Source organism: Peromyscus eremicus, chromosome 20, assembly GCF_949786415.1.
Source record: "Peromyscus eremicus chromosome 20, PerEre_H2_v1, whole genome shotgun sequence".
Taxonomy (NCBI): Eukaryota; Metazoa; Chordata; class Mammalia; order Rodentia; family Cricetidae; genus Peromyscus; species Peromyscus eremicus.
In genome coordinates this window covers 58,149,923-58,222,011 of record NC_081436.1, presented here as the reverse complement: position 1 = coordinate 58,222,011, position 72,089 = coordinate 58,149,923, and positions in this window count along the sequence as shown.

Below are 72,089 nucleotides of genomic sequence, written 5' to 3'. Positions count from 1 at the left end.
AGACAGTAAACTTCCACATTGTTATTAATTGTTAAATCAGTTGCATACTAAGTGAGACAGTTGTGTAGCTTGATCAATTTAAGGGTCCCCCAGACAGTAGGATCAGGATCCATCACTAGAGCATGAGCTGGCTTCTTAGAACCCACTTACCTGTGGTGGGACACCTCGCACAGCCTTGAGGCAGGGGGAGGGGCTTGGACCTGCCTCTGCTGAATGTACCAGGCTCTGCTGACTCCCCATGGGAGGCCTTACTATCACATAGGAGAGAATGGGGGGTGGGTTGGAAGGGGGAGGCTGGAGAGGCAGAAAGAGGGAAGATGGAGATTGTGATTGGTATGTAAAATGAATAAAAATATCTTAATTTAAAAAGTTAACAATAGGTAATTTGAGGCTTTTATAAGATATATATAAGACTTCAATAAGAAGCAAAAATATAAAATCAGTAAACATTTATGGACAAAAAATTCATTGCATACTTTTAATCAAATTTCTTAAATAAAATGAAAAGCTAATTTATATTCTTAGTTTCCCAGAGCTTCTAATATGGATGGATGTCCAATTTTGTTGAATAAATTTTCTGCATCCATTGAGATGATCTAACCACTTTTCTTCTTTATTCTCTTCATAACTATGTTAACTTTCTATTACCATAAAAAGCATCTGAGATAATTTATAAAGAAAAATTATCTGATTTTGGGAAAGTTTCAGAGATTTCAATCTTTGTTTGTCCAGCTCCATTGTTTTAGGACCCAAGTTTCTACAGACCAGTGTGGCAGGGACGGCAGGGGGAAGAAAACTGCTCTGCTTTTGGTAGCTGAGAAAAAAGAAAGAGCTGGGGACAAAGTACCCTTCAAGGGCTCATCCCTTTTTTCCTGACTTCTTAACTTACCTAACTTCCTTCCACTAGGCCCTACTTTGTGAAGCTTTTAGCATCTCCTGATAGTACCTAGAGCCCTATAAAAAGCTCTACTATCCACTCATACACCCAGAACCCTGTAAAAGGCTCCACCATCCACTTATAGCACCTAGAAACCTGGGAAGTTCCTACCATCCACGTATACATCATAGACCGGAAACTAAGCCTATACCCTTTGAGAAAATTTAAGTTCCAAACTATGACAACGTTACTTAATCCTTACCACCCTCCACCATTAAAGTAACAAACATGATGATGATCTCCATCTTATAAAGGAGAAAAATAAGGCCACCTCTTCTCTCATGCATCATCCTTTTTGAAGAGTTCTTGATAGTAAGATAGTAATGTAGAAATACTGAATTTCTTTTCAAACGTATTAGGATCCTGCTATCCAAACCTTTTTATTTCCTTTATATACCTAGTCAATTCGAAATAAAATTTGGACGAGTTCTTTGAAGTGTGGGATTCAAGAAGAATCTTATGTTAATCAATTTGTGAACACCATGGTATTGAATTTTGCAAGAAGACCCAGAAACCAGCACAGTTCTCCCAAAGCAGCAAACACTCATGTGGAGTTTCAGAAACATTCCATCACGGGATTGCTCGACTTTGCTGCACATCAGAAGCATTTAGGTCAACAGTGCCCACTTCCTTTCATGACTCATAAGGGGATTATATCAATTGCTGGCTATGGTGAACGACTGATGTTTTGCTTAAAGTGAAAATTGTTTCAGAAAATGGAATTGTTGCTTTTCCAACTTCATAATTTGAGTTTGGGTTGACACATAAGAGAGGAAAAGGAGCCTTTAAGATAATTTCATTATCGTTTACTGTCAAAGCATATTTTTCCTGATTGTCTAGATTTACTTGTTAAAACATCACCTGTGATACAGTGTGTATCTTTTCCTCTAAAATACTGAAACACTATGTGTCAATGATGTCAGCTTCTCATTGATTTTCAATTGGTATCCAATCATTATTCATTGTTTTCTGTTGTATTTGAAGGGTTGTCACAGTCAACATTCACTACTAGCCAATTACTCAGACTCTTAGAACCATGTTTCAATGTGAAAATGCAGCATGGCTGACAATTAAAACACAATTTTAGCAGCTTAAGTTCAATAAGATAAATAAAATCGGATGTTTCCCATGACTGAATTTTGAGGAAATGGAGTTTTGCTGAATGATGAGTATGAATTATCTAACTTCATTCTTGATTATTCCCTGTTCCAGCTGTAGAGCCTCGCTGTGATTCCAGACTGATTTTTCAGTTCTATCTATATACATTTTCACAATACTTGGAGTAAAATTTCACCAGTCAGCCCTGGAGCCAAGACTCTGCCTTTGTAATGAGGATTCTAACAGCAGGAGCAGGTGCTGACCAGCAGCTCACCACAGGTTCCAATGTAGACAGTGGAGACCTTTGGAGTCTGGTCTGGTCTGATAGTATAGTTTGTTCTGATACTATTGCCTTAGGACTTTTCCTTCTTTGTTCCTTCCTTTGGGACTATACTGACCTATTCTGAATTCTACTTTCATGGTTATATTTCCATACCATATACAAAAATGTATCCTTTTCTCTTTCAGGTTTTGTGAGATTTTCTAATTCTTTACTTCTTTCTTATTTAGTAATATGATTGAAATGCTCAATTCACTAGCCCCATTCCTTGGGATGAGTCATCCAGGCAATTTGTCCTGTATTAATTTGGGCCTCATTCTATTAATAGTGGCTTGGCATCCATACTTCCTAACCCTCAAATATATACATTAGAAGCTAAGATCTGCATATAAGAGAGAACATGCAGTGTTTGTAACTCTGCACCTAGGTTACCTTACTTAATAAAATATTTTCCAGTTTCAAACAGTTCAATATAAAATATACTCTCTTTATGAACAATGGGTTTCTGAAGTAGAGTATTAATTTGCATCACACATGTCAATTATCTTAAGATCTCTGTCCAACAATAAACACTTACCCCAATGACAGATGTATAGTCAGATTGTGCCATTTCCCCTTAGAGAAACTATTTACTAGAAACATACAAATACTATTTAGCAGCGGGCAAGCACCTACTAATGCTAGGTATATCTACATATGCCAGCTCACTCACCCTACTCACCAACTCTGTTTGCCAAGCTCACCTTCAGTAAACATATGATCAAACTAGGGACTAAAAAGGACACACAACTTAGAATGATCCCTCAGCTAGCCAACAGTAGAGCTGGAATTTAAGCTTGGGGCTCCTAAATCTAAGTCCAGTGTTCATTTTTCCTGCCATCTTTTCCAGAGACTGTCAAGTACTCAGAACAGAAGGGCGATAAAGACGTTTGGTAGCTACCTGTCTCTGTCAAGGTTCTGATTTTAAACTGTCCTTAATTCCCCTATGCCTAAGCTTTTTCTATCCATAAATTATTTGCCATTTAATGGAACTGTTTTTTAAAATTTATGAAATTATGCTTAGGGACAAGCATGGACATAAACTACTGCACAATTGCTTTTAGCCTACAAAGAGTAGTACATCTAATGGGAAGGAAGCAATAAATCTTAGGAAGATTCTAATATCTGTTAGATTTATTTATTTATTTATTCATTCATTCATTCATTCATTTATTGCTGGAGGCCTGTGTGACACATTGCAAATGCATTTATTGGAGATAGGAAATTACATAAAGTCTCTAAAAGAAGATGACATGATTGGTAGGTGTATCTGATAGAGATGGGTCCATCTGAAATCAATCAAAAAAATGGCTCATTTATGATCTAATGACAGTTATCGATTATTACCAACAAAGTAGAGCTTTACGAAGAAAGCTATCTTTTTATTTGTACTAAATCATTTTAGTGGTGTGCACTTAATTAAACGAAATTGTTTTCTTATAAAATTGAACATACATCACATATTTTAATTATGTTCATCTTCACTAGATAAAGCCAAGAGGAAATGAAAGTGGTCCATCCTTTGGTAAGAATAGGACCACCTGGTGTGTGTGTGCGTGTGTGTGTGTGTGTGTGTGTGTGTGTGTGTGTGTGTGAACAGTCAATTGTAGCAATTCTAATTTGCCTGTACAAGCATATCATTTCACCCTCTCTCCTCAATCAATATGACTATTCTTTATCTTATGATATTCAAACAAAACATTTTATAGTTCATGTTTTTAATTTAATCGTAAGCAATAACAATGTTTATCTTACATTCTCTCCTTTACATTTTGGTACTTATTAAACTTTTTTCCTTGGTTTCTTTTCATGCAAAGTTGCAGATTTTCTTATGTCATTGCCATGCATACATGGTTAGGGTTGGCCCTCCCCCTGCCTTTCCTCTCCATCATCTCCCCGCCCCATCCCTGTTTAAACCCTTCCACTCCCAGTAGGTCCCCTTCCACATTTATATCACATGTGTTCAGTTACCCTTCCTTCCCATCCACTTTGAATCTCTCCTTCTCCCTTCTCATGGGCCTATCTTATAAATAGTTGCCTGGTATCTCTCTCATAGATAAGTATGTATATATATATGTAAATGTATATGTATATATATATAATGTGTATGTATGTATATATATATGTGTGTGTGTGTGAAGCTAAGATCTGAATATAAGAGAGAGCGTGGTATGTTTGCATTTCTGAGCCTGAATTACCTCACTTAATTCAATATTTTTCACTTGCACCCAACCTGTTGTACATTGCATAATTTAATTTTTCTTTATGGCTGAATGGCAGTCTATTTTTTTTGTATGTGCCATATTTTCACTACTTATTAACCTGTATATCTAAACTGATTCCATTTCTTTACTATGGTAAACAGAGCAGCAATAAATGTGTTGACCAGGTATCTCTGTGGTAAGATGTAGAGTTCTTTGGGTACGTGTCCAGGAGTGGTATCGCTGGGTATCTCTTTTTAGTTTGTCAGGAAGTCTGCACTGATGGTCATAGATTCTGCACCATTTTGCACCCCCACCAAGAGTGCAGAAGAATTCCTACTTCCTCACATCCTTCACAGCATTTGTTGTCATTTGCGATGACAGCCATTTTGACAGGGGTGAGATAGAATCTCAAAGTAGCTTTAATTTGCATTTCCCTGATAGCTAAGCATGTTTAACATTTTCTAAAACATCTCTTAGCTTTTTGTCTTTCTTCCTTTGAGAATGTGCTGTTTTTATAACAGTTGAGAACAGTCCAGACACACATTCAATGGGGATTCCAAAAACGATTGTGTCACATCTGACTTATTTATCATTGTATTTCCATAACTGAACACAAGCATGACATACGACATGAATAACATAATAATTGATGTCTAAAGAGATGAGTTTTTTCTTTTTAAACAAATACATGGTTATCATAATAAATTCTCCAGTTTTTCAAGCTCAGGTGGCATTCTTGTAGTTCCAAATAATTTCCTACACACATGACATGTTTCTTCCTTGCCATGGAGACAGAAGTGCATGGAGGTGGAAAACATAAAATGTAAAATCAATCCAGTAAAGCTGCAGTTACTGAGGAAGTGTGAGGTAGAAACTGCTGCTGCAGGGAAGAAAATGAAGATCATGTCCTAGCGGGGCTTCAAGTCAAAAGAGTCAACCAATGGTAAAAGAAAAAATCTAGAACAGAAAGTACAAAGTTCAGAATAATAGGAGCTGGGGAGGAAGTCTAAATGGTTCCTACTGGATTGGGGGGGGGGCTCTAATAAGTGTTTGCAAAGTTATATAAGGGTGCCACTTTGAGAAGAGAGTAAAGAAGAAAAACACTATGCTTTGTTTACCAGGGTGAAAGGATGGCACCACTACAGACCTGAAGATTTGCTCATGCTTTCAGGTTATCTACAGAGTGTTAAACAATCCAGTCTGTATGTAGGAGTGATATGTTGCAAAATTATTCAGCAGATTTCATAAGCAATGGAGATATGTAGTTTCTCTATTCTCATAAAGAATGCTCATTTTTCTTGCTGTAAGGGAAAGAAATGGAAAAAAATAACAAAAGGACAATGAGAAGAAGGAATTTAAAGTGATCAGAATCTAACAAAGTTTACTATGGATCCAACCGAAATGTGACGGTTACTCATGCAACTGGATGCCCTGCTCAGCTTTGTCTTAGATGAAGACTCAGTGTGTTCTGTGTACCCCTATATGCACCAAACACACATTTTCAGAGTAGAGAATACTTAAGTGTCACAGAGGGTGGCAGTGGAACATTTGGAGCTGACACTGTGAGAAGTGAATCAGCATCTTGGTTGTAAGACATTAACCATTGTTTACAACTCAGTAACTAATTTATTCTTTTCATCTCCAATGGGAATTAATCATCATGCAGAGTGCAGAGACTTTTGAAACAAATGAGCTGATTCCATCTAATCTTGTATATGGAACCAGATGTTAATTACTATCAAGTATAGTGACATAAAACTGTGATCCCCACATTCAGCACCCTAGAGGCTGAAGTACTGATACTCTGTCAGTAGTTCAGGACATATGACAGGAGGAGATGGTAAACGGAGGAGAATGGAAGAGAAAGGAGAGATCAAACTAAATAACTAACTAGATGTTTAAACCAGGCAAACAACATTAAATAGTTATCACATAGTAATTAAACACTGGTTCTATTCTGCCTGTTCTACTTGACCAAACCCTTCTTTATCATGAAGTTTGGTTGTTATTAATTACACCTAATATAATTCGTTAACTTCTTTTATACTATTTATTTTGTAGTACGTTATGTACTCTTCCTATGGAAAATCGATCTGTCAAGTATTCAGTAACAGTAGCTTGTCTGAGATACTTTTTACAAAAGTGCCTCCAGTGAGTTTTGGCATATAGCTGTCATGCTGATGTTGCAAATTCTATCTATAAATGGACCTTTCAGAGCCACCATTGCGTTCAGTGAATGCAGCAACCTTCTGTTTCAGGAAAGGAAAAGTCAAGGAAGGAATCAGGGCCAGATACCGGAGCAGGATGCTACAGGAATGCAAAGCGAACACTCTCCAGAAGGTTCTCTCTCTGCTTAGCTCATGAAATGTGTTTTACAAGGATTCCTTCTTCTTTATTGTTGTTGTTTTTTTTCAGTGACAAAAGAAGAATCAACTTAAAAATATTTTACAAAAGTCATATTTAAACTTTTCCTCCAAATGTAGTCAAACACAAACCATGCCATAGATCCTCTTTGGTGGATAAAGAGTGGAAGGTTCCGTGTTCAAAGAATAGCCAACATACCCTTTCTTCCTAGAGTGCTAAGCAATGTTTAATACATTAAAATTCTGAAAGATCCTATAGTAAAGAAAATTCTCCATCATCTCCCTTCCTAGAACTTCATGAATACGTTTGGCTGTAGAATGCTTGCACAGCTTAACTCTGAACCTATTTTATGGATCTTGATTACTGAAATGTCATACATGATGGCTGAAAAAAGAAAAAAAAAAGACCCCTCCCCAATGTAATCAAGCCAGAAATCTGTTGCACAGAATTTAGTAGGATAACAAGGATCAAAGAGACAAAAGTTTCAGGTGATATTCCGAATTCTGAATCATTCTAGGCAAAGTATCTCTTTATTTAAGAAAAAAATCAGAAACACACACCAATGTACCTGAGTAGATAAATAAGCTAGACCAGAAATTGCAGTGGGAGTGATCTCTCATCACTCTGCCCTGGGTTACAGTAAATGTTATGACAATTATCTGAGCACCCTTTTCAAAAGATGACATGGGACAGAAGAGATGGCTCAGCGGTTAAAAGCATGAACTGCTCTTGCCATAGCCCTGAGTCCAGCTCCCAGCACCCATGTTTGGTATCCCATAATTGTCTGTAGTTCCAGTTCCAGGAGATCTAACACCTCTGGTCTCTGTGGGCATCTACACCCACTTGCACATACCCACACATAGTCACACACACAGCTATAATGAAAATAAAATAAATATCTAGAAGGTTACATATCAATGGACTAGGAGAATAGCTCTGGGTGTAGGCATGGGAACCTAAGTTTGATGCCTTGTACCCATGTGAAAAAGCCAAGCACAGTAGCATACACTTCAAGTCCTGCCCTGGAAGGAGGTGATAGTAGAATCCCTGGAGCTCACTGGCTAGCTAGCTCAGCTACTCTGACAAGCTTAAAAAAATACAGTGGGACTGGATAGATGGCTCGGCAGTTAAGAGCACTAGCTGCTCTTCCAGAGGACGTAGGTTCAATTCCCAGAACCCATACGATGCCTCACAACTGTTGGATGTCCTCTTCTAGACTTCATGGGTACCAGACATTCACATGATGCACAGACATAGAGACACAGACAGGCAAAACACCTATATACACATTAATAAATTAAATAAATGAATAAGCAAAAATAAAGATGGATAGCCCCTTCTGAGGCAAAACACCTGAAGCTGTCCTTGGGCATCTTATACTATACACACATACACATTTCCACAAGCGTCGGCATACACACATGCACCCATAGGAACACACACACACACACACACACACACACACCATATGAGTTCACTTCAAATTTAATCATTGCTGATTTTTTATTAACTTATGGAGCCTAGTGTTAGAATAACAATATGTTTTCATTATTTTTTAAAAAAATCCTTTTCCAGCTCAAAAAGGAATTGAAAACACACGTTACTTTAAATAGACCAATGTGTGTTTAGCTGTCTATTAGCCGTTTTTTTCTGTCCTTTCCACTGAGCTAGCTTGATTGCTTCATACAGCTATAGTCCTCAGACAACAGGCTTTAAGAATGATCTTGGCCAATACTCCAGTATTCATCAGTGAGAAAGATAGGAAGGTAAGTCTGTTCAGACAGGCATCCCGCCCTCTCTATGAACTGGCTCGCCATCTTTCTCTTCAAGTCTCACGCCACACCCTGTATCTCAGTTAATGTTGTAACGTCTCTACTCTGTGCATCGATTCCAAACCTCTTTCAGGGAAGTCAGTAGACGTATGCCACCACCTCAAGAACTGAAGAGCAAGCCGAGGCTTCTTCACAAAAGCCATGCTGAGAACTTAGGGTTGCCCATGGGAGTAACGTAGAGCAGCACCAGCCGCAAGGCTGCTGTGATGCTTGTCCACGGAAACACCAAGTTAGATTCCTTAAATCATAACACACGGAGCAAGAGAGTCTTCAAAGTTAGATAGTTTAAGGTAAGGAGCAAATCTCCACTTTCAACTTCTTTCTAGATGCCAGCCTGAAAAAATTTGCCCTGGCTGTCCCACAGCTAAATGAGTAGATCGATCCAGGATATCGATTACTTAAATGACCAGCTCCAAACAGTCAGACAATGGTAAAGCAATGGCAACAAGTTTCCCTCTTAATTACCTTGAATTTCTGTTATAGTCCTCAGTATTTTCAGGTGCATCTGATCAGGACATTAACCACCTGCTGCAGCCGTCTCCTTCATCAATAATCAACATTTCTTAGTACCTCATTGTATCGGCTCTGCTTGAAGCCATTTCAAAGACAGAATGCCTGTCCAGAAGATTTACTACAGGGCCTACATTTCTAACAAAAATGAAATGGAAAAGCTGTTGGGCCATTCACTTGCTGCTCTCCAAGTGAGGCCTTGATTTATGTGCCCAAGCCTACTTCCATGTTAGGATTAGTAAAGATCTGTGCTCCAATTTCTATTGTTTTCCGACTTACACAATAATCCATTACAGTTTTAAATGCATTTTTTCTTTTTCTAAATCACTAAATTTTATAAGATGCCTATAAAAATTCCTCTCGAGCCATCTAATTCTGTCTTTTAAAAAAATTCCTGGTAAAATTCTAATTTTAAAACTGGTCTTGGAAATTTACACTCAGCAGAAATAAGAAAGTTTTGAATTTGGGGGTCTGAGTATGAACCTGGACTATAAATTGGGAGACTAAAAAGAGACTGGAGGCAGCGGTGCAGCCCATCAATCTGCCACACTTCTGTATTTGTTCCTACTTACCAACTCGTATATTATGCCGAGGGTAACACTTCAGCTTCTTCCTGTGAACATGTTCTGCTGAAAGTGCTACCAAAAAAGAATACTGTTCTAGAGGCACCCAAAGTTTATGCGGAAATTTAACCTACTTACAATTGTAGATGTTCACATGCAGTTTGTTGAAGAACAATTACCTCATTGTATTTTCAGTCGTTCAGTGCCTTTCGGTGACATACAATTCTTAGCTCTGATTTAGATAGCTGGAATTTCAATTTTCTTTTCTCTGTGACATTCACAGGGTCTTCCCTATTTGGGGTGTGATTATAGTTTCAATTCTGAAACTTAGACCAACATCCAGGCAAACAAATAATGATCTGGATCCTGTGTCCATGACCTCCCAGCATCAGTCTGCTTTGCAATGGTTGGCTACCATTTCCTAGATATTGCCAAGTAAAATGCTTTCTAACTATTTCAAAGGGCTCTTTCTTGTGGAATGGTTTCCTCCTTCTTTGGTAGACAGGTAATATTTTATCACTTCACGCAAACAATGTGACAGAATCAAATGGAGTCTGAGAAAAATTTGTCCTGGCCATGCGTCCTTTGGGCCACATTTTGTTAATATACAGCTGTGGTGGTTTGAAAGAAAATGACCCACACAGGGAGTGGCACTATTAGGAGGTATGACTTTGTTGTAGTAGGTGTAGTCTTGTTGGAGAAAGTGTGTCACTGCAGAGGCAGGCTTTGAGGTCTTTTAAGCTCAAGTCTGCCTACAGATCAAGATGTAGAACACTTATCTCCTTCTCCAGCACCATGTCTGCCTGCATGCCACCACGTCCGCCATGTCCTGCCATGATGATAAAGGACTAAACCTCTGAAACTGTAAGCCAGCCCCAATTAAATGTTTTCCTTTGTAAGAGTTGCCATGGTCATAGTGTCTTTTCACAGTAGAAACCCTAACTAAGACAACACCTTAATTATATTTAGAAATAAATAATCAAGACAAAGAACACATTTGAGATTGAAGGGATTTCTTAGACTTTTGCAATTTTGGAAAATACAAAAAAAGGATTAAAGCCATCTACTCTGTAGTATTTCATTCATACAATATACATTTCTTAAGTATCTCCCTGTGCTGGTCCACATGGCTGGTTAAAGATAGAGCAGTGAATATAGCAGGTATGTTTTGTTCCTTCCTGATGCCCAGTCTGGCCAAGATTGCCCATATGCCTTTCAATACATACATCAACATGGATAATTAAGTTGTTAAAATCTCATTTTCTCACTTTCTTTTTTATTAATATGGTAAAATAAAGTGGTTTAATTAGATGGTATCAAAGATTTCTGTAGCATCATGTTAAGAGGAAAATTAAATCTGTCACAGATGATTGATTTGATGGTGTCTTCCACACACATGTACCTTTCAATTCAACAAAAGCAGCCTTAGCTTTCATTTGACCATATCAGTAGCTCTTCACACATGAATATAGAAAATGGGGTTATTCAATTATAAGAAGTAAGTCATAACAAGTAGTGAACGTTCTTGGGAGCATAGGCAATTTTTTGTTCATTTAAATTTTTAATTAGCTCTTTGAGACTTTCTTACAACAGTGTTTAATTATTTTTACTCTCTCTCCCCTAACTCTTACCAGATCTCCTTCCCCTTTCTCTTCCTACTCAACTTTATGTCTTTTTGTTCTTGCCCCATCGAGGCCAGTTTCTGATGCCCAAATGCTCTTGGATGCGTAGTCTTCTACTAGGTTGAGGTCAATCTATCAGGGTTACATCTGTAGAGAAAATTGACCTCTATCACAGCAGCTAAAAATTGCCAATAGCTCCTCATCTAGGGGTGGAACATCATGTTCAACTTCCCTTTCCAGGCTGGAGTATAGTCTGTTTGGGTTGTTAGGTACTGTGCACGCTATCAAACCTGCAGTGAATTCTTAGGTATAGATACCCTGCTGTGTCCAGAAAACACTGTTTCCTTCTAGTCATCTACTACCTCTGGCTCTAACAACCTTTTTGTCACCTATTCCACAATGGTTTCTAAACTTTTGAAGGGGGCAGTAAGGTATATATGTTCCATTTAGGGCTGTATATTCTGCAGTCTCTTTTTCTCTACACCTTGACTAGTTATGGGTCCCTGTATTGATCATCATCTATAAAACTGCAAATAGAAGCTCCTCTAATGAAGGTTGAGAGTTGCTTTAATCTACAGGTATAAGGATATAAGCCATTATGAATTGGTTTTGTACTATGTTCATTTAGTAGAATAATAGTAACAGGCTCTTTCCTCAGGTCTACAATCTGTATTGATTCTTGGCACAATAATAGTGTTAGGCACAGGTGCCTTAAATCCATGCAGAAAGTGGTTGGTTGCTACCTCTACATTCACACCACTATTGCATTGATGGGTATGTCTTTCCAGGCTGGTCTCTGTAATAGCTCACCATGATCACAGCTCAGTGAGACTAATTATTGTTTTTCTTCTCCAGTACTGTACACAGTACCTTCTAGCACTATGAGAGCTACCCAGTAGAGATGAAGCTACTAGGTCATACTAACTTTATTTCTCCATGTTCTACAACTCAAGTTTATAATGGCATCAGCAGTAGAAACTTGCCATCAAGTTCTGGAGGGAAACCAAGAACATTGACAATAGATTGTAATGTTTGGGATTATTTGGGACCACACTCATCAATATTCCCAAAGGAATGAATGTTCTTTTCATTTCCTTTATAGGGGTATCCCTATGATTTCTCTCCCTAAATAAAAACTTTAAAGTATTGTCTAAGTCTGGGACACAATTCAAATTTATGTGTTATTTTTCCTATAACTTTTGTAGTTGAAACAGACACTGTGAAATGAAACCAATTTTCCAGTCATTTCTTTCATTTTATGTCAGCATTTTCATCTCTCTAGATAGGTTGTTATATTGAACACATTATACACACATTTTTAAAAACAATTTTCACACACGTGTGTGTGTGTGTGTGTGTGTGTGTGTGTGTGTGTGTATGGGAACTGGAAAACAGGCTTAAGGCATGCTAGGCAAAAACGGGCTACAAACTCAGCCAGATTTTCACAGACATTTTATGAATACCTATTGAGGAGGATATAATGCTACACGACACCAAATAGTGAATGTTTTTTGCATATTCTGCCCTGCATGGTCCTACTACTGAGCAACTATGGAGTGCTAAAAAAAAAAAAAGAAATAATATGGCAATAAGTATAGCTACTAATCTTACAAAATGTAATTTCTGGACTCTTAAGAAGACAAATTAAGGACAACTTCAAATACAATCTTTAGAAAAGATAAAGAGAGAAAATTGGAAAGATGACAAAGGTCAGGAGCCTCAAAGGATACAGATCCCCTGGGAAATCATCCATGTTCCTTCCCCCAGAAGAATGCGTATTAGCATTTCTATAACCTGTGGTAAACCAGGATCACCAGTGATGTTTACACCAGAAGGCAAATGAGAGACTCTGAGGAGGGTCAGTTATAATGTGGTCTGAGGAGAAGCCGGCATCCCCAGTGGCCACAGCAGACACTGGACACATAGCTGCGGCACCGCCACAAGTCTCAGGAGTAGACGCAACGGTGCTAGGGTGGTCCATGTAACCAGCAAAACGGTGAGCAGAGATGTGGAAAGTGAGCCTTTCAGTGGAAGTTCAGAGAACTGAGCCAGAGAGCACACGCAGGCTTCGTTAGCTCACAGAGCTGAGGGGACTCCTGGCACTCATCTCTTACTCACTGCACTAAAGGAGGAAATATTTGACCATAAGGTGAAGAGATGACTAAAAAGAAACAGACAATCCCTGTATGTTCTACAGGGTTTGAATGTGGTCATCGAGCTAGATAGCACTAAGGCCGCTCTTAAAGAACTGCAGGAAGGTGTGAACCCCCTCACAATGGAGAGGACAGGGAAAGGAGGCACAGGGTGCTAAAGGGTACACGAATAACAACCTGTAAAAAAAATTTCCTAGACATCCTGCAGAGAACATGATCTCCATACACGTAGAATCTCAAGACTTTAAAATGAAGCAGGATTTAAAAAGAAGAGGAAGAATGCCCTTAGAATGTAAATTATTCTTATTTGTATTATTATGAACGGTTTTCTTCTGCCAAGGCACATGTCACTATTATTTATTCTTGACATATAATGGGGCTGAGTACATGGTATATGCTCAAAAATTCTCGTTAAAGTGAGGGAGTGGACATCTTGTCTCTTTTACCACATTTGGAGACAAATGCGTAGGATAACTTTCTAAGCCATCCATCCTCTACAAGATTCCACAAAATCACAGACATATGGGGGTCTCGGGACTCTATTACAGGTCTGATTCTCTCTGTTTCTCTGTCTTTGTCTCTCTGCCACTGTCTCTCTGTCTTTCTGTCTCTGTCTCTGTCTCTGTCTCTCTCTGTCTCTGTCTCTCTCTCTCTCCCTCTCTCTCTCTCTCTCTCTCTCTGTCTCTCTCTCTCTCTCTTTCTCTCCTGTAGAAGATATTTTCCAATGAGTAATTAGACCTTTCCATTTGAAACAATCACATATCATCTGACTTCTGATCTTAGAAATAATTTTAATAATAAAACACAAAAGATAAAAGGTGTTGTAATTAGTGAATAATTATTTCTACTCCCACCTGGAACACTCTATTCATGATTTAGTTCATTTGAATGGGACTCTTTGCCTTTGCCATACCAATGCCATGCTTTGAGGCAGAAACTCCTGAACCACATTTTAAAAAGGTAAAATACAATAGGAATCACAGTAAATGTTCTTTCACTTCTCAACAAAAGTCATTTTGACAAATTCTAAATGACTCCAAGCTCTAGTGAATATAGTCAGTACATTACCTCTCCTGAGAACCTGTTCCAGGGATAGTCTCCATCTAGTGGTGGGGGAGGGAAGTGATTTTTTTTTCTCTTCCTAATGTCTTGCTTTTGATAGGATGCTTTCTTTGGGTGGTTCTTGCTTTCCTTTCTCAACCAAATTTGGTTTAGGCATCTCATACCTCAGCAGATTTCACATGCATTTCTTGATACTTTTGAGTACTCCTCATGCTCAGAAATGGCATGAACAGTAAAAAGTTCATGGCCTTCATTTCTCTACCCAAACTGCCTGATAGACTCACTTTTCCTTGCTGCTTCTTGCACCCAGAATTCATTTCTTCCCTCCTCTAGATGGATGGTGGTTGGCTGCACATGTCTTGGCATTCTTCATATTGAAAGTGGCCTTATATCCTTCTCTGTTTGAATTCACAATAGACTCTGATGTAAACAGCAGAGACAGCCCCAGCAAGGATTCTGAGTAGTTAAGAGGACAGAAGACTCTGACTCCTCCTATCTGATACAGTCAATTTTAAAATGTGCCGTCACACTATTCAGCTACGATATTATGAGAATTTCAAGGAACATGGGAAACTGTACGCAAGATTTACAGTTTAGGTGGGTTTTGTTTCTTTTGTTTTTCGAGACTGGATTTCATTATGTAACTCTGGCTGTCCTGGAACTTGCTCTGTAGACCAGCCTAGCCTAGAAGTCAGAGGTCTGCCTACCTCGGCCTCCAAAGTGAAGAGATTAAAGATGTGCACCACTATGCCCAGTGAAGACTTAAAGTTTGGAGCCACAGAAGAACACTCATCTAAGAGTCAGCATTGTATTCAAGCCACATGAGTAAGAGATGCAGGACACTGTGTTCCAACAGACTCACTTCCTCAGACTGCATCTTCAGCTGATTTCTTGTAGAAAACAGAAACGACTGTGTCAGTCAGCTTCCTGTTACTGTAACAAATTACCAGACAAAATGAACTTAAAATGAACAAAGGTTTTTATTTTGGATCAATGTTTTGTGTATATATATATTTCAGGCCACTGTCAATTGACTGTTGTTTTGGGGGAGTACACAGGGAAGCGAGCTGCTTGGATCATCCTGTCTGGAAGCAAGAAAAGAAGAGAGGGGGTGGGTTCCCAGTATCCACTCAAGGGCAAATGACCAGAAGACATCCTACATGCCCTTATTAACGCACCTATCAATAGCCCTGTGGAATACAGACCACATCTTTAACACAAGAGTTCTAGTGGCATACATGTAAAGGCCATAGCAAGCAATCGTCTGAGCCTAGCCAAGCCATGAAGTCATGAGGAATACTAAAATGATTGTTTCTTTAAGTCATTAAGTTTAGAGGCAGCTGCTACACACCAGTAGATAGCTAAGGCTCTATGTGCAGTGATGGACCTGGGTCTTTTCATCTTTCTTTCCAGGCTCCCAGCTCTAGCTTTGTGACTCTTTCCTCCGTAGTTTTTATATTTCTGTATAACTATGTTTGATTCCAACTAAACTAAGATCCACAGAGACAGATGCATCTTTACATTTGGACATTTTTATTAAAGAGCTCAAACTCTTTTGGGGGGAGGTGGGGGTGTGCACAAAGCACTTGGTTTCATTGTGACATTCTTGTATCTATATGTTGCTTTACACTGTTCTTATTCACGTCCATCATTGCTAAATTCTTTTTAAAATCATTGCTAAATTATTTAAGTAAATAGTTTTAGAAAAAAACCAAAAAAAAAAAATAAATTTAATAAATAGTCAAAATGTTTCTGTATTTTTAACAGTGCAAATAATCAGATTAATAAAATAATTACTCAAATTGTAATGGCTAGGGTCATAATGTGTTATCATGCTTAAATACATCCCCAGTTAGAAGAATCTCACTGTGAAATTCACTGTTTTCCTGTGGAGATTCTTCAGGTCATTTCCCAGGTTTCTATATTCGTTGGTCTCTCTGAAACACTTAGTAACTATTTTAGTAATTGAGTGATTATTTTTTTGTTTTGTTTTGTTTATGTTTTTCTCCTCCTCTTCCAAAGGAGTCTCCTAAGATCCTTGAATAGAATGGGGCTTATTGGCTGTCATTTCCACAATCTCAGTGATCCTGTCCAGATGTACCTAGGGAACAGGCTCAATCACAGTTGTTAGATATTTACCTCTGCTCCACTCCCTTGCAGACCTGCTTCATCACTCCTTTTCTGTGAAGACTCTCTTGTTGCTCCTATAAAGAATGATCTCTCCTATATTTTAATTCCCCTACCTCTGTTGTTGTATCTGTTAAAACATCAAAATTTACCTTCCTAGAAGGAGCCTGTGAAGCAATGCATTTAACCAATTAATTTCTAAGCTCCAAGGACAAATGGTGTGCCCTTGAGATCCTCCAGTGCTCATCATTTAGCCAATTTTATTTTTATTTACAAAATAATTACTATTAATCCATGCCCATGAAATCAGTTCCCAGAAATCACAAGCTAGACATCCTTGCTCAAAATATCTACACTGAGGACCTAAACTGCAGGAACGTTTTATACTCAGAAGTACTACAGTGCTGACCTTTACCTCTTATCATCAAAGATTTTTGTCAGATAAGAAACTAGACTGAGTCCCTTAGAGCCAATTACACAATCCTATTTTTCTTTCTGAATTTGTCTTTTGCCTGCTTGAATTCTCCTTGTGTTAAGACACTTTCTATTCCATACCGAGGAGCTTCTGGATCCTCTATCTTATGCTCCTACTTCACATCACATTAAAACCTTCATGAAAGTCTTCAAAGTCATCACCACTGGCTTATCATCTTGATAAAACAGAACTGCTTCTTCATGATATTTTTCCATTTAAATCAGTTAATTTATTTATTTGGTATGAAGCTGGTTCCTTAGTAAAGCCAACACTAGTGAAATGAAAACCATTTCTGTACCTACACCAACTATTACAAAAACTCTTAAATATGCAGCAAAAATGCAGCAATTTAGACAAAAAGGATTTATTCCTGTTTTCTCTGTCCTCTGTTCTCCCCACCCTCCTCCTTCTTCTCTTCTCCCTTCTTCTTCTAAAACACACACACACACACACACACACACACACACACACATACACACACACACACACACACACACACACACACACACACAAAATGAAACAAAAAAACAAAGTAAGACCTGAAGAACTATGGAATATGCATCATTTAGCCACTCAACAGAATATGTATCCTTTAGTCACCAAGTCTGATAAAATAAATAAGTCACTGTATTTTTGATATTCTAATAGTATGAGAAAGGTTGGGGAGAGGACAAGGATGGTATTTGTTCTGTAGATAGTGCATGTGAGAAGCCTATGTTATAGTCAGATGCATATGTTCATTAATCAGTAGGCTTAAGGTTTGAATACAAAAGAGAAATTTGACTGAATATATACGTACAAAACCCACCAAGGTGTAAATCATATCTAAATGACTGAGAGTGAGTGAAAATATGCAGGAAAACCTGAAGCATGAGGAAATAGAAAGTAGAGATAAGTGTCTGGGTATTTGAGCAAAGATGCAAAATAGAACTGGATCTTACTGCTTATGATCCTCCCAGGACCAGAGAGGTAAGGAATGCTACACAGAGTGAGTAATTAGGTGCATGAAATGTATTCATGACTAATACAGAAATAGTCCATGCTTTAGCTACTCAAAAAATAAATAAATAAAACTTGAGCATAGTATGGTGATATTTTTATTTGTGCTGAAATGTGATTTTATTTGTATGTTAATAAATAAAATTGCCTGGGGGTCAGAGCTAAGAACAAGGGATTTAGCAGAAGTCTGGCAGTGGTAGCACAAGCCCTTAATCCCAATCACCTGACAGGCAGAATCTGTGTGTTCAAGGACACAGTCAGCATGGAGACACAGGCCTTTAATCTCAATACCAACCATAGAGACCTGGAGGTATAGACAGGAAATGATGATGAGGTCATGTGGTTGGGTTTACAACCAATGAGAAGGCAGAACAGAAAGTCAATAAAAATACAGACACACAGGAAGTAGGTCTCTTTCTCAGGGGAAGGATGACAGCGACAGCAAAGGGTAAGAAGGTGGCGGTCTTAGCTCTTGGCTGCTGCTCCATCTCTGGGCTTTTAACTCTGCATTTGGCTATGTGTTTCTTATTTAATAACACTGTTCAGAATTACATCTACAGCATAGCTAGAGAAAAAGGAGTATGTTGTCAATTTAGAGTCATTTGCTGAAGCAATGAGAAAAAACAGTTTGTCTCTGGAATCCCACAGTGCCTGTTTGTCAACTTTCTTTCCTTGATCACTTCTCCTCTCAAGGCCTCTGGGCAACAAAGGTGGAAAATGAGTTCATCCTCTATCCATATGAGTTTTCTAAACTTTCCAGCTGCTAGCCACAATGTCAAGACTCAAAGAAATGCAAAACAGTACATACTGCAAAACGCACCTGCTGTATTTCCTATCACGGGCTTTAGCCCAAATCGGTGTTGTGTGGAGGGCAGTGTAGTGAGAACTCCTTTTTCCACTGAGCGTTGTTCCTTCTCTTGACTCACCATTAGCCTTTCCTACTCTTTGGAGTAAGCAGAAACCTTACACCTTCCAGCTTGAAACTGCCTTTTCTTGTCTTATCTCCCAGTACCCTGCACTCTAATAAAGTGAAAGGGACGAATTCAGTGGTAGACCACTTGCCCAGTATGAATGAGACCTTGTATTCAGTCCCTATGGCTAATAAAAGAAAGAAACCTGGCTTATTAACATTTCAATCTCGCCGGGCGGCAATGGCGCATGCCTTTAATCCCAGCACTCTGGAGGCAGAGCCAAGCGGATCTCTGTGAGTTGGAGGCCAGCCTGGTCTACAGAGGGAGATCCAGGACAGGCACCAAAACTACACAGAGAAAACCTGTCTCGAAAAAAACCAAAAAAAAAAAAAAAAAATTCTATATCTTCTTTCCCATAAACAACACATTTTAAATATTACAGCTTTAAGATACGTGGTGAAAATATAGGGATGTCTAAGACAGGAGTTTGGGGAAAGAGTGATATTAATACTTTTCTAAAGTTTCCTCCTTTCCACACATGCCTTTACTTCCGAGTACTGTGTTTTCCTAAAACTTGCAACATCCTCTGCTGGATACATAAACAGCTGGAGCCCTCATGTCATCGTTCCCTCATTGAAATACCTGCTTGGACACTTACTACTGTGTTTTCTGAATACTCCAGAAAAGTGTCAGGCATTCCAGCCTCCACAGGATGAGTCCTGATAAATCCAAGACAACAAGATCACGGCAACTCCATAGCTCTTGTCAGATACCGACTTAGGGGGAGTCTTAGTGTCCAACTCTCAGGAGACGGGAGTAGAGGCTAGTAAATAAGCCATACATTCCAACATACAAATTTTGTTCCTGAAAAAAAAATATATGGAAGAAAGAACAAAGAAGAAAAGTTTTGATCTTAGGGATTTCGTTTGGTGAAAACGTGAGGAATGACAATGCTGTAGACATTTGAAAATGATGAGAGGTACCAAATGAGAGCAGACCCAAGCTCCTGAGGCTAAATTGGTTGAAATACACATTTAAATAACCTGTTGTGTCTCAGTCCTGTTATATGATGGTAGAAGTTGTCATTTTTATAACTCTGAGTTCAATTACATTACTTGCAAGCAATCTATGGATCTGTTCCAAGGATCTACAGAGTTGGAGTGAGGAGGAAAGGTTAAAGTTCAAACAGCAACATGCAGCCTTAGGCACAGCCTTCCTTGGATACACAAAATAAAGAAGAACAATGGTGGGTCTGAGGCTCTTCTAAAAAGGAGAGCTCTTGACAAAATGGATCAGAGGAAAGTCACTGAGATCTCAAGTGACCCAATTTCTTTTTTCTTTTATTTTCAAAATATTTATTTGGTTTTTTAACTAATTTTTTTCATTCATTTAACATACCAACCACAGTTTCCCCTCCCTTCTCTCCTCCTGTCCCCAGTCCCATCTACACCTCCTCTCCATCACTCCTCCTGTCTCCATTCAGAAAGAGGCAGGCCTCCCATGGGCCTGAACAAAGCATGACATGTCAAGTTGAGGCAGGACCAAGCTCCTCCCCCTGCATCAAGGCTGAACAAGGTAATCTAGCATAGGGAACAGGTTCCCAAAAGCCAGCTAAGTGCCAGGGACAGGCCTTGACTTAACTGCTAGGAGCCCCACAAACAGACCAAGCTACATAACTGTCACACACATACAGAGGGCCTAGATGGGTCCCATGCAGTCTCCCTAACTGTTGGTCCAAAGTCCATGAGCTACTATGAGCTCAGGTCAGCTCTCTCTGTGGGTTCCTGTCGTGACCTTGACCCCCTGACTAGTACAATCACTCCTCCCTTTCTTCAGCAGGACTGCAGGAGCTAGGCCCAGTGCTTGGCTGTGGATCTCTGCATTTGCTTCCAACGGTTACTGGATGAAAGTTCTTTGATGACAATTAGGATAGTCACCAATCTGATTATAGGAGAAGGTAAATTCAGGCATCCTCTCCACTATTGCTAAGAGTTTTATCTGGGGTCATCCTTATGGATTCTTGGGTGTTTCCCTAGCATCAGGTTTCTCCCTAACCCTGGAATGACTCTCCCTTGCATCAAGATGTCTCTTTTGTTACTACCCCCCCTCCTTCCTACCGTCCCACCCGCAACCTGCCTCTGGCACTCAGCCAGCCCAATCTGATCCCATCCCCCTCATCCCACTCCACTACTGCCTCTGCTCCCAGTTTACCCAGGAGATCTCTTCTATTCCCTCTTCCGAGGGAAATGCATGCATCCTTCTTTGGGCTCTCTTTGTTACCTAGCCTCCCTAGGGCTGTACCCACTCATAAGTGGATATTAGAAGTAAAGTACAAGACAACTAACCTACGATCCAATTTTTTTTCAGTGACATTTAAAAAAAAATGCTTGCTTGACTTTTTAAAAATCATGAAGCAAATAGTTCCTGTAGTTCCTTGACTTAGCTAAAAAACAAAATGTGGAAGTGAATAAATTTCTAGTTTCTAGCACACAGTCGACCTGAAACCCATTCTCTGCTTCACTGCTATCCACAGAATGTCAGCTGTCCCCACATATCTCCACCAGTTTTAACTCTGCAGATTCTCACAGCCACTGACCAAGCCCTTTCAAATCCTTGTCTTTCACTCCTTTCTCTTGTTTCTCACATTCATTTCTTGTTCTCTGCATCAGAGCAAGGATATCACCATTTTTAAGGCAAATTCTTCATCCTGGCTTTTCCCAAGCCTATTTGTCTGTGTTGTTGTCTAGAATATGTGGGACAACATTCCAAGGGGCGAAATGGAAAACTCAGGTTTCTTTTAGGGACCAGGTGTACAAAGCTGTGAATGCTCACACTTCATATATTACTATTTTTTGTCCTCAAAACTTCACAGCTCCAAGCTGCAGGAAATTGAACAGTACAGGTGACCTGGTTTCCTCAGCAGATAACTTGTGGGAGGGAGGAGGAAGAAAGACGAATGGCAAGGGAAATTAGAAATCGTTTTCATTTTGTTTATGTTAATAATGCTCTAGCCACATTTTTGAAGGAGGTGTTAACTTTCATAGGTTTTCTGAAATATTTGCAGATGTAGTTATACTCAGGAATTTGCTCCAAAATAATGCAGATTATTTGAAGTTGGAAATGTGGAGTTAAAGTTACATTATATTGTCTTTTTCCATTAGCAGATGAATTTCTCAAGACGAAGAGAAGAGAGAAAGAGAGAGAAGGGGAGGGGAGAGGAGGAGAGGAAAAGAGAGGAGAGGAGAGGAAAAGGGAGGAGAAGAGAGGAGAGGAGAGGAGAGGAGAGGAGAGGAGAGGAGAGGAGAGGAGAGGAGAGGAGAGGAGAGGAGAGGGGGTGTAGAGGGCATGAGGTCCCTGTGTTCACAGAGCAGCACTAGGGAAACCAGGAATGTTAAACACAGGTTTGCCTCTTCAGCTGATGTGATGGACCATCTATTTTCCTCCCAGAAGCCTGGAAGAGGATGTAATCAATAGCCTGGTGATTTGTGCTATCTGTAGGCCAGATCACAGCTGACTCCCTCAGACTTTTATGTTTATCTCAGTAATTCTCCCTAGACCCTTATCTTGAACATTTTTTTCCCTCAGTCGATAGAACCCATCTTTACGGAAGAGGTCATATGGACTCTGAAGAGTTCCAGTGGAACCACGTCTTAAGCTTTGTTGCACACACAGGACTGAGTTGATTATTATCAGAAACCTTTTTTCCATAATTGTGCTGTGCTCAAATATGCTTAAAATAAACTTTTCAGTGTCAGCTCTAGACATTTGAAGCAACACTAGCTCCTGAATCATGTTGAACTGGATTTCTTTCTTGCCTGCTGGCCATGGTATTTGCAGAGAAACCCACAAAAGGGAAGGGAAGGGAAGGGGAAGGGAAGGGAAGGGAAGGAATGGGAGGGGAAGGAAAGGGAAGGGAAGGGAAGGGAAGGGAAGGGAAGGGAAGGGAGGGGAGGGGAGGGGAGAGAAGAGGACGGGAGAGGAGGTGGGGGAGAGGAGCCGAGGAGAAACACAGAGAAAAGAGGGAGAGAGGCTATCTTATAAGCTTAGGTATCAGGTGAACTACCAGACACACAGATCAGTGATTTGCAGACCAGGCATTAGAATGGTAATCCCAGAGACTATCATTTCTGAGAACCAAAACCATGACGTGGTTATCAGTGATCTACCTGAATAATTCTTTGCAGGTATCAAACCCTGCACTTCAGGCTTACCACATACTACATAGAAAGATTCTGACAGACCCAAGGACCTCTCCAGATCTGTCACTCTATGACTCATATCGTGCATCCGTATGGGAAATTCCCCTTTCTGCAGCCTTTGTTGACACATAAGCTCGCAACATGATGGAGAACTAAGACAGTCTCACACACACACACACACACACACACACACACACACACACGTGTGGTAATTTTCTTTTATCCATTAACGCCATTAACATTGTGAAAAAGTTTTTTCTGTTGTTTCTGTTTTGTGTTTTGTTTTTTGAAACAGGGTTTCTCTGTGTTGTTTTGGTGCCTGTCCTGGATCGTGCTCTTGTAGATCAGTGGAAAAGATTTTTAAACCTATCTTTTCTGCCTATCCATATAATATGTGTGTTTGTGTTTTTGTGTCTTCAGATTTAAAGGACTTGTATGAAAAGGAGGCCATAGAGCGACTGTATTTAAGTAGCTCCTTTGAAGCTGTCACAGAAAATATAAAATTGTTTTTTGATATAATGACTTACTCCTTTAGGAAATGCCTTGAGTTCAGATTCCAATATCTTCAAAATATTCATTCAGTTTTACTAATTTGAATTTGTTAACTTCATTCCTCATGGCTCTGATACAAGTATTTTTCATAGCTCATTTTCATTTATACAGTACATTGCCAATTTCCAAGTTCGTAGAGCTGATTTTGGACGTTCAGTAATGAAACTCCAATTGCTCTCAAAAGCTGAAAACAAATGTGTTTCGCTTTAACTTAGAGTTCACCTTGTACAAATTTAGCTACACGAAAAAAAATGCAATTCCTTGTCTCTTTTTTTAAAAAAAAAATTTTGCTTTGTTATTCTTTAGAAAATGCTTAAATTTCAGCTTGGAGAAAAGCATATTTAAGAATAGCAAGTTTATAACCTCAAATGTATTCCTATAGAAGTTGAACATATACTACAATATGCCATGATAACTAGAACAAAAGTTTTAATTGGTTTTGTTTTTTTGTTGTTTTAATGTGTGTGTGTGTGTGGGGGGGTGTATGTGTGGGTGTATGTATGTGTGTATGTGTGTATGTATGTGTCATGTATGTATGTATTATGTATGTATGTGTACTTGTTCATGTGTTTATGTACCTGTGAAAGCTCAGTGTTGGCTGTCTTTCTCAATTGATCTCCATCTTATTTTTAAATATCTTTTTAACCTAGTCTTCTACTGTTTTGTACAGGTATACAATGTATTTCGATCATATCTGTCCCTTCTTCCAGCTGCTGCCAGAGCCCCCCACCATGTCTCCTACCTTCATCCTCTCTCTTTCTAACCCAGTGTGTGCAGTTAATGCTGGCCACATGTGCATGGATGTAGGGCCACCCGCTGGAACATAAACAACCTACCAGGGCTACAGCCTTACAGGAAATTGACTTTCTCTCTCCAGCAGCCATCTACTGTTAATGGCGCCCCAACTAGTTGTAGAACTTCATAAGCTCCTCCTCCACTGAAGGTAGGACGTTGAATTGCTTGATCTTGTAAAAGTAAACACACCCACCGTGAGTTCACGCATGCCATGGACCTGTCATGTCCAGAAGACAGTATTTGTAGAAGCCCCCCTCCACCTCTCAGTCATAAAATCTTTCCATCCTCTCTCCTGTAATGTCCCTTGAGTCTTGTATGACAGAGGTATGATATAGATGTCCTATTTAAGGTGGATCCCTACATAATTACTTATTATTTACACTCTGACCAGGTGTAAGTCACTGTATCACTCTCTATTCATTGCAAAAAGAAGCTTCTCAGATGAGGATTGAAACCCGCACCAATCTATGGGTATAACAATAAGTCATTAAATAGCAATTTTATACTATGTCCATTTATCAAAAAGAATTCCAGACTCTCTCTTAGGGCCTGTGACTTTCCCAGCCAAGGTTCCTTGACCTGGTTTATAGTACTAGACATGAGTTTCATTTTATGGAGTGGTCCTTAAACCCAAAAGGAAAGTGGTGGGTAACCCCTAACATTCATGCCACTTTTGCAGCGATGTGCATATATTGCCAGGCTGGTCAGTATTGTTCCTCACAGGTTTCACAGCTAGTAAGATTTTTGAAGACTTTTCTCCCCACACCCTGTGTAGCACCTTCAGGTACTATGAAAGCTAGGTGGCAGGGAGGACATTTCCAGTTAAGTACAAGTACTTCATTCCTCTATGACTCCAGTATGCAGTCCACCTTAATTCCATGTCAAGTTTCTCACTGAACCCAGAGTTCATCAATTCAGAGAGTCTGACTGACCAATAAGTTTCCAATGCCTGACTTCATGCATGCCCAGAGAGTACTTTGTGTGCTGATCCATGGTCCCAGTCCCTGAAGCAGAGATTTCAGAGCACAGAGGGATCTCATGTATAGGACATTTGTCTTTTCTTTCTAATTAAATAATCTGAATCTTTATCCTACAACTGAAAAATTCTCTGAGCATGAGCCTTTGCAAGAAACAGAGAACATTTTCTACTGAAAAGCCAAAACTCCAAGTTGATTGGCTTTCTGAGACCACTAGTTGTTCGTATAGGTGAGGAGTGCCTGCCTGATAATGTTGGGTAATGACCCCAGCTCTATTCTCCAGCTTGAGACAGCTTTGAGGATTATTATTTTTTTTTTGTCAACACTTTGAAAGACTGACTGAGAATTTAGATGAGGTGACATTGTTGATCCATTTCTTCTTCCCAATCAACTCTCTTCTCCCCTCTTCCATTTCACTATTGCTGGCATGCTGACTTAAAGACCACTCCTTGAAGTACCCGCTGTGTGCTATTTCTGTCTACAATTTACCTTTAGGAAAGCACATCTGTGAGATGGTGGTGACAATAGTCTATTGGACCACCATAGAAACAGGTTTTAAAGCTAATCACACAGCTACTTGTCAGACAATGAAACCTCTGTCACTAGTGTTAGGTATAACACAGGCAGTTCTCTACACCAAATAACACTATGATTATTAAGATTTTCACCTGTGGAGAAGAGGGATGACATACAGCTAGAAAGAAATGAATGTACTAGCTGGCGTTACATATCAGTAGTTGGAGAAATACAGGGTAACAATTGGGATTAACTTATTATATAATTTCAGCAAGGAACCTGATGGGCCTGACAAAGCGGGAAAGGATTATACTCTCAAATTGCTGCAGTACCACTAACATGAACACAGAGGGAGAATGCATGTGTCCTACATTTGGGAGTTCTTGATCAGGATGGGTAAAGCATAGGTTGGAAGGGGAGAATTTCTTTGTTTGACATCATCCTCTTAAGAGTCATGACTTAACATCTTTTCTAGAACATGGGGAGATGATGAGATGAAGCTATTAGTCATGTACTAGCAATTTTGGTAGATAGAGAGGACTGGATCAGAAAAGGGCAAGATTAAATGGTCACTGCGGCCAGAATAAAAAAGAAGCATAATTATGAGATACAGCCCCAAAGGAGGACCAGTAATGCCACTTCCAGGCATATGTGTGGTAGCTTCCTCCCTCGCTGTCATGGGCAATGGAAACTAGCCATCATCATGTTGGTATGGCCAATCTGTCTCTGATCTCAATGTTGTTGATGCTAGTTTTGGATAAGAAATAATTCTCCAGTGACTCATCTTCTTAATTTTATGAATCCATGGCAGGTACATTTGGTGTTCTGATGGACTATTATCACTACCACCTCACAGATGCACCTTCTTAAAGGTAAATTGTAGACAGAAATAGCACACAGCAGGTATTTCAGGGAGTGGTTTTTAAGTCAGCAACGGGAAAATGGGAGAGGGGAGAAGAGAGTTGATTGGGTAGAAGAAATGGATCAACAATGTCACCTCATCTAAATCCTCAGTCAATTCTTTCCAAGTGTTGAAAAAAAAAAGAACAATCCTCAGAGCTGTCTCCAGCTGGAGAAAGGAGCTGGGTCATTATCCAACGTTATCAGGCAGCACTCCTCACCTATGCCAACTCCAGAGGGAACAGATGTAATTTAAAGGAGAAAAGCTTATTTCATCTCATTGCCCAACGCATTTGTTTATCATGGTAGTGGTAGAATGGTAGTAGGTGTGGTTTATGGTTGTAGGAGTGAGAGTTCGTGGCAACTGCTGGGGACATGGTGACAACCTGGAAGAGCACAGAGCTTATGAAATGTGTGGCTATTGTCCACAAAGGCCTACCTCTGAAAGCCATGCTTCCCACCCCTAAAGGTCCCATAACCTCCCCAAATAATGTTACCAACTGGGGATCAAGTGTTCAAACACATGAATTTTGAGGGGACATATCAAACTGGAGAGAGGCCATAATACTATGTGTTTACATGATGTTATTATTTATTCAGGGTATTGACAGAGTCTGCTGTACAACAGTGTTTGCTGTGGAGAAACACATTGCAAGGGCAGTTAATCTGGTCTTCACTGAGAATTCAGGTAGGTAAACAGATGTGGAGAACATCTGTGGCAGTGATGGAACTATGATAGTGGAAAAACATAAAGAGGTGGGCTGTTGTCAGTGCACTGTAAGGCCTTTCCATCTGAAGGGCTTTTTACGTTGGTTTTTGTTTTTGTTTTGTATCAGAAATAAAGGCTTGAAGGTTACAAGTTACCAACGTATTCCCTCTGCATCAGGACAAATCAATCAGGAAGTATTAAATTGGTACATGACCTAAGTTGCTGCACATCTTCTGAATGATAAAACAATGAGACCAGAATTTAGAATTCTGAATAGACCTTAAATTTGCTGGCTGATGTTTCTGCTAGAACTTTGCTTATCCATTACCTAAACATGCTCATCATCTAATCCCCAAAGATGTCAGATGGAAAATATCTGTGTGTTTGAGTTCAACTTTTGCTAAGTCTTTGCTTGACCTACGCCAATGTCCTGAAGCTATTGCTTCTCTTCCTTCTGTACGTTGTCTGCTTGAGGCAGGGGGCAGGATGTTGAACCTTCACTTATTAATCATTCTGTTGCTAACTAATGTGTCTTCCCAGGTTCACAGGAGTCTCAAGCTGGTCACAGTGGTGATGCAATGGTTTTCTGTGAATTATTTCAGACTCCCTGGGAAGACATTGCCTGCCCTTACATGCCATCTGCCTGGCCATCTGTGTCTTGTCCTGGTCCCTAAAAAGAACTACTAGACCCTACCAACTTAATATATGTTCCATTCAGTCAACAAACACGACTGAGCAACAGTTATGTGAAGAAAGATATACAAGGTGAGGCAAGAAAGAATTTCTTCTGACAGAAGACTTTGCATACTGGAAAGAATGTGCAAATAATTTTCTTCGTGCTAAAACATGCACTTGTGGATCAGCATTTCATTCAGCCTTTCCATTATCAAGAGAGACTAAAAATTATTCTTCATTCCATATATACATACAGTTATATGAAATGTTAGCAGTGATGTGGTATTTTAAATTGTCAGTAGTCATGTAATTATCCTGGTCATCGATGAATGAAGGTGACACTGTTTCCAGCTTATGATATTTTACCTATTTCTTACCCTTGAGTGAGTAAGCTAATCCAGAAATAAAAGTATAGATAGGCTCAGCAGGGGAGAGAATCTTAAAGGAGGTACTCCCTTTTATACGTGCCATTGTTTATATCAATTAAAAAAATACCTGTCAAGAAAGTAGATGGGTAGAGCACTCTTTTTTTTATTCATTTTACATACCAACCACAGATCCCCCTCTCATCCCTCTTCCTGCTTCCCTCCTCCACCTTTTCCCCGCCCCACTCCTCATCCCCTCCTCCAACAGGGTAAGTTCTCCCATGGGGGGACAGCTAAGCCTGGTATATTCAGTTGAGGCAGGACCAATGGGACCAATGCCCTCCCCACTTTATCAGGGGTGAGCAAGGTGTCCGACCATGGGTAATGAGATCCAGAAAGCAGGCTCATGCAGGGATAGATCCTGATCACACTGCCAGGGGCCCCTCAAACAGACCCGGTTACACAACTATCTCCCATACGCAGAGGGTCTAGTCTGGTCCCATGCAGGTTCCACAGCTGTCAGTCTAAAGTTTGTGAGTTCCTTTGAGCTTGGTTCAGTTGTGTCTGTGGATTTCCCCATCATAATCTTGACCCCCTTGCTCATGTAATCCCTCTTCCTTTTCTTTGACTGGACTTCTAGAGGGTAGAGCATTCTCAATGAATGCATTACTATATAAAGTGTGTTTCCAGCTGCAATACATATGTATATAGATGAATATAGACTTATTTCATATTTATATGCTAAATGCTGGATAATTACAGAAGAATTTCATTTAATCATTCCCAGGCACTTTTTGACCCAATTTTTAATAGTCTTATGTACACACATAAACTGAGGCTCAAGGATATTTTTATAATATCCATATTTATGTTTTGAAAACTTCCTGTATGTATTTAATATGGCTTGGCTATATCCACCCTCACACCCCTCAGAATCCTACCTAACACATATCCCTCCCAACTTCATGTCCTCTCTTTGTTTTATATATATATATATAAATGTTTTGAGACAGGGTTTCTCTGTGTAGCTTTGGAGCCTGTCCTGGAACTCACTCTGTAGACCAGGCTGGCCTAGAACTCACAGAGATCCACCTGCCTCTGCCTCCCGAGTGCTGGGATTAAAGGCGTGCGCCACCACCACTCAGCTGTTTTTTATATTTTTTAACCCACTGAGTCTAGTTAGTGCTGTCCATACACACATGGGCTTGGGTTCAACTACTAGGCCCTGGCAGCCTAATGCAGTAAGTGAAAACCCAGTAAGCAGCAAGTGGTACCTTCTGAAAGCATAGTTTTCAAGCGTGAGAATGGGCATAAGGGAACCCAAAAGGCACAGTGACATCCACGGGAAGGACATGCAATGTTTTCAATAAAAATGAGTACCCCAAGGAGTCACTACCATGCCTAGCTCAGAAAAGAAAAGACAAGGGGAAAAGAGAGAAGGGTGCTGTTGGCACTACATGAAGATGTGCTTAAAGAAAGGACATTTTAAGGGAGCTATTAAATGTGGTGCAGGCTGGAAGGGGAGAGGACATCTACTCCAGGGATCTCTCTGTTTCCATCCTCCAGTTTCCTGGAGGTACATCTGGTAAATCAGTCCATCCAATGACAAAGGCAAGAGAGCCCAGGAGGTGAATGGTAAAAATTTAGTGTTGAGGAGGGGACAGACAGAGTCTCCAGTCTAAGTGGAGATTCACACAGCCTGTGAAACACAGTACCAACAGTCCTCAATGGCTCTCTCTTGCTCTAAAGTGCGTGTGGCTTCCGTTGTGACTAATCATTTTCCAATAAATTATTTTTAACAATTATTTCAGAAGTCACACATATATTCTGGACCAAATAGAATGTTTATATTATGTACTTTATAAAAATCAAAACATTGGTGGGGTGGGAAGAGGGAGGGAGGACAGGGGAATCCGTGGCTGATCTGTAAAATTAAATTAATTATAAAATAAAAACATTCATAAAAATCAAAACATCCTAGTGCATAAGGAGTAAACTTGTGGTCCATCAGAGTTATTTAAAGATTCCTGAGAGCTGGTTAGTGGAGATGTTCCAATAGAGCAATCACTCATTAAGTATGTAGCTTGTTACTGAATGGATAAAGGATTATTTTCTAAGACCCAATTGTGTGCTCTCCAAACTTACATGTTGAAATCTTAACCTGTGTATTGATGATCTTAGGAGGCAAGCAAGGCCTTTATTAGTTCCTGAGGGAAGTGTTCATGTGAACAAGTAACAGGAGCAAGAAAAGTGGAGGCAATCCCAACAATAAAACCATTCCCTACTTCAAGGGGGAAGTCAGGACACGGGTTTCACTTCCAGTCTGATGGGCTCTCTCATGGTCTGAATTTTGTTTAGCACTAATGTAAAAGTACTTATTGCTTTACAAGCATAGATGGCCACTCTGTTGTAACAACTGTAAACACCTTCAATAGTAAAAGGACTAAAAGCCTCCTAGGTTCTAAGTATTAGCCCTAGACAGTTTCTCTGTAGTTACATTTTTAATTCCTTTTTCACATGATGCCATGCCAGTCTTTAAAGGTGTTTTCATGTTTCCACTCTGACCACTGTGTCTTGTTTCCAATCTACTTTTCCTTTAGTAAAAATTATCCTACTTTATACGATTTAACAGTATCTTTCAAGAAACTTCATTGGAATTTAGAAGAAACAGTACTCCAGACACAGAACTGGGAAGAGCGTCCTACGCCCTACACATGTGATAGGAACATGATCTGCCTAGGGGAAAAATCTATTACTGTTATTCTGTCAAATGGACACATTACTAAACTGACTCTGTAGTGCTGTGGATATCAGTCGCTCTGTATGCTGTGAATGTGTTGCTCTGATTGGTTAATAAATAAAGTGCTGATTGGCCAGTAGCCAGGCAGGAAGTATAGGCGGGACAAAGAGAGAGGAGAATTCTGGGAACAGGAGGGCTGAGTGAGGAGATGCTGCAAGCCACCGCCACGAGAAGCAAGATGTGAAGGCAGAACTGGGAAAAGGTACCAAGCCACATGACTAAACATAAATAAGAATTATGGGTTAATTTAAGTGTAAGAGCTAGTCAGTAATAAGCTTGAGCAAATGGCCAAACAGTTCATAAATAATATAAGCCTCTGTGTGTTTACTTGGGTCCAAGTTGCTGCAGAACTGGCAGGTGAGAGAGATTTGTCCTGACCACCGGCAGGCTGGGACACAGGAAAACTCTAGCTACACTATAGTCTTAGTGCTATATCCATAGAAAAGTTTATTACTCAGCTCTCATCAGAAAAGTTTCCTCATGTAGTGGATGGCAACGTAGAAACCCCACCTGGTCAATATGCAGAGAATGAGAGACCGTGAAATGTTCAGCCCCAAATAGGGCATATATATCAATATATACCATATCCCTTCCCCCAAGGCTCAAAGAGCATTACAGAAGAGGAAGCAAAAAGACTGTAGGAGCAAGAGGCTGTGGGTGACTACGAAGAAACCGTGTCTTCTAAACACAGCAGAGCAGCAGTGTATCTGAACTCATGGTGCTTGTGACAGCATTCACAAGGTCTGTGCAAGTTCAAGCCACACAAAATCCCAACATGGAGGAATGAGGCAGACACTAATCCTGCCTCTAGCTGAGGAACTATGGGTATTCAATAGCTTCTGGAAGAAAGAGAGTCCTTTTTTTTTTTTTTTTAAGAATGTGACACCTGATAGGTGGACCATGTTCCAGGGACGAGGCCCACACCCAAGAGTGTTTGGACAACACAAACTGGATTATATGGGTTTTTAAAAACTAAAAGAAAGAAAGAAAATTAGGCTTAGTAACCAGGGATGTGGGGTAGATCTTGGAGGAGTAGGCAAAGGGGATGTTAATATGGGATCCCCTGAAACAGGAGCAAGACAGTTGTGAGCTGCCATGTGGGTGCTGGGAATTGAACCTGGGTCCTCTGGAAGAGCAGTCAGTGCTCTTAACCGCTGAGCCATCTCTCCAGTCCCTGTTAATATGATCAAAATAAATTGTATGAAATGCTCAGAGAATTAATAAAATATTTTTTAAAGGCCTGCTCTTGAGACTCTTTTCCTCTGATTGGGTTGCCTTCTCGGTATCAGGGCTGTCTTACTGTATCTTGTCTTGTTTGGCTGTTGTCTCTTGGAGGCCTGCTCTTTTCTGAAGAGGAAACAGAGGGGGAGTGGACCTGGGGGAGAGGGGAGGTAATGGGGAGCTAGGAGGATTGGAGGAGGAGGAAACTGTAGTCAGAATGTATTGTATGAGAGAAGAATCGATTTTCAATTAAAAAAAGAAGGCATGGTCCTATTAAAATACCCCCTTTAAAGCCAAAGCTTACATTAGTTCTTCATGTATACTGATTAATTCATGTATGTTTATTTGTAGAGCCCTGTGGCTTCATTCCAGACATTTTCCTTGAGGTTGACCCAATCCCTTAATTATTCCCTGTGTGCTATTGTTGGGGCAACAAAGGACATTTTTCCAACCATCTTTCAGCCTGTCTTAGTTACTTTGCTACTGCCGTGAAGAGACACCATGACCAAGGCAACTTACAGAAGAAAGAGTTTATTGTGGTCTTACAGTTCCAGAGCGTGAGTCCATGAGCATCATGGCTGGGTGCGTGGCAGCAGGAAGCCAGGCATGACACTGAGCCATAGCTGGGAGCTCACATCTCACCCTCAAGCAGAATGGGGCGGGGGGAGAGAGGGGAGGAGAGGGAGAGGGAGAGGGAGAGGGAGAGGGAGAGGGAGAGGGAGAGGGAGAGGGAAGAGAGAACTAACTGGGAAACTGGGACACAACTCTTCAAACAAGGCCATATATTCTAATCCTTCCCAAACATTTGCACCAAATGGGGACTAAATATTAAAATATGAAGCAATGAGGGCCACTTTTATTCAAACTACCATACGGTTCTCAGCTGTTATTATCTTCTATCACAGTGCTATATCCAGTCTGATGTGTGTGTAGTGTAGTGGTCCTCTCACTTGTCTGACAATGATGTATTTGTATCTACTAAACATATTGTCATGTCTTGTTCAAGTCCAGTATTATGTATTAATATGTCTCCTCTGTAAATCAGGACTTTGAGAAGTCATTTTTGGAATTTTTTTAGTGAAACTATAGAAGTTCATTTATATACTAGAATTCTTAAAATTCTTCAAGATAGCCAATTAGAATTTTGAGACTAACCATACTGTCAACATTATTACATATTTAGACAGGAAAAACCTGCTATTTTCACCTATAAAAATAACAGGCATTAGCTTGTAAACATTTCATTTTCTTTTATATGAAAGTAGAAATATAATCAAAGAAACTCTAACACATTAAAATATAAAATGACACTGAGACCCCTTTATTCCATGGACCCCAGTTTGAAAGCTTTTGTCTTTAAGCACAGACAATGAGTACTCTTTGTTCCCTTTCTTCGGGGTGAGTGATGTGTTAAAATGAAAAGAACAGACAGCAGAGAGTAAAATAAATTATTTGTCAACACTTTGGGGAAGGAAGTTATTATAATTTTTTTCACAAATTGCTTTTTGAAGTAAGCAGGTTGAATGTACTTGAGAAAACATTGGAAAAGATCCAGGATATTCTGGAAATCATGAACTAACAAATGTAGTTAAATCTGTGAGACCAGATGGTAGCTACCTGAACTTTTAAATTAACCCAGAGATGAAACTACTGAATTGTTAGCCAAAATACAAAACTCTTTCTTTAGAAGTATAATGTTGAAAAAAAAATGACAGTTTTCCAGTGTCACCCTGAGCCTGAAGATTCCCCTAGGGGACTGGACACTGAGGTCAGGGGTCATTGGTAAGTGTTGGATTAATGCCCACATTAAAGTTCCTGATCGAAGAGGATGTTCTGCTAACCCAGTGAACTTACTGAGAATAAGAGGAACATTACCTTTCATTCCAAACAGCAACAGGGGCTCTGCTTCGTGCCTGGTACAAAGATTCCATGGGGAAAAAAATCCATCTTAAAATGTCCCCAAACTCAAGAACATCAATCTAATATCTGGGGAAATCAAATTTATGTAACCATACTTAAAATGTGATGGATGTTTCAGGACATGCTTTTGTGTCTCCTACCACAGCTTTGCCTCAAAGAAGGTGTACTCAGCATATGTCAACCTGAGCACTTGTCTTTCATTCAATTGTAGCCAAGGTCACAGCTGTTGAAACTGAGGAGCAAAGTAAGTAGACTCAAGGAATAAAATCATAAGTAGCAAGTGAACAATAGAAAACTAGTGTGGGGGCGGGGAGCACACGGAATATTAAAAGGACATGGCCAAAGGCAGGTTGACCGGCATGTGACTGGGTGGGCAGGCAAGGTGAGCAGCTGAAAGGATCACCAATGTTCTGTCCTTGCTCTGTCCACGCGGGCTGGACGGAGGTGTTTCCGGCGTGGCGGGTATTGTTACATCAATGATCGCGCCAACCACATTGGTAAGAAAGATTTCAAAAGAGAACCGCGAGAGAAGTCGAACAAGGTGAATAAGCGAGAAACGGTAACTCCATTAGCTGAGTCAATTGGGAAAACATCCTGCCCAAGAAGTGAAAACGCGTTTGTCTCTGAGAGCACAGGCCTGTCTGCACTCTCCAGGAGCGGCGGTGTTGAATGAAGCTGCTGCCCTGCTTCACCTGCTTGCTGGGCGGCTGCCACAGCTGCGCTTGCTCGGAAATGGAGTGGCTTGAAAGGCTGTTGTGTGTCTGGGGACAAGCCACCATCAGGGCTTCACAAACAACGTTGGCTAATAGAATCCACCCGACCCGCAGTACTAGTGTGACATCTGCCATTGTCTGAGTTTGGGAAGAATTTTAAGTGGTTGGAACTTTTCAATTTCATGTGTATCTTGAAATAATAGGAAAGAATTGTGAAGATTTGAGAACTGCTTTAATCTGTTACTTGGGAATCCACTATGGGGTGTGTGTGTGTGTGTGTGTGTGTGTGTGTGTGTGTGACAGAGAGAGGGGGAAGGAGGGAGGGAGAGGAAGGAGGAGGAGGAAGAGGGTGTTGAGGGAGGGGGAGAGAGAGAAATAGAGATGTAAGGACACTCAACACAGTGATGTGGATACTGTGTACATCTGTTTCAATTTACATGACAGGGTCTCTCTGTGTAAACCTGAGTGGCCTGGAACCTGATGTGTAAACCAGGTTGACCTTAAGTGCACAGAGATCACTATACTGCTTCTCACAAACTGGGAGGAAAGGTGTCACCGCTATGCCCCGTGTATAAAGTGTTTTAATGGTATGTTATTTACACATAAAACTCCAAGTATTTTAGCCCCAGGAGCCAACATAAGGGCTGACAACTTCACTTATCATTTTAGATGAAACTCTACATGCTTCTCATACAAAATCTTATCTTTAGTCTAATGAAAGGGGAAAGCATAATCTACCATCAGAATTAAGTTATGGTTCTCAATCATACTCCTCAGCACATCTTCTCTTCCATTTGGGTATTACTTATGATTGGATTTAATAATCACTCATCAAAGTCTACCTCCTTAAAAAGCTTCAGGCTGGCCTAGGCTTGTCCACTTCTGGATCCTAGTACCTTGGATTCTATCTGACATGTTATGTCCTCAAGGGAGGAATTACAGGACAAATGTCAGGTGTGAGGGACACCAGTGGTCAAGAAAAATGATGCCAGGTGATAGGCAGTTAGAAAAAGAAGTAAGGCCTGGGCTTAGCTCAGCATAGTCAGAGTTCACTTGTAGCTAGAGTTTTCCTGCCTGGCCCACAGTCAGGACAAATCTCTTTCACCTGCCAGTCCCACAGCCGCTCAGACTCAACCAAGTAAACACAGAGACTTATATTGCTTACAAACTGTATGGCCGTGGCAGGCTTCTTGCTAACTGTTCTTATATCTTAAATTAATCCATTTCCATTAATCTATACCTTGCCACATGGCTCATGGCTTACCGGCATCTTCACATGCTGCTTGTCCTGGTGGTGGCTGGCAGTGTCTCTGACTCAGCCTTCCACTTCCCAGAATTCTTCTCCTCCTTGTCCCGCCTATACTTCCTGTCTGGCCACTGGCCAATCAGTGATTTATTTATTGACCAATCAGCAACACACTTGACATACAGACCATCCCACAGCACTCCCTGACAGAGTCAGAAGCCTGGCTTGATAATATAAAGTAAAAGTGTTTATTCATTATATTTTAGAATTCCAACTATACAATTCACACACACACATGTATATATACACACACATACAGAAGGAGAGAGAGAGAGAGAGAGAGAGAGAGAGAGAGAGAGAGAGAGAGAGAGAGAGAGAGAGAACAAGACTTTAGGCTCCATCTCAATACCAGGAAAAAGTGTTGGGATAACATAACTGTGAAGATTTAGAATGAAGCAGAAAGAAAATTGAAGGCTGTAAGAAGATAGTTCTTGTAACTGTGATTGATGATGCTATTTAATGTGCAATTACTGCAAACATAGTTCTGTAGCAGGCTTTCTCAAACCGCCAGCCCTCAAATCATGACATGGAAACTTATTAGCTATGAATGCTCGGTCTTGTCTTAGGCTTGTCCCACCAGCTCTTATAACTTAAATTAACCTGTTTCTCTTCATCTGCATTTTGCCTCGGGGCTTTTTACCTTTCTTTCATTCTGCATGTCCTGCTTTCCTGCGTCTTCTATGTCTGGCAGGCTTCTTGACAACTTGCATTACAGTGTAAGATAAGGAATTTATTTTTTCAAGTGAACCATACATTCCATTCCTGCTCCAGATTGCCTATCTTTATATTAACCTCACTTTGCTCTTACGAAGCTCAAAATTTGCACCTATACACAGGATTTGGATAATGTTGGATTTCTTTTCCAGAATTGTCAATGTCTCCAGACTTAGGGACCTAGTGGTGTCCATCGTCTCTCCAGATCAAACACTGAAATACACGTAAATGTCTACATCCCTCTCGTCATTGCTATTTATTTCCCTAGAGCCAACTGAATGATCTTAAGCTTATACTGGTACTTAGAAATGCTGACAGACCTTTTCCAGGCTCCCAAGACATCTTCCGAATTTGGCTGCATGTTTTTGCCTTATGGGACAAATTTGAACCCTGTGAATCAAATTTTAATTAAAATAAATTACTTTGACTGCAGGGTTTCTGATGTTTTTAGTTGCATGGTTTTAATTATTCATTTTAAGTAAAGAGCTGAGTTTAGGAAAAACTGGCAAAGACGAGATGTGTCTTGTTTTTGTTTTTTCTTCTCGAAACAAAGTAGAAATGAAAGAAGCACACAGAACTCAAGGTAACCAAAGCTAATAAGATGTGGCTAAGCTTGTTTTAACACGTGGAGTTCTAAATTATAACTAAATTTGACTACATTTCACCAAAAATCAGTCAAGCAAAGGAAATTCCCCTCTTCCAGTTCTAGCCTCTACTAAAAACAGACAGCAACAATATGCAACAATCTGTGTCTTCTGAGGAGAGGATTAACAGGGAGTGTCTTAGCTTCCAGGAGATGATATTCTAGAGCTCAGGGCTGGCAGTTGATGACAGAGATTGTTCATTCAGAAGATTCAACGGTGCTGCTTTAACCTGGGAAAGAGAAATGAAAGATTATTAGAAGAAAAGGGAATGAGAGTTGGAAGAGATGTGGTCTGCCTCTACCCAAGGACCCAGGAATTCTAGAGAACTGATAACTTCTGGGACAAACACTCTGGTTTCCTGACTCCACAGCAGCCTCACTTGGCTCATTAAACCACAAATTCTGGTGCAGCTAGTGTGTGCTAGAAATACGTCTCTTGGACCTGAAATAGAGTTGTGCACCTGATACCCTTCTAGACATCATTTTCTGTTAACTAGGCACGTGGAAGAGACTTAATAACTAATTGTAGGAGTACTCCCAATTTCAGCGGGTGATACCAAAAGAAATTAATTTCAGTTTTTTGAGACTAGTCAGTACAAAGGGGAGGAGAAATCACTCATAATAAATACATATCATTTCAGGGGCATTCTGATTTAAATTTGGGGGATCATGGAATTTATAATACTAAGAGGAATTTCTTAGATCCGATCAGAAGAGTGAAAATCTAGAGCTTTTGAAATAGTCTCTTTCTCTGACTCTGATTCTGTGTGTGTGTATGTGTGTGTGTGTGTGTGTGTGTTTGTCTGTCTCTGTGAGCCTCCATCTCCGTCTCTCTATCTCTGTGTGTCTCTCTGTTTTTCTCTCTGTGTTTCTCTCTCTCTCTCTCTCTCTCTCTCTCTCTCTCTCTCTCTCTCTCTCTCTCTCTCTCCCTCTCTCCCTCTCTCCCTCCCTCCCTCTTCCCCCTCCCACCTCTTGTGAACACAGAAGACTGGAGATATGCCCAAGAGAGGCTCTCCCATCACACAGTGTGCCTTTTGAGAAAGAGAAGAAGAGCTTTAGTGGAATGTATAATACAAACAAATTGGTAAGAGGGCCTCAGACCCCTCAGGTTCTCCTTTAGCGCAGACAATTGTAACTAGGAAACTATACCAGGCCCCGGGAGGAACGTGGAAATAATAAGTGCCATTTGGAAGTGGGAAGGACTAGGTAATCCATCCAGCTGACTTGCCCTTTAAGTCCCCATTTGTTTACTATGAAGATGGATAGGTCCTGCAGATTCACTCTGTCTGCTAGAAGCTAACACAAGCTGGTGGCCAACTATAGATGTCCAGAGTATGGTATTCCTTCTAAAATTAGGATGACATTTTAAACCTTAATTGAATAAGATCACTGGTCAGGAATAGGTATTTTTTCTCACTATATTTCATTCTTGAGTAGGTCATTTATTTACCAGTTTCATAATTCATGGCATATAAAAACATATACAGTGAGAACTGTCTTCAATCACTGACCTTTATTTAGCCATTTACTTTCTTGACTGCTGGCAATACCACTTTCTTGTATAGTCCATCAAAGATGTGTTATACTGCTCTGAGGAAGTCCTTGTTATTATTTCATTTCTTTTGCACAAATAGCATTGTAGTACACCCACTTCTTGGTGCCTTGCATTAGCAGCTTGTGCATCTTGAAAAATATTATTCCAATTCAGTACATTAAAAGCCTCTGTTATTTTTAAGTGACTGCAATTTGTTCCATTGTATGAATATGCTATTTTTTACTTAATTTCTCTCATATTGACTGACACTTAAGTTGTTCTCAGTTTTTTTTTTTTGCTGTTACAAGTGCAATGCTTCAATGATTATTTTCCAGTGAATATTCTTTTCACAGAGCAAGTGCCATCTGTAAAATAAATTCCCAAAAAGAGAAATGTAAAGTCATAGTAAAAACACACTTGTGATTATGATAGCCATTGCCAAATCACACTCCAGAGAAATTGGAACAATTTATACTGTCCATTATTTATGTAATGCCCTTACAGTTTTGATATTGCTCTTGAATAGGAAAAAATGGGCTGTCGTGTTTGTTGCATATACATTTCTCTTATTAAGAGTAAAGCTGAAAGCCGGGTGGTAATGGTGCACGCCTTTAATCCCAGCACTCGAGAGGCAGAGCCAAGCGGATCTCTGTGAGTTCGAAGCCAGTGTGAGTTCGAAGCCAGCCTGGGCTACCAAGTGAGTTCCAGGAAAGGTGCAAAGCTACACAGAGAAAACCTGTCTCTAAAAACTAAAAACTAAAAACTAAAAAAAAAAAAAAAAAAAGAGTAAAGCTGAAAAGGTTTCCTATATGTAAGGACAGTTACATGTCCACTATGGCACTTTATACTCCCCACATAAGAAATATACTTTTATGATGAGCATGCAGGTTATGATCAATGTATCGAGGTGGCATCAACCATTTGTGATTTTATGAAGAATGTTGCTCAAATATCTAGGATCTCCAAATCTGTGCTTTACAACTAACATTGCTTATGAGAGAGTTCTAAAGTTAATGCACACAGAAGGATGTTTTTATTTTTCTCATACCTTCAAGTAGTGGATGTAGTGGAACTGCTAAGAAAATCCTATGTTTAAAACCCTGCCATTCTGCAGCTCCAGTAGATATGAATTGGCAAAGAGAAACTATTTTGGAGCATGCCTTATGGTGCCTGCCTGTAGGATGTGCTCTCCCTGCCCCCTTTCTTCCAAGCAGGGGACATGAAGGGTTAAAGAAAATGAGATAAAGAAACAAAATTGATCTGTATGTCTAGATATCCTCTTCCTATAGTCTGGGTACTCATGAAAGTATTACAATAAACTTTCACTTAAATGCAATTAAAAACTTGAATGTATCCTTGTTGAAGCCCCAGCAGAAGAAGTAAAACTGAAACCCACATGTACAGTGAATTAGTACAAAACATATGATCCACAGATAACAAGCCAAACATGGAGAAACAGTCACTGAACACATATTGTGCTGTTGATAAAATCAGACCAGGGACACATGACTTCAAGATTCACCAAAACTATCCAAGGAAGTTAAACTTTCCTGGGACCATATAGAAGGCAAACTATGCATTATTATACAAAAAGGAAAAGAAGCATTTGAGATCCCTAGAAAAACATAAAAAATTTTGAACCACCAAATTATTGAATACTAAAAAGCTTTCCTGGGGGCAATTTCACCTTTGCCCTGAGCTGTCAGTCTTGTTCCTTGTGATGATAAGCTCTGTGATCATGGTTCTTCTTTAAAGCAAGAATTATTCACTGACATGTACCACTGACTGTAATCTTCTTATGATGATCTAAACTAAGAAAACTCAGTTTCCATACTAGAACTATGTATTGGCTTAAATATTAATTAATCAAATTTATTAATTAATCACATACCTGAGTGGAACGTGTAGGTATAAAAAGAGCCTTATGAAAAAGATGGGGCTGTCAATCAAAGTTACTGGCTAAGAAAATACACAGGAGAAATGTACAATGAAAATGGGTGTGCATAAGACCTAACTCACTCTAGAGTGTCTTGTATGAAGACAGAATTAAAATCTATACTGGATCTTGCACTTTAAAAAATGTCTAAGTTTAATATAGCATTAAATGTCTATACTTGCAGGTATTTGCTGATATTTTCTGAGTGGTGATGAACTCAAAATAAATTTTGTTTCTTAAAAATTTAGGGTTAGGTAAATAATCAATCTAGTAGAATTAAAATAATGAATGGCTCAGCACATAGGAATATTAAGAATCAGCTTCTGAAGGGATGCTGGCAGGAAAATGGGCTATTTTAGGAAATACTCCTGAAGCTACATCATATCTGTGGTGTTGTAGACTCACCCAACCTTTAAGAGTCTCATGGAATAAAGAATGAGGTCACGCTCAAATGTTGCCAATGACTGGAGCCCGTATGAGTCAGTCAGCTTAACTTCTAAGAAGCAACGAGGCTATGAAATCAATGAGCAATGCTGTAGCGTGGTCTGCAATGTGTAAGTCAAGCCACATAGAATGTCAGGTTAGATTTTTGTCCATGTTCAAAAGACAAATGTGATTGATTGGTTAGGGAGAGCTAACAAAAGAATCAAACTTAATTTAATAAATGTACAGATGTACAAGCAATGTTTAAAAATAAATCATCATTTATAACTCACAATTTTAATAGTTTCATAATTAAATTCACAAATTTTAATAGTTTATTAAAAAGCACAGTAATCTATAGTTAATAAGGCATTGCCATTCAAGGCAGGGATTGTTGCAGTGATTTGTTGTGGAATGTAGTACTTATTCCTTTTTATGAAACTTGGCGTATCTTAAGATTGAAAAATTATAGATGTAGAATTTGACGAATTGCAATGAATGATGCAATTCAGCCATGTGAGCAATGCTCAAATGAAGACATAAGATATGGCTACCATCCCTGAAGGATTCCTCATAACCACTCCCAGTTTCCAGTGTTTCCTGCCCTGCAAAGACAAGCTGACTGTTCACAGTAGAGGTTCTTTCCCAGTTCTGAAGCCTGTGCCTCACATCCTCTTGTATCAGCCGCCGTTTGTTCGGCATTACAGAGAGTCTCTCCCCAGCTGTCTTCTGTCTCGGCTTGCTTCCTGTCTCCATCAAGGCGGAATTTTGTCCACAGCGTCTGAAATGCACGTGATGACGTGATGGCTGCTGAAGTGGAATAGTAGACACTCCTGAGCCTCAGAGGTGTCGGTTCATTTCTGTTCTTCTATTTGATAACCCGCCCCACCTACCAGCAGCACTGGGCGCGTGTCTATAATGCCCAGTCCCCAGTGAGTTTCCTTCCTTCTCTCCACCGGAGTTTAAAAACGAGGACCCTGCAGGGCACAGGGAAGCACCCAGCATTGCTATAGAGACGCAGGTGCACCTTCCACTCCTCTGTGTAGAGGAAAAGCAATTCTCACACTTGCTCAAGATATGAGTGCCACCTTAGTGAAAGTATTTGATGCCACATCAGAAACTCCCAGGAGGCCACACTTTTAAGGAGACAGTATCTCTAATAAAGGAAATTAGTGGGGTTTTTTTCCTAATAAACTAAAAACATTTGGAATAAAAGTTTCTAAAAGTATAATATTACATTCGACTCGCTGGACTCGGAAACACTAGACCTGCTTCAGTTTGTGAATCAGGAGCTTTACTAAATGAAACGGTTCGCTGGGGCTATAGCTCAGTGGGAGAGCATGCCCCTGCACACACACAAGGCCCCAAGTTGGATCCTAGGCACAACAACAAAAACAACAGCAACAACAACATACAAATAATAATAATTAATAATAAGCATGATAATAGAGAGGTTATGGGGTGAACATGATATAGTAATAATGAATTAAATGTATCAAAATGACTTAGTAGCCATGTAGTGACTGGGAGAAGAAAGCCTTTACCCACCACGGAGGAAGCCCTCCTGCCTAGCAACGTGCACCCCTCTCTGTGGCTGGCTGACTGTCTATTTTTAGTTGTCTTCTGCTACTGAGCCAGATGAATGCTGCTCCTTCTTTCGTTTAGCTTTGGATAATGGCCAAATACCAGGATCTACTATTCTTTAAATAGCAGAGCTCCCATCTGTTCACAATAGGAAAAAGATCAAGATGAATATGCCATGGTCCCTTGGCCACTCTGTCTCTTAGGCTGGGGAAGGTTTGAACCACGTGTTGTATGATTTCAACCCCTTCATTTTTGAGGTATGGAATTTGAAAATTGTCAGCACACAGTCATTTTATAGCAACACTTAATCATGTTTTTCCTGGGAGATGATTTGTATAATTAATAATAGGTGAGATAAAACCAAAGTATAGGATGACCTGCAGTGGGATATTTTGGTATTTTTCCCATGTGTCTATATTGTCTTCTCAATTTCCTGGAAAATGACTCATATGTCTAGAATGATCCATGAGTCCATTCATAAACCAATCAACTAGCCTAAGGACTGAGGGGAAGCAGACATCATAAAAACATATAGCAGTCTCCATGGAAAAAAATATGTACAATACAAGAAAATCATTAAGCAAACTCAGGTGCCCAAAACAAAATCTCATGCCTTTGAATGCTGTGTTTGGTGCTGGCATTCCAGCTTGACTTATATATAAATATATATATATATAAATATTATATAGAAATATATAACTATAAATGTATTTTTTTAGTTTTTGAGATTATAATGTAATTACATAATTTCTCCCCTACATTTCCTCCTCCCAACCTTTCCCATGTACTCCTATCCACTCTACTTCCCTTGATGCCTTTCAAATCCACAGACTTCTTTCTTTAATTATTTGTGTGTGTGTGTGTGTGTGTGTGTGTGTGTGTGTGTGTGTGTGTGTGTAAGAATATTTTAAAGCATGTTTAGGACAAACTTCTGCAGGTGATTCATGGCTGGTGGGAGAAGTAATATAGAGTGTTATGGAGGGACATCATCTTTTGGCCTGCTTCCCAATGTACCCCTTACCATCCACCCCCCAACACAAACAGCCTGTCCAGTCTGCATAACGTTACTTGTGTGTATATGTTTTCAAGGCGGTTTGCAATTGGATTAGGAATTAGTGTGCTTTTCCCTGGGGGAAACCATTTCTACTGCTCTCAGCATTTCTTAGTTGCTGGTAGTTCCTTGTCTAGGACTGAGGCTTCCTGAGCTTTCTCCAGTCCACACTAGGATGGCGTTGTTGTCCTTGTTCAGGTCATGTTTAGGTGGCCACATTGGTGTGATTTCCTGGGACTTATAGAAATGACAGCATTTTTTTTAAGGTCTTTATCTCGAATGCACTTCTCTGTTCCTGCTGGCTCTGGATTGAGGCGACACACACACCCTCACAAGTGACCCAGCTCCACTTGCCTGACCATGTCTTAGTACGGTGGCTCACCCACTCCTCGTGAAAAATAACTGGAAAAGACCTTAGAGTATTCAACTCATTGAAAGGATATAGAAACTGGAAGAGCCTGTTTCCATGTGTTCATCCATTCTCTCAACATGGACCTGGACAGTTGATGTAGTGCACACTGAGTTGGATGAGTGTCTGTTGCTGGGATGATCCAGAAGATGGGTCTTCCCTTTCATGGTCATTACTACAAAATACATTTATTTCACTCATTTGGAAATTATGGCTTGATGGAAAACAAGTGTTTGCGAATCTTTTTTTTTTTCCCCAAGACAGGGTTTCTCTGTGTAGATTTGCACCTTTCCTAGATCTTGCTCTGTAGCCCAGGCTGGCCTCGAACTCACAGAGATCTGCCTGGCTCTGCCTCCTGAGTGCTGGGATTAAAGGCATGTGCTACCACCACCCGGCTTGTGAATCTTTATTAACAACTTACAGGTCCCTTTGAAGCCATTTGGAAAGAACATTTTTAGTAAATTAGCTTGGAAATCATAGATCAAAAATCATAAAAATGTTCCCATAATCCGACTTAGTAACTTTTGTATAAAATTTATCCTAAGTGAAAACCTCACAAAACATATTCATTATGCCATTATATTTGTTATAAAAGTAAAAGAGTTGAATACATGGGGTGAAAGAGCCCAACAGTAAGAAAACAATTCTCTCAACTAAAACCTGAGTGAGGAATCAGCTCTTCAGCACAGAGTACATATGAACGACTACTATGGAAAAATGATTACCATCTCATAACTCAGGCAACTGTGCCTTTTAAATGACGAGTTGCTACTTTACCACTTCCACCAGTTCAAATCCAAGCAGCAGCATGCTACCAGGGGCTGGATCAACAGGGACCCTACCTCGTTGTCGAGGAGAATGCAGACATGCAGCCTCTTGGGAAGACAGCACTAAACAAATTCTTATGAACGGGCCTAGAATCGTTATCTTTTGTGTTTACCAAATGAGTTGGAAACTTTCATCCACTCAAAAACCTGCAGGTGAATCTGTGCAGCATTTCAAAATCTTGGAAGCAACCAAGATGTACAACAAGAACACAAAGTGCGATTAACTTCCCCAGGCGAATATTATTGAGTGGTAAGAAGCCTTAAGTACTTATTGATAAGTGAAATGAGCCACTTGGAAAATGCTACGTACTGTGTAATTACAAGTCTGTGACACTCTAAGGGAGGCAAAGCTAAGAGGACAATAAAAGTGTCAGTGCTAATTGGGGTCTCAGATGGAAGGCTATAATGATGAACAGGGGGAGCACAGAGTATGCCGGAAATAGTGGAGCTATTCTATACTGTATTGAGATGGTTCAAACAATCCTATTATACGTTTGTTCAAACCCATGGGTCACACAAGAAGAGTAAGTCTTAATGTAAACTTCTATGGACATTAATTAACCCTTATGTAAAAATGTTGCTTCACTAACTGTGATGAGTATGCTGTATTAATGCAAAATGTTACTAAAAAGAGAAAAAAGCTTAAAGGGAAAGGGGATGGAGGTGGTTAGAGGTGACAGCCATACAGAAAACTTTTTTTGTATGTGTATGTGCGTGCATATGTTTAAGCATATTAGCGGTGTTGGGCACATATTGTCTGTACAAGTGTGAGTCCACATTTGTGCCTGTGTATATGGGGGTCTGAAGTTGACCTCAGGTGTCTCTATCATTTTCCACTTTGTTGAGTCAAGGTCCCTTGCTGAATGCAGATCTTGCAGATTCTGGGAATCTGGCTTGCCAGCTTGCCAGGGCATCTCTTGTCCCTGACTTCTGAGTTCTGGGATGACAAGCAGCTGCCCCAACTGCTCAGCTTTTCATGTGGATTCTGGAGATCCAACCACTGTCCTTATACTGATGCAGCAAACATTTGATCGACTGAGCCATCTCCGAAGCCCAGACAGGTTTTTTTCCCTTTCTCAAATTTTCTGTGAAAACCTAAAATAACTTGAAATATAAAGTCTAGTAAGTCTTATAAATGGAAAGAAAATAGGTTTGTTCTTAAAAGTGTGGGACTGTCTTCTGAAAATGTCAAGTGTTTCACATAGTTCATCTCACACTTGTCCCCCGGTTGGTCTCATTAAGTCTGTGCAGAATGCACAGAGGAGTGTCACTTTGGGCCAGGTCTGGGTGAGAAGCTTTCCATGAAATATGAAAAAGTAACCTTAGAACAGTGGAAGTGACTTTCTACTTCTTCATGGGGCACAGACTTACAATTCATGCTAAAAATAATATTTTGGAGTAAGTTCAGGAGTCTCCTGTCTAGAAGACTGAGAGAAAATCTCTATTGAAATTAAGACTAGATGCATAGAAGTGATCACACCTGTTCTGCAGCCATAGACACAGCATGAAGACTTTGCAGATATTATTATAGCTGTCCACTTTTTTAAAATCCATAACTTGGAAGATTCCATCTTTATCATCAAAGTTAGAACCAAAAATAAGTCCCCCTCATGAATGCCTGCTTCTAATAAAAAGGTAGAATTTTAGTATTAACCTGTGCATGGTGAATTTCTTTAATTGTGGATTTCTTACTGATGAGAAGTTGAGACTGAAGACTCTTGCTTCGCCGAGTAACTAATGTGGTACAAATATGTTAATATCGAAGTCCACTATCATTGTGCACATCTGGGGCATTCAGAACGTGTTGCAGAGATCACTAATACTTAGGTCTCATGCTGCAGTTGCATCCTTTCTGAAACCCCCCTGTCTGCACTGCTGCAGTGGGTGCATCTGCCTCTCTTCTCACCTGCAACTTTAGTGTGCTACTTCAGACTGTACACTCCTCCAGGGCTGTTGTTAAGACCCGCTTGCAGTTCAAGTGCCTGTCTCGGTGTGTGTTTAATAAATCCATGTGCTTGAGAATGACAGACACCATACTTTCTAATTCTGTGAAATTACGTTCCCAAAGTATTGTAAGGGATGATGCAACTACTTAAAGAAATGACTCTGTAACCAAGTAAAAGGCATATAACAATACTGTGGAGTTCATTATATGTTGCTCAACTACTTCTGAACATGAGATCTGTCCTGGAGTGGTGAATATACCCAGTGTTACTGCATTAGAGAAAGCTGATTCTCCCTCTCCCAGCAGGTGTAAGCGACAGTTGAGTTGTCAGTGTTTACCTTAGTGGCTAGGCTGTCATTCATTCATTCATTAATAAAATAACAAAATAAAATGTAAGATAAAACAAAGACAAGACAAACCAACAGAAGGAAAAGAGCCCAAGAAAAGGCACAAGAATCAGAGACCTATCCATTCAATCACTCAGGAATTCCTTAAAAACACTAAACTAGAATTCTTTTTGGTTTTCTTTTCTTTTTTTGGAGGGGGATTGTTGTTGTATCAGGTTTTTGTTGGGTTTTGAGAAAGAACTTAAAGTTCGGAGGGTGGAGAGGCAGAGAGGATCTGAGAGGACTTCGGGGAGGGGAAGAATATGATGAAAATATATTTAAATTTAAAAACTGTTTTAAACAATGAAAAATAAAATATAATAAAAAAGAAAAGAGTCTGCTGATTCAGGAAGGAATTTGGGCATTTGGATGCCATGATCCTTCTCCTTAACGTCAGTGAGACTTCAAGATGCATAATCCCCAAGAGTTAATTTCTTGAGGTGACGTTTAGCTAGTTCTTAGCCGTCATTTTACTGCATACAATTGAGGGTTTCAAGAATATCAGTAACCTTTTTCAAGAAATTCCTTTTAGGACTGAAATCTTACGTTGAACCCATTTTCTTAATGCTATACACATTATTATATTTTCTTACTACTGTTTGTTCAGAGCAGACACAGGAATACTATTTACTATAATGTGCTGTGATATCATAACCCCATGTAACAGTGCCTTCCAACGCCATTGCCCTTGACTTGGCTGCAGTCCAAACTCTGTGCCACGATCCACCCCCTCCATTCCCTCATTCATCTCATTTATTACCACTCACTCAGGTTTTCAGCTTTAGCTGAATGTCCTTGTGTGTTTTCAAGCAGTACTTGGACTTTTGCTGTCTGCAACCTCTGCACACACTGCTGTTGGAGATGGGCATTCTTTAAAAAAGTATTTTATTACACTTAATTGTGTGTATGTGTGTGTGTGTGCATGTATGGGTATAAGCACTATGTGCTCATAACTGCTGAACCATCTCTCCATCCCTGGAGCTGGGATTCTTTTCCCCATCCTCATTAGTGACTTTCTGGTCACCCTTCAGCTCTTACACTACTCATCATTTCTTGAGAGAGGCCTTGTCCAACTTCTTCCCAGATGGACATTTTGTCCCTTTTGTTATTCATTCTCACACAGTGCCCACTCATGCCCTCCATTATCTCTAGTTAAGATCTTTAATTATTTATACGGTATTTATTTGTATTGAAAAGCCTCCCTCTCTCACTAAGCCATAGCTCCAGAAGCAGAGGAATGTTCCTGAGTTTGGAAAGGCACTCAGTATTTGCTGACTGGGTGGATTAAGTTTTAATAAAATAGGAATAAAAATTATAACAAGTATAGTGCTTCTAAAGCTATAATCTTTAATAAGCTCATTAAAAAATAGTTATCCAAAATTTACTTTGGAAAGAAAGTATGTTTCTAATTACAGTAGCCTTTTGTCCTTTTATGCATTAGGTAAACATTGTTTTATAATTATTCCTTCTTTTGTAGTTACAATGTTGAATACTTTTCTGATAGAATTCTAAGCCACCTTACTTCTAAGTAGCAATCCTTTGACTTTGTCACAGAAGAAAACGAAGACAACATATGCACAATCAAACATGGAACCCTTTAAAGCACCGATTATTGTATAAAAGGGCCAATAGTTTCACTGAGTCCATTTATAAATAACTTTGTAGATTGATAACTGGTTCCACACTTCAGCTGATAAACCTTCCTACCCAACATCTACAGTTTAAAAAAATTCAATAGTCTTACCTTATGCTGGATCCTGCATGTTACTCTTCCAACATCCCAGGAAAGATGTGCACACTGGTGCAGCAGTGGCCAGACTGATTATGGGGATAACTAACCACTCTTGATTGGATTTGAGACCTGCTCTGCAGAAGGAAATTAATGCCTGGTATTGTAAGAATGGTCAAAAATCCATGGCTGGAAAGCCAGAGGTCTGAGGGCTATTAATGCTGTCTTGCTAAACAGTCATGTTGTCCAACTGTTTTCCAAATATTTACGTTTAAATATGCAGATTTGTGCTACTCTCAGCCTTGGTCAGAGAGCCCTCCTCAAGCCTAGGAACTATGAGCAGCGGATGGCTGCTGGAGAAGGGAGAGTCACTTTTCTTTGGGGTGGTTACCAATATGGTGCCCACATGCATATGGGCAGCACTAATTGGACTTAGTGGATCATTTGTAAAAAGGAGATAGGAAGTTGAGACTGTGGTAAGGTGGAGATTGGAGAGTTAGGAGAAGTTGGAGGGAGGGAGAGAGTTGGGGTGGATATGATCAAGATATATTACATACAGGCATGGAATGTTCAAAGACTAGATAAAATATTAAAAAAGAAAAAAGTCCACATTATTTTTATAGAATTCTGTTCTGCATCATCTGGAACCATCAGTTGTTACTCTGCTATTGGATGTCTTATCTTCACAAATAGATGGATGTTGCTTCCAGAGATTTAATGCTGTTTCTATGTTTTACGCTATCCTTTGTTAAGCACAGAGGTCACGAATTACATAGCTAATTCAAACTAAATAAGCCAATTACTAGTTATTTTATTATAAAAAGGTTAAAAAAAATTCCAGCAAATAGTTTCGACCCTCTGGCTTCCACTGAGAATGAGAAATGGACGCAGAAATCTTGGTGGAATTTGCACAGTGGGCCAGTGACAGAATTTTCCAGGGGGACCTGATATTTGTTTAACACCAATTATGCTCCAGAATTTTAATAACTGCTTATCTCATTTTGTATTCCTGACAATCTCGTTTGGTTAGGACTGTTGTTATTATTCTGCAGTTAAAGAAAACCAAGCCTAGATTTTTAAAAATTAGAGAAGTTTAATATTCATAGGAAAATTCAACGAAATTTACCATGTATTTTCCAAATCTCCATGTCCAAAGCACTTTCCCCCCAACAAAATTTACAACAGAATATTACGCACTGTGCCATTCATAACCAGCCTAGCACAGCGCCACCTCTTGTGTGCTCTATTAGTTTCCACAAACTTGTAATGTGATGCACACGCCACTAAAATGTCATACGGAGTTTTATTACCCTAAAAATTTTCCATGACTTGCTAGTATTTTCATCTCTCTTGCCCTAACTGGAAACCATTGATTCTGTGGTTCATAGTTGTGTGTTTTCTGGAATGCATGGGGACTTTACAGTTTGTTGTTGTTTGTTTGTTTTTGCTTAGCAGTATCTGCTGGCTTTCCTTATGACTTTTCAGGGTTTTATAGCCCACCTCTCTTTTTATCACAAATTAATGTTACATTAGAGCAGTGGTTCTCAACCTTCCTAATGCTGCAACCCTTCATTACGTTCCTCATGTTGTGCTGACCCTAGCTATAACATTATTTTTGTTGCTTCTTCATAACTGTAATTTTGCTACTTTTATGAATCATAATGTAAATATCTGTGTTTTCTAATGGTCTTAGGTGACTGCTGTGAAAGGAAAGGGCTGTTTGATCCCTAAGGGGGTCACAACCAATAGGTTGAGAACCACTGCATTAGAGGGATATACCACAGTCCATTTTTCCATTCAGTTACTGAAGGACACCTTGGTTACCTTCAGGTATGTGCATTGTGTATATTTTTGCTTGGCCATGTGTTTCTAACCCATTTGGGTAAATATCATGAAGAACAAGTGCCAGGTCATATGTACTCTGGTACATTTAGTTTTATGAAGAATTCCAAACTCTCTCCTAAAGTGGCTCCACCATCTTGCTTTCCTTTAGTTAATGAGTGAGAATTTCTGTTGTTCCATCCCCTGGCTTGAATTTGGCATTGCTAGTATTTTGATTTAGATATGTGAGAAAGATATAGGATAATTATCTTGTGTTATCTTTCTGTTTAACAATAAGATGCAATGTCAAACATCTATTCATTTCCTTATTTGGTATTTGTATATCCTTTTTGACAAGATGCATGACATAGTCTTTTTCTCATTTATTAACCCTGCTATTTCTTTATTAATGACTTTTACAAATCCTTTATAAATGTTGGAGGAGTTGTTTTCCAAATATGTCTTCAAATTTGTTTCCTCCCATACTGTGATTTCTGTTCTTCTCCATCATGTTTTACTTCAGAAGTCCTAGATATAATAAATTCCAGTTTATAAGTTATTTATTTTTGCCTGTTCTATTGCATCTAGAAAGTTATTGCCAGAAATGAGGTTATATACATTGTCATTAATGATCTTTTAGAATTTAATAATTTTGCATTTTACATTACACTAATCATCACAGGTTTAAGATCACATGATTCAAAGCCCTTGTTCAGTACTCTAGAAAGATAAAGGAAAATTCTGCAAAACTAAAGCACAATAACTATCTTTGAATTCACAAAAAAGACCCTAAAATTACATATGAAGAAATAAATTATACAGTATGCCTTTCAGAAAATACAACTGCAAAACACCCACCCAACAAAGACAAACCTAGACATCAGGATATAGACCTATAATCATTCCAACCCAGATACCTAGACATCAGCATAAGAACATAATCAATAACAGCCGGGGCAATTTGTCTCTGCTAGAGTCCAGCTATCCCACCAAACAGGCCCTGAATATCCCAACCTATCTAAAGCACTGAAAAAGTTCTCAGAACCAACAAATGATAGAGGTACCAAAGAGTTAAGGAATAAATCTCTTAAAGAAATCCAGGAAACACAAATAATCAATTAGAGGAAATAAATAAATTCCTTAAAGAAAATACAAACAGGATACCAATAAAATTCAAGGCCTGAAAATGGAAATATAAGCAATCTAGAAAACATAAACTGAGGGAATTCTATAAATGAAAAATTTAGAAATTTGAACAGGAACTACGGAGGCAAGCTTCACCAACAGAACACAAGTGGAAGACAGCATCTCAGGCATTGAAGCCATGATAGAAGAAATGGACCCATCAGTCAAAGAATATGTTAAATCTAAAAAATTCCTGATGAAAAACATCCAGGGAATCTGGGACACTATTAAAAGTCCAAATTTAAGAATAATAGAAATAGAGGAAGAAGAATAATCCCAGCTCAAAGGCCCAAACCATAAGAGAATTGCTGAAAGTACCACCACACTGGATTTCAAGTTGTACTACAGACCTATAGTAATAAAAACCATGTGGTAATGGTATATAAACAGAAATGTTTATCAATGGAATTGAAGACCCAGATGTAAGTCCACATATATATGGACATTTGATTTCTGATATAGAAGCCAGAAGTACATACTGGAAAAAAACAGCATCTCCAAAAAATGGTGCTGGTCAAACAGGATGGCTGCATGTGGAAGAATGCAAATAGATCTGTATTTATCACCCTGCACCAAGCTGGAGTCCAAGTGGATCACAGACCTAAATATAAAGTCAGACACACTGAACCTGGTAGAAGAGAAAGTGGGGAAGAGCCTTGAATGCACAGGCACATGAAAAGACTTTCTGAACAGAACACCAATAGCACAGGTTCTAAGATCACCAATTAATAAATAAGACCTCATGAAACTGAAAATCTTCTGTAAGGCAAAACACACCATCAATTGGACAAAGTGTCAGCCTACAGAGTGAGGAAATATTTTACCAACTTCATATCCAATAGAGGACTAAGTAAAATATATCATGAACTTGAGAAACTAGATATCAAAATGAGTCCAAATAATCCAATTTAAAAATGGGGTACAGATCTAAACAGAACATTCTCAATAGAGGTATCCCAAATGGCTAAGAAACACTTAAAGGAATGTTCAACATCGTAGGTCAACAGGGAAATGCAAATCAAAACTACTTTGAGATTTCATCTTACACCTGTCAGAATGGCTAAGATCAAAACCTCGAGTGGCAACCTATGATGGTGAGGATGTGGACGGAGCAAGGGGAACACTCCTCCATAGCTGGTGAGAGCACAAACTTGTACAGCCACTATGGAAATCAGTGTGGCAGTTCCTCAGATAACTGGGAAACAATCTCCCTCAAGACTTGGCTAAACTACTCTTGGGAATATACCCAAAGGATGCTCCCTCCTATCACAAGGCCACTTGCTCAGTTATGTTCATAGCAGCTTTATTTATAATAGATAGAAACTGGAAACAACCTAGATGCCCCTCAACCAAAGAATGGATAAACAAAATGTAGTACATTTAAACAATGGAATATTATTCAACTGTTTAAAAAGTGACAACATGACATTTGCAGGCAAACGGATGGAAATAGAAAAAAAAATCATCCTGGGCAAGGCAACAAATATGGTATGTACTCACTTATGGTTATTAGCTGTTAAGTAAATGATATCCAAGCCTCAGTCATTAGATGCAGAGAGATTGGTAAAGAGGAGAGGTCTACAGGGAATGCATGGATCTCTCTGGGAAGGGGAAATAAAATAGATTTAAGCTGACTTCGTCTGTCTTTATCAATTTGATATTATCTTTTCCTGCAGTAGTGAGCTTCTCTATTTGCTAAGATCCTAGGATTGTTCCCAGGAAGATTCTTCCAGCTTAACAGTGTAACTCCCCAAATTGTTTGGTATTGTCTTTGTGACAATTTCAGTGTGAAAATGTAGAATTTTTTTTTTACTTGCCTCAAAAATCACCAGCAGTCTAATGACACCTCACTTTTGTGTTGTCGAGTCCCACTCTGACCTGTTGAATGGTTCTGAAGTGGGGAGCATGGGACTGGGGAAAGACAGCTATGAAATACAGACATAGATAAAGAAAAAGACAGAGGCATGGGATTGCTTCAGGAGGGCTCTGGGTCAATAGCACAGACACCTGAATTTTATTACCCTCAGCCTTTAAATATCCAAAGCAGGAGGGGGCAAAAAGGCCTCCACCTTTCAAGGATATCTTGGTTCAAGGTACAAAGTACAGTGAAGTGTAAACACCTCCTTAGAACTCAAGACATCTGGTGACCACACCTTCGGGCAAAGCATCCTGTAAATAGACCTTGAAGCATAAGACACCTGGTAAATAAGCCTTTGGCTAAAACATCCCATTATGCAGCCTTGCAGGGGAAAACAAGCTTGACTCTGACCTTAAGTCAAGATGAAAACAGGCCACAAGCTGGGGTCTCTGTGGGACCCCACACTGTGTATTATTACTGGCCCTAGATATTAAGTTTTGATGCTTCCATTTTTATATAATCACTGTAATATTCTTCCAAATATACTTTCACATACCATAATATTTCTGTATATGACACCTTCATGATTAAAATGTGTTGCAAATAATACATTTTTTCTATAAAATCTGTAAGTTTAAATACATATATTTATATATTTAAATATATACACATATATGTATATGTGTGGATGAAATAACAGTGAAAAGAGGCTGTAAATTTGGAAGAGGGCAGGAAGGCATAAATGTGAGTTTTTGGAGGGAGGAAAGAGAAGGCAGAAAACATGCAATTATAACCTCAAAAAAATTAAAAAAACATAATTTAAAGAAGAATCTTTTTGTGTTGTAATTTCTGAAGTTTCCCAGATTTATACACTAAATCTCTTCAGGACACCCATCCCTACTCCAGTCCAGTATAGGAAAATTTAAATATTTTTTCAGACTTCAGAATCCAGGAAAAAAACTTCGTGGAAATTTCTCAAAAGTATGGAATATTTATGTCAATTCCTAGAAAGAAGGAGGTGAAAGGTCAGAGTAAGGGATTTACTGGGATTGGCAGGCAGTTGATGGCTAATGGCTTAACATGAAAGATACAATGTGAACAACCAAATCTAAACTAATAAAAAAATAGAAGCAGTAAAAGTTTATAAAAACAGCAATGCATAGTTGAAATACTTGCATGGTTTCATGCATACAATTTGTACTCCCTTTGGGAAAGAAAATCCATCTTTAAAATGTGTAAAATAAAAAAACAAAAACTATTCTAATTGTTATTTTTGCTTTTTTTTGTGGGGGTTCATTTTTAAAGATGGCATTACTGGTATGAGACTATGCAATGGGTACCCTGGATTTGTTTTAACACACACACACATAAATGGATTTCCTCCTGCATGACTCTCATAGATGCAGAATGTGAGCCATAGTGTGGAGGAGCACGTCCTTTTCAAGCATCAGTATTATTAGATCCAATTTATTATCAGAAGCCTTAGATAAATGACCACAGGTAGTGTGAGAACATCACTGGCGGCATCATCTGAATGATGCAATGAGCCAATAAGAACCCCGACTTGTCTTAGTGCTTCATCACATTAAAGCAAAATAAATTTTGACCTGATCTTTCACATCTTGTTACCCTCTCAGCTCCAGAGCCGTCAGCCAGGCTCTGAACTTACTAAAAGACAAAGGAGATGACATGTTGCTCCCAATGGTGACGTGAAACAAGATCAAGACAAGAAGAGTAAGAGAGTATACTTTTATGGCCATTGCTCTGGAGAATGCCCACTGTAAATCAGCCATTAAAAGGTCAGCAGTTTATTTTATTAAAATTAGAATAATCAGGTAATAATATAGGTAAAGAGAAAAAAACATAGAAATCAACATGTCTAAGAGAAACAAAGATGTCTTTGAATGAATAGGTCAGTGCTAATTTGTCATGAAGCAATAAGATCTTACCATGTTGAATGAGGTTTAGACACACTATGGTGCATGCGGCAAATAAACCTAATCGTTGTGTTTTTGTGTGGCTGGTGTGTCTTTTCATACTGTTCCTTTTGGAGATGCCACTCAAGTTAGATGATCCTCTGAAAGCCTAGAGCAGTTTAGAAATTCCTCCCCTGTTGGTTTGTTTCTGTTCTTCAATAAAGAGAAAAGTAAACAAGAACAACACAGAGAAAGAAAGAGAAGAATTATTCCATCTAGTGGAAGATTATAGTGACGAGTTCACGCCCACACAAGATGTACGGTGAAGAAACAGTTTCTCCTCTGCATGCTTATTTTTTAAAAAAAATTTACTCCCTGTGTGTGTGTGTGAGAGAGAGTGCATGCTTGTGTGTGTGCATGTGTGTGTGTGTGTGTGTGTGTGTGTGTGCATGTGTGTACACACTAGCTTTCAGGTACCACGGCATGCATGTAGAGGTCCACGGCATGCATGTAGAGGTCCAAGGACAACCCTCTTCTTCCACCAGATGGCTTTGTACGACAAGTGCTTTCAAACCCTGGGAGACATCCTACCACTCTCTAGGGGCATTCTTAAATGCCGGGAACTTTTCCTCACATCTTATTCTGTTTAATGTGATCACATAGTGGAGAAAGAAAGGATATTTCTATCAGTGCCCATGAAGCTGAGGGAGTCTTCTGGCTTCCTTATGACTGACTGGGCAATTTTGGAGACTCGAGTGTTCAAGACGAAAAGCATGAGCATTATTGGGAAAGAAAGAAGCAGGGAAATATGCTGGCAACCAACGCCTTTTTCTATTTTAAGATGTTTAAAAACGAAATCTGTATTTTTATAATATCAATGTTTATATTCCTTTGCATTTATTTCCTTTGGTCTCTTAAAGACTAGCTCTTCCCAGACAGCCTAAAGGAATCCTACCAAGGGGCATTCTCAAAGCTGAGCAGCCCCAGCAAGCTGCAGCCTCAACCCAGGAGACCTAAGTCAGCTTACCTAGTTGCTTTTCCTACAACTTGCCTTGCCATTTGGCAATGTTAATGGAATATTTGTGTACAGTCATTCTTCTGTGAGTGACACCTGGATTTGCATGGCAAATCATCTCTCTCTGTTTTCTGACATGCCCAAGGTACTTTCAGGTTGGTACCTTTCTCTGGCACTAAGAATTTGCATGTCATTCAGGTATTGTTAATCAAAGAAACATGGTGAGCTGGCTACAGTAATTTGCTTAAGGATCACAAAATCCAAGCTTTGCCAAGAAGAACCCAAAAGTCAGTTCCAGGGCCTCTTTGATGCACATTCATTTCTTGGCCACAGTCCCTCCAAGTAGTAGCTATTCTGGCCACAATGCAGAGAACTTCTCTGACTAAAAGGCTCTTACAAAAGGAAGCACAGACATTAGGAGTAACAAAGATTATCTACGAGCCTGGAGACATTATGTGAGCACTTAGACCCTGTCTTACCACCAAAGCAGATTTTTTTTCTGAGAATTCCAACTAGATAGTCTAAGGTATGAGCTTCCTCAGCCTCAAATGGAGCATCTTTGACACTTGCCACACCCCAGTGATGTCCCTTCATCACAGCTACCCCGGGGACAGAAATGTTTTAATTCTTTAAATATAATTTCTTGTATTTATCTTTCAGCCTGTATTCATTTTTTTTGCCTGCACCTTCTTTTTTCTTTCTTTCTTTCTTTCTTTTTTCTTTACAGTAAAACACTAATACACAACAAAAGAAAAAATAGCTTCTACATGAGTTTGAGGACTTTCTGGATTTTTCTAAGCTAGAAATAAAATTGTTTTCCTTACAATTCACTTTAGACTTTACCCCACTAGGCTGTCAAGCTTTTTATTTCCATCTTTTCCGGTTTTATACAGTTATGTACTGTATTTTGAGAATAATTTCTCCATGTCTACTTTTCTTCCCTCCTCTCTCATTACTCCATCACCTCTTCATTTCCCTAGACAATTTTGCTCTGTTTTCATGATACATATACATATATATACATATAAACATACATGTATATATGTATATATATCATATATATCTGATTTTCTGCTTCCCTATTAAAAATCTAGGAACCACAAATTAAAGGAAGCACATACAGTATTTGTCTTCCTGAGACTGGCTTGATTTGCTTTTTGTGGTTATCTCGGGTGCATCCATTTTTATTCACACACTTCAATGCCACTGGTCTTTGCAGCTGCCAGAAGTCTATTGTGAACCAGGCGTGGCCCAGCAGACCTTTAATCCCAGCAGCTGGGAGCCAAAGGCAGTTTATAGGTTTAAGGCCAGCCTGTTCCAGGACAGCCTAGGTGACATAGAGAGACCAGACGAAAAAACAAACAAATACATAAAAGCACCTTTTTCCATACCTTTTGTTGGTCATCTGGCTTGGTTCCATAATTTAGCTATTGGAAGTTGTGTTGCAAAAAATACACACCACTCTTTGTTGGTGGTGTCATTTTCTTGCTCTGTTTGAAATTAGGGCTTTCACTAAGCAGGCCAGACTGACTTCAAGATCACGATCCTCCTTCTTCAGCCTCCTAAACACTGGGAGTATGGGTATGGGGCAGGACACTTGGTTCATATTTTGGATTTTCTTTCTTTCTTTTTTTAAAAATATTGTTCTTTTTTAAATTCTTATTAGTCACTATTGTTTTTCAGTAAAGTGTATGTTGTATCATTGGAACCCCACAGACATTTCTTTTATTACTAAAATTAGTAAAACAAATAAATAAATAGGATTAGCTAAAAATGTTGTCTACACAACCCTCTAAGGTTTCTTCTCCTTTAAGTTGTAAATAACATTTCTGTCTCATTTCAAAATTGAGGGATTTGCTTTCTTTCTAAGAAAAGAACTAAATGGATTCAATCTGAAATAAAACTGAGTTATGAACTGTTGATATTGTCTAATAAACATCTCCCTTGGCTTCTTACCTCTGGGGTAGCTTTTAAATCACCCCTTCTGCTCCTCTAGAGGGTGCAGTCTTGAACCCTGGATGACTTTACATACTTGTCTGGTTCTATGGTTCTTTTTCCCCTTCTAGAGGAGTGAATAGGAATCACCCTGCTAACCAGGCAAGCTCAACAGGACTGTACAGCATCTAACAATCTAGTTCATGCAGGAACCTCAGGTTGTCTTAAAATAGACGTTTTCCAAAGAAGAAGCAGCCCCTCAGACTTTCACAAATGGACAGTTTTGGACCATATTGTCCAAGTTGTGCTGTGACATCAGCTAGCTTTAAACTGGGTGGGATTCCTTGAGAAACCTTGAAAAGACAAAATATTTTGTTGAAATACTTCAGAACTGCAATTTGTGAAATTTATAATCTCCCAAATACAATGAAACAATTCTGTTAAGCTTTCTGTATGTATAGATATTGAATCATCCTCTCTATCTGACAAGAACTTTTTAGCACATCTGTCTACCTGACATTTCACATTTCTAATCTGCTTTGTGAGAAAAGCAAACAAACAAAAAAAATCTTCTAGCATATTGACTGAGTAAAGTGTGTAGGAAAGAAGAAATCTGTCTGCTTCCACATGGGGGAAAGGGCTGAGGAGAGTGATGTAGGACATGTGAAGGGAGAGAGCAGAAACAGGAAAAAAAAAAAAAAGGAAGTCAAAAGATGAAGAAACCATTTACAGACACTGGGAAGAGAGGACAACGAAATCAGCTCCACCGATTCATCTTTGACATTTACACATTTCCCTGTCTGGCTGAGTCTCTATTCATATGGGTGACTGATCTGCCCAGCTGGGTGGCAAGTTGCTTTCATCTCCTGCACCTAGTTGAAAGTTTAGGTGCCCAAAATTCCTTGGATGTCTATATTTCATGGAGAACAAAATCGATATTTGGAAAAAAAATGTGCGTAGATAAATATTTCTATTTTTGTGAAAGATTTAGCTAAAAAGAGGAGCATCCAATCAGGAATGGGAAGTGAAGCTGTAGCTTTGAGGCTGGTGAGGTGAGTAGCGAAGATGATGGCTGAATTCATCTAGGAAGCAAAGGAGATTCATGAATTCTGTGAGTAACAAAATCAAATAAATACAGCATCATAAATATACCCAGAAACCACTACTTGGGCCATCCTTTTTTAAATTTACTTTTCATGTCTTCCATTATCTATCTAAAAGAATAAAAAAAAAAGTCTAAAACCTTCTTCAGTAGAAAAATGGAATTAAAAAATGGCAAATTATCATGAAGATCAACCAAAGGAGACTGCATATAACTATGGCCCTGGGCTACTTACATCAGAGATACTTCTTTAGGCTGTCAATTCAGAGATGCGTTAGTGCTAAAAAAAACGCCAAGAAGAGATTGAGCGATCAGCCTTAAATGGAGTCTCTTTCTCACAGTCTTAAAGCTCAAGGAGCATTGCACAAAAGCAGGCAGAAGGAATTTAAGAGCCGGAGGGTGGAGAGGAATGCTGTTAACTGCTGTCTTCTGGGCATGATGTGGTTATTACACTCACGGACTTCCACCAGCAATGGTTGCCTGCTCAAGACCTGCACAAGATCAAGACCTGCATGAGATCAAACCAATCCAAATTCCTGCATAGATAGGGAATGTGCTCTTCAGACCTGACCTTAGCTGAAAAGCTATTGGCAGTTGATAGCTGCTGGGAGGGGAAGGGGGGAAGAATTGCTCTTCTTTGAGGGTGGGCAGCTGATAGGTTTCTTATGTGCCAGTGGATGACTCCACAACTGTTAACATTTGGGCAACACTGATTAGATTTAGTGAGTTATCAAAAGATAAAAAAGACAATGCTGGGAGGAGGAGGTATTAAGGGGGAATATGTTAGAAGTTGGAAAAGGGAAAGTGGGGTATATTATCATATTTCATTATGTACATGTATAAAATCCTCAGAGAATTGGAAAAGTGAAAAAAATTAAGAACAATGAAAATGAAAAATGAAAAATATTAAGAGTAATCAAACCCTTCTTTCCCAAATGCAGGATGATGCTCAGTTGGTGGCAGTGATGTATTTTGTATACATGTCCTCTGGTGGCTACTATGTGCCTAAGCACTTGGCCACTTTTGAGATATTATCTGCAACCAATTTTAGCTCATCCCTCCATCTGAGCAGCAGATAATAAACTAAGTAACTATAACCATTAGTTATACAGAGCAGTGAATAGAACATAAGATCACTAAGAGACAGTTTCTAGTGGTGGGTATGGGGGTGCCTGGGAAACAGTGGCTAATCTGAATCCATAGAGGATGGGGTGTGAGTCAGTGAAGGAAATTTCCCTGCCTTGCACTAACTACCCAAAGGTAGCCTGTAGATGGCTCACTTGTGGTTTACTGTATGGATTTTTATTGTTGTTGTTGTATAAGAACAGTAATTACATGAAAGAATTTCTACTCATTCTGGTGTCTTTCCTCAGATGTTTTATTTAAAAATACATTTTTAGGTCTGAGCTCATATCTCAATGGTCACACACTTGCTTACTAAGCACAAAGCCTTAGGGCCTATACACACACACACACACACACACACACACACACGGTTAGAGAGAGAGAGAGAGACAGAGACAGAGAGACAGAGAGGGAGACAGAGAGACAGAGAGAAAGAGAGACAGAGAGGGAGAGAGAGAGGAGGGGAAGAAGTGATTTAATTATTAAGTAAAAGAAAATTTTCTTCATTTAGTTGTCATTTGGCAAGACAAAAACATTACATCTTTCCTATTAATACCTCTTTTTGACAAAGTCAGTTATGAAATGCTGTCTTATAGTTGTTTTGTTTTTGTATACTCCTTTCTTTTATTTCCTTGACCTCGTCTTATTAGATATGCTTTGTTTAGATGTCTCATTCATTGTTTGCTCAACACTAACTGATAAGAGCAAACAGCAAACACACAATAATGCATCATAATTGCCCTCTAGCTTCCCAGCATGTCTCAAAGCAAGTAATTACCCTGTCCTTTTTCATAAATGTAAGTCATTTCAAGCACTGATCATGGAGAATTGAGGAAACGTACAATGTTCATTATCTATTCCAGCCCATACTTCTTCAGGTGATTTCAAATCCAATCTCGTTTTAGGGGAACTCAAAACTGTCCTGAATTATAATGCTTTGCAGTAAAAGCATCATGTCTACCTGGAGAAGATACCCTTAAAATCTTCATATTCTCTACCAGAGGGTTAAGGAAACATTCAGAGAACACTTGCTTATCCTAGGTGCCAGGTTGTGCTGGAAAGATTGGTGGCAATACCTGCTCTCACAGAGCAAAGAAGATGAGAGGAACAGTATCAAATAAATAATTATTAAAACCCACACATTTTCTTTTCTATCTATCCCAGGCATGTAACTTCTTACCAAGGCAATTAGTATACAGTTTTTCATCACGAGGCCCTGTCTGTACAGTTTAATCAGTGTTGTTGTCTAGACTGAAAACTGGCGTTGTTGACACAGCCAAGGAGCTCTAGACTCTGCACTATGCTACCTAGAATGAACTGATCTTGTCCTGAGAAGAAACGATGAAGTCTGTGCTCCTCTAATGATAAAGCAGGAATCAGGCACCACTGGGGCTCTGTTTGTGACACAATGACAGATGTGTCCATTAAATGAAGAGCTTCACATTGGGTGTCACGGGCTCTACTGAGTCATCTAGTCATGAGGTCAACTGGATAAATGAGTGAAGGAATCTCCTAATTCAGCTTCTGAGAATCCTGTCTTGGTTCAGGATCCTCAGGGCTTGTGTGCAGAATGAACGTGTGAGTTCTATACAGGATGTGATTGTGACTGCCACCTTGTATCTCCCAAGTATTTAGTGGTAGCTATCTTTGTGATTGCCCTAGGGACGTTATATTTATTTACTTTGCTCTATTGCTGGGAAGGTTGATATCTAGATGATTGGTGGGGTTGTTTTGTTAGAGGGAACTGGTTTTTTGCTAAATGTTCTGCCCTGCTTTCATACAACATTCATGAGCTGGGAGCTAATACCAGTTGCTGAGTTTATCTACTCCAAGTCTTCACCAAGGGAGTGGGAATTCATTAGAGATCCCGTGAAGAGGCATGGAGGCCTCTGGGATGCTGATTCAACATTTGGTGTCTATGAATGGTCTTCCAGTGCACATCAGTAGGTCAGAAATCTCCAGAAAGATCTGGGCATCACCCTTTTTGGGACATCTAGGCATACTGGTAACTAAACACAGGCCCTGCATGAAAAACACCAGGAAGCACCATTAGTTACCTGCTTATAGTGAAGAGCTCATTAAGTGTCACCAGGCTCCAGCAACTCTCTCAGTTCTGAGATCTAGACAGGGAGTCAACTTCCCTTAGGATAATCCACTAGATGGTGTGGGTTTACCGCAACTAAACTGCTCTTGGTCTAGAGATTAGGCAGAATCTTTTTTTTGTTGTTGTTGTTGTTTTTTTTGTTTTGTTTTTTTGAGACAGGGTTTCTCTGTGTAGCTTTGCGCCTTTCCTGGAACTCGCTTTGGAAACCAGGCTGGCCTTGAACTCACAGAGATCCACCTACCTCTGCCTCCCGAGTGCTGGGATTAAAGGCATGCACCACCACCGCCCTGCTAGGCAGAATCTTAAAGTGCTGTTGGATTTTCCAGTCATGGTGACATTATAATCTTTTACCCACACTGAGGATCTCCACAATTCACAGACTTTTGGTAGCCTTATCACCTGTTTTGCTAATCACACTCACCTTCATTCTAGTGGGAAAGATTTCACCTGCAGTCCCCTACAGCAGTAATCATTCATTGTCCTTATTTCCTAGAAACTATTCCTCTCATACTGTGTTATGGAGTCTGGATCACTTTCATAGAACATTTCATTTTAGTTACCCATGTGTGTGATGATGAGTGAATGTAGGTTATAGTACAGGAACCTTCATGGGCATTGTTGACCTTTATTTACTCTCTCATTCTCCCCAGCCTAATGGGTCATCTAGGAGGTCCAAGATCCTTTCCTAATCACTTGAAACCACTTTTGGCATCATAAAGCATGAGCCATGGTACAGAAGCAGATTGAGGGAAAGTATTCAATAGTATCTCACTTATGTCACAGAGAAGAAATTATCTACGTGGTTAAAGCTCATAGGAGTGACCAGAAATTTTAGTAGAAGTCATCCTGTGCTTCCAAGGACAATCTGTAGAACAACCTCACTAAATGGTCAACAAAGGACCCTTTGTGGCTTTGTGGCAACTGCCAAACAGTGAATCTCTTATATCTGGGATTGGGGTATTATTGCTGGTACATTATCTCAGCTATAACTGGAGGATAGGATGGCATGGGGTGGCTACACCTATATGTGCTGTACCAAGAAGTCTCGAGTTCACTATGTTTCTCTCTAGATACTCAGTTCCAATTTAAATTTAAGTTGCTTCTGATGGGCATAACCTAAATCAAATCTGAGACTCCAGCTATACTGATGTTTAAAAAGGTGGTATTTTTCCTTAGCCTGACTTCTTATAACCTCAAAAAAGTAGTCTGAACATATGCTGAGTTGGATCCGTGCCTGTCTGGATTGGTACTGCCTGGAACACAAGTGATCACCAATGGGTACTTGTGTCTGTAGACTCAGATTAAGCACCATCCCTTGGGTCTTTTCTGCCTGTACAAACTCGATTAAATCTGCTGGCTACATGCTCCCCAAACTGATTCATTTTTTAAGTTTTACCACACTTGTAATGACTCCATAAAATGTCTTTTGTTCCATGTTGAACAAAGGATACAGAAAAGCAGAAAATAAGTTCTATTTTTTTTAAAAAACAATACAGAATCATAACGCTCTTGCTTAACAACAGATGCACAAGAACTGTTTTTAAATTACAAGATAGAGTTGACAGAGCCTCTGCCTCACTTTCTTAAGCTCTGTACCCCAAAACGTGTTATCATAACTTAAAGGGGTGAACATAAGTGCCATTATATCTGGTTTCAATAGTACTATGTTAAAGGAATGGGGTACAAGGTTAAGAAAGGTTATTTAAAAATTGTGCTTCTAATTAATGTGAATGCTAAAATGAGCTCTTTAAGATGCATTGTTAAAACTTACTGTATATAGTATATGTGTAATCACCTTCATCTTGGCTCTTGACATTGATAACTACTTTGCAGAAAATATTTTTTCTCATGCCTCCGTCTATTTGTAATTCATGGATGGATGATTTTATGGAAATGACAAACTCTTTGGTCACAGTTGTTGAAGTTTTCTTTCTAGCCTTGACTTTGTAGTTTGGTTGTAAGTGGCACTGGTTATCATGGCGGTGTAGTTAATATCGAAGGGATCCTGGAAAGAACAACAGTCAAGATGCTTCCTTCCTTCCTTGGAGTCTAGACAACAGAGTGGCTAATGCCTAAGTTGAACTCTTGGGTCACATCATTTTCTATAGTTATTAATAAACTGTCATAGTCCATTAAATTTCAAACAACATTGAAAAAAATCCCCAGGAACATAGTAATTCACGGTAACTTCAAGAATTTGAATAACTTCAAATAACTTCAAGAATAAAATGTGAACTATTTTATATTGAAGTCAGTCCTTTGCTTTCTGCTTCTTCTTCTGGGTTGCTTGTTAGACAATCTCCTTGGACTCACAGCTATCTTTTTTTTTTCTGCTCTCCTCTGTGAATGGCTAGAAAGTCAAGCATGAGCCTCAGGGTCCAATTCTGATAAATGACTACCACTGCTCCCAGGCAACAAGTCTTGGATAGGAATCTATTCCCAGCTGCTTGGATCATGATTTTTACTTGGGAATTTACCTTATATAGTTTAACTATATTTTATGTAGTTAAATATAAAAATATATAGTTAAAATATATTATAAATTAAAAATAAATAATTCTGCCTTTGCAAAAAAAAAAAAGTAATATTAGCAAGAGAGCCCCTGTTAATCCTTCATCCATTTTGTGCTGTTGATATCTCCCATTTGACAAAATTACGGAATTAAAATAGCACAGTGCTATTAACTGTACTATTGGTATCATTACTATTGTTAAACTGTAGATTTTACCATTTTGTTTCAGGAATGCCCTCTTTCTAAGGGTCTAAAACAAAGCACCCACTGGATGTGTTCTTTGTACCTCTTTGGTCACCTTGAAAGAATGGCCACTTCATAGTCTTTCTTTCTTTATTTTATTTTTTTTATGGTTATGGGCTTTGAGCAGTGCTGATCAGATACTTCGTCAAAAATCTCTTAATTCGAAATTGTCTGATTTTTTTTCTCCTTGAATAAACTGGTGTTGTAGCATTTGAGAAAGAATGTTACCAAAATGAGGTGCCCTTTACCCTCACATGCTAACAGGATGGTATGAGCGGCATTCATGTGACATCACTGGTGGTGTAACCCATGTTATTGGATTAAGGTACTATCTGCCAGTAGTTGTAGATGTAACCATCTTATTAAATAAGAAACACAGAGCCAATACAGAGATGAAAGCCAAGAGGTCAGAGCAATAGCTAAGAGCAAAAAACCTTACCCTTCACTTCTGCTGCTGTCCTACCTCTCCGAAAGAGACCTACTTCCTGTGTGTTTGTGCTTTTTATTGACTTTCTATTCTGCCTTCTCATTGGTTGTAAACCCAACCACATGACCTCCTCGTCACTGCCCGTCTGTACAGACCTCCAGGTCTTCTATGGTTGGTATTGAGATTAAAGGCGTGTGTCTCCATGCTGGCTGTATCCTTGAACACACAGAGATCTGCCTAGCTCTGCCTCCCAAGAGCTGGGATTAAAGGCGTGCACTACCACCGCCCAGTTTCTGCTATGGCTTGCTATTAGCTCTGACTCCCAGGCAACTTTATTTATTAACATACAAATAAAATCACATTTCAGTACAATTAAAATATCACCATAAGTAGTCTCCACTAAGGTGTCACCACATACTTTGTTTGCCATACTTTATACTGTTGGAAGCAAGACATCAACTTCTTTGAGATCTTTTCAGCCAAAACTAATAGAACTGATTTAGTATTTCATTAATGGCCAGATCCTAGACCATGGAGGCTGTGAAGGAAGCCTATATACAAGGTTGAAAAATGAAGCTGAAAAAGAGAGATGCTGAGTGGAAATGGACAGATTCATCTCTTTGCTGCTGGTGCTCACAGGGACTCCTGTCTTCCTGAGGTTGTATTTCATGCTGTATTGCATCAGCGAAATCAAGTCTCTTATATCTAAACCAGTTTAGGGTAGATTTTTATACATACAACCAAAAATATGGTAATTAACATACTGTTTCATTGGGTTGTTGTGTGAATTAACATAACCAGCATGCCAAGAGGATGTACCTACCAAAGGATGTGCAATATATAATATTACTGGAGCCTTAACTTTGAATCAATGATATTCAAAAGTACCATGGGAAAATATTACATGATGAAACTCTCGAAGATGCTTGATAATTTGAGATTTGTCACTCGGGCACTGGGTGTTATAGGAAAAAAGAAAAAGAGCTGTAGCTCTGTCAAGGCACTGCTGCTTGCTCAGTACCTAAGTCATGTTTGTGTTAGACTTAGGCACACAAAAAGAGCAGCCTGATATTTGAAGTACATAATTATGCACATTCCTCTTCCCTGAGGAAAGGAACATCAGAGTCAAGTCTTTTAGGCTAGAAGCATCTTTGAGTCACATACTGTGAGCATCCTTAATGTCCCATGACTTTTACCTACAGCAGTTTTAGCCTTAACCTGCAGGGGATAGGGGGTGTGTGAACATTTATATCTTTAGTGCATATCATGAATTGATCTGTTATGACACTTATGTATAGTCATAAATGCAAGAAGAACTGGGGCAAAAGTGATTCCGAATCACTCTCATTTAATGCTTCCTATTCAATCTTTTCACAATAGAGAAATAACTATCAAGGAGATGAACTTTTAATAGATCTTTAATGAAGCTGTCCTGATATTTCCTTTTCTCTTAAAGAACTAAATTAAGAACATTTCACTTTTCCCTCTTAGTTCTGATTTTCTAAAGGCAGATTTAGTATGAAAGACATGCAGCAGACAGAAACCTAATGTCTATGGGTCTAAAATGGGCTGGCCTTGTGCAGCCCAAGCCAAACAAGCTTAGGGGGCTGTGCTACTATCTGGAGGCACGAGAGCTATTTGACAGTGTGGCACAGGCTAACCCCAGACAAACTAGTGAAACAGTCAAAGTTTGTATTGCGTGTTATCATGTCTCTAGACCTTCCCCTCACCACTCTCTGGGACCAATAAGGAAGTGATTACCCAGCATCACCTTCCTCTAACAGTCCATGAATGCCTCAGTAAGCATCTATCGAGCACCGAAGATCAAAATAGATGCAGAAATTTGTCCTGGTGTCAATCCTTCAATATCTTGCAGATCAGCAGAGAAGAAAAGGCAAGTGCGTGGATAAGTGAAACAAAACAGAGCTTAGAATAACAGTCTAAGGGAAGAGTGAAGGGCTGAAGAGAAGAGATAAAAGCCATGGGCTGAACAGGAGCAACCATCTGAGCTGGAGAGGAGATACGGTGTAGCAGAAGCCAAGAGGGGAGCTCACAGAAGACCTTGTATGACGTGAAAGAAATTATTCTAGATTTAGTGATTCCTTTTTTTTTGTTTGTTTGTTTGTTTGTTTTTCGAGACAGGGTTTTGCGGTGTAGCTTTGCGCCTTTCCTGGGACTCACTTGGTAGCCCAGGCTGGCCTCGAACTCACAGAGATCCGCCTGGCTCTGCCTCCCGAGTGCTGGGATTAAAGGCATGCTGGTGATTCCTTTTGTTTTTAATGATGGATTTCACTGTGTAGCCCAGGCAGATATCAAACCTTAGCCCTTCTGCCTCAACCTCTTTAGTGCTGGAGTTATAGGCAGTGACCACCGTGCACAGTTGAAGACATTAGTATAACTACAAAATGCTACTTAAATGAAATAATCCTCGCACTGTATTAATTTACTACTGTTTGTTTGTTTGTCTGTTTGTTTGTTTTGAGACAGGGTTTCTCTGTGTGACAGCCCTGGCTGTCCTAGAACCCACTTTGTAGACCAAGCTGGCCTTGAATTCACAGAGATCTGCCAGCCTCTGCCTTCCTAGTGCTGGGATTAAAGGTGCATGCCACCATGCCTGGTTCATTTATTTATAAAAAAAAAAAAAAAAGATCAAAGGGTATAAATAAGAGTTCTGCGGGACTTCATATTATTTTATGGAACTTCAAGAAAAGAATAAAAACAGCTAATGTGAATGTAGTTTGGTTTATAGAAGTCTTATTTAGCATGAGCGAAGCCCAAGATCTCCAGTGCCACATAAACTGGTACAGTGGCATGTGCCTGTTAATCCTAGGCTCCACTGTTGAGTTCAGGGCCAGTCTAGGAGACCTAAGACTGTCCCCAAAATATTAATAATAATTCTAATAATGCTTCCAGAAGAAACACAGCAGCAGGTGTAGGAGCATTCTCCCCCTATCTGATTGGAGGGCAAAGGGAAAGTGTCTGTTTTTTTTTAATTACCACATGGTCTACAATGTAACCAAGTATACTGAACCACACAAGAAAGAATAAGCTTTAATAATAGGAAGACTATCCTTTTCCGATATACTGTGAACTGGAGGCCTCAGCTGTCCACACGGCTCATTAGATGGCTTTAATGAGTGATTCCACTTTGGAAGCAACCCAGGCCCTGAAATAAAGATGAAAAGGCAGCAAAGAGGGGACTAACTGTCGCCTTTAGGCAGGCGAATCAAAGTATCCACACTTGAAAAAAGATAGAAAAAAAATCTCTTCAAAGTATTATTATTCTTTTGCTCATTTTGACTAATTCAGACCAATGGACATTCTAGCAGAATTTCTGTCTTGTTTTGACTGCAGGGAGGCGAGACTCTTCGGGAAGGCAGAGGATATTGTCGTTATCTTGTAAGCATCATCCATGCCTTCAGTTTTTAGGGATTGTCCTTTTGAGAATCTGTCTCTCTCCAGGAGGACAGAGTCATTTGGGTGAGCCTGGACAGCCAGTCAGTGTTATTTTGTAAGACTGATCTGCTCATGAGAGTGAAAGTCTTGACCTGTTTTGGCAAAGAAACTAAGACTTCCAACTTTGTTACGTGTGCATGAATGGAAATGCAATGTGGTCATAATCTAAGGAATATTAACATCAGCATAGGAAGCAATGCTTAGCGCAAGGGAATTGTGTTTTCTCTGACATGGTCAGGTAGGAGGGAAGCTCTCCCATCTCTGTACCTCTGTGCTATGTGAATCAATGAATACATGTTCCTAATTTACCTCTGTTAGTGACCATTGAGTGGTTGTCATTTGGCACCGACGGTCTTGAGTGTATTCAGAACTATATATTTATGTAGCAATGGGAAAGGACTTTCAAACGGAGGCAGGTCCTCTTCTGTCAGCATACATCATGTGCATGGAGTGCCATGAAAAGGCTACGATCCCATCACCATCAAGAGTGGCTGATGAGAAACGGAAGAGGGACAACAGCCATGTACACATCCACCTTTCATCTTATTTCATTCATGACAGAATAGGATAGCTAAGTTTTGTTGATAGCTTCAGGAGAAAGAAAGTTAAAAATAAAAGTAAATTGTGACTGGGGATGGAAGGGTCCGATTTAGGAGCGTGCCGTGACCCTCACAGACATGTAGTGTTAGAGGACTGTGGAAAAAGCGCATCTGTCTGAGGCTGTTTCTGCTAGGTGGACTTCACCAATGTCTGATAATGGCAAATGAACTGATATCCATTGATCCCCCACTGTGAGCTCCTGATGGAGGACAGCCCTCGTCCATGCATGGTCTCAGACAACGTTCATAACTCTGTCTGAATGGACCGGGAAGAAACAGTCGCTTTCAAGAGAACACAAAATCTAGGCTCTGCATTTCCTTTTTAAAAGTAGGGAAAACAGTATTTCAAAATTCATAGTCATCTGCATTGAAAGCAGCTCCTAAATTTTCTGATACCTTAATTAATCCCAGTGCAGCTATTGATTTCAGGAAATAATAGGTTATATTTAAATTTCGGTAATTTCTTGTCCAGCAGATTCTGGGTTCAACGAGGTATTATTTCAGGCAAGAGATGCTTCTGGACTTCAATGTCCTCCTCTGTCAAATATAAGCAATGAATTCCTAAGTAATGAATCTCATTTGGTGATTGTGAGAGAAAAAAATAAAACCATAACTTGACCCAGGTATTTGAACATTTCATTCTTATAATTTAAAAAAAGTATTATGTTTTAGTGTACAAAATAATGGGTTTCATTATGGCATGAATGTACATCACTGTACTTTAACAATTCATCTTCTTTCCTACTGGTCCCTTTCTCCCTACAAATAGTCCCTCCCTCTTCGGCT